At 47.5% G+C, this 70,695-nt stretch overlaps 3 protein-coding genes across 3 annotated transcripts in view; 2 read left to right on the top strand and 1 right to left on the bottom strand.

Moving 5' to 3' along the window:
* LOC135893672 (probable methyltransferase-like protein 24) overlaps positions 1-4,810 on the top strand; it is a 14,209-nt gene extending 9,399 nt beyond the window's left edge. Inside the window, exons 2-5 of the mRNA XM_065421559.1 lie at positions 1-7; positions 776-918; positions 2,696-2,927; positions 4,493-4,810. The exon at positions 1-7 is cut by the window's left edge and continues 92 nt beyond it. Of these exons, the coding sequence (XP_065277631.1) occupies positions 1-7; positions 776-918; positions 2,696-2,927; positions 4,493-4,810 (700 nt within the window). The remainder of the gene's footprint in view (positions 8-775; positions 919-2,695; positions 2,928-4,492) is intronic.
* Positions 4,811-13,297: 8,487 nt separating this feature from the next.
* WASF2 (WASP family member 2) lies at positions 13,298-54,188 on the top strand. The gene is made up of 9 exons (XM_065421736.1): positions 13,298-13,388; positions 39,089-39,242; positions 43,308-43,442; positions 43,992-44,145; positions 46,178-46,295; positions 47,902-48,032; positions 50,344-50,499; positions 52,983-53,494; positions 54,034-54,188. The coding sequence occupies exons 2-9, from the start codon at positions 39,113-39,115 to the stop codon at positions 54,186-54,188; spliced, it is 1,491 nt and encodes a 496-aa protein (XP_065277808.1). The 5' UTR covers positions 13,298-13,388; positions 39,089-39,112.
* A 16,414-nt stretch (positions 54,189-70,602) lies between these two features.
* The window catches only part of GPR3 (G protein-coupled receptor 3), a 987-nt gene continuing 894 nt past the window's right edge, over positions 70,603-70,695 (bottom strand). The window contains exon 1 of the mRNA XM_065421778.1: positions 70,603-70,695. This exon is cut by the window's right edge and continues 894 nt beyond it. Coding sequence (XP_065277850.1) covers positions 70,603-70,695 — 93 coding nt within the window.

The following is a 70,695-nucleotide window of genomic DNA, read 5'->3' as shown; positions in this document are numbered from 1 at the left end:
CCCCCAGGTAGGTCACACAGCACGGCTCCCCCTCCCCACGCCAGCCCCCGGCTACACAACATGGCCCAGAGGTGGGAATAAGAGCTCCGGGGGGCACTCCGCCTGGGAGGGAGCCTGGATTCCAGCTGGATAAGCCTCTTGCCTGGAGAGGCAGTGACCTGCATTTGGGGTTCTGCCTCTCCCCTGATTACTCCCCCACCCACCCTCCGGTGGCTGCTCCGCTCTCCTCTCTTCCGCCCTCATTGCTGGCACTCGCCTCTCACATATCAGAGGAGTGGCCTGGTGGTTTGCAGAAGGGCAGGATCTGAGGGGTGGGGGAGAGAAAATCCCAATCCCCGACCAGTGCTGTAGAAAGCTCCCTGGGGCCTGTGGTGGAGACGACACAGCCCCGCAGAGTCCCATCCCTTGGGGGCCATGATGGCATGGGGAGGTCTCTAGATAGGAAGGAGGCCTAGGGCAGGGGGAAAGGGGACATTCCTATGGGGCCGTTAGAGATCGGGAAGGCAAGGGGCATTGGTGGACCTGGGCTGGAGGATCCTGAGCTGAAGTGAGCTCTCCTGGAGAGGGATGGGGCTGGCTTGTTGACATAGGGGAGGAAACCTGCTTCTGTACACTGGCTGATGAGAACTGGCCGCCACTGGGCTCAGGCAGGAGATGGCTGCTGAGCCGTGATGAAAACAGAGCTTCCAAGGGCCAAGCACCTCCCAAGCCCCTGGTTATGAACCCAATCCAGTCCCCAGCTAAAGGGCTGATTTTGTTCTCCCTTCTCCTTCAGCTGCCCTGCTCCCGAGCTCTGAGCCAGGCTGGGCTCCAGGATTTCACAGCCAGCACTGCCGGGGCGTGGCGAGTTTGCCTAGATCACATGCCCACTGCTTCGCTGAAGCTGCAGCAGGAGAGGTGCCTGGTTTATACCTTCAGGTGAGCACCGTGCTCCCGTGGACGGGCACCCGAAATTTGGAGGGACAGAGGCAGGGAGGGCCGCTGAGGAAGGATGGATTCGGGGGGTCGGGACTGATACTTACTCGACAGGAGGGCTGGTCACCGTCTTTTGGATTTTGATTTTTTCAATTATATTTTTCATGGAAAATTCAAATTTCATCCAAACAAAACGCTTTGTTTTTTTCCAGCCGACACTTTTCAATGTTTGAAAAATGTCATCCAAGTTCTGAAAAAACCAGTAAAAAATGTTCAGAACGGGTTCTCGGGTTTTGGGGGCTGCTTTTTCCAACCTGTTCTGCTCTGTGACCCCATGTCCTTCCATCAGGTATAATCCTGGGTCCTTCGGGACGGAGGCCTCCTGAGCAAACCTTCCGTCTTAGGGTGTATTTTCTAGACTGAAGTGCTGGTTAAAAGCAATAGTTTTATGAGCCCCAGCCAGCACAGGTCTTGGCATCACAGAACAGGGACAGCTCTCCCGTACATGTTACCCACCAATGTGCTCACCCCAGCTCTGGATGGACTCTTCTCTAGGGATGGGAGAGTCATTTGGTCTCGTTGGCCTGCTCAACTCCAGCCTGCAGACAACCAGCAGAAGGGCTGATGGTGGTGGGGACTTTGTGTGTGCTGGAAACTTGCCCATTAGGGTTTGCCAGGCCAGATGGGACCGATGGTCACCTAATCCAGCATCCCATCTCCAGTAGTGGCCAGAACCAGAGACATCAGAGGAATGTGCACCTCCCACAATACACACCAAAAAGGATCAGCATCCCATTTCACACAGGCCACCGCCCGGCCTGCAGACAGTGACTTTTCAGTTGCTAGTGACATGGGACTGGCCACCAAGAGGTTAATATCGCCAAGTCCCATCACCAGTCCTGGGAGCCGTCCACTTCCCTGTCTGCAAGTCTGTTACACACACGTGAGTCAGCTGCTGCGGTGAACACCATCCGCTCTTGGGTACATTCTGGCAGCCTGAGTCATGACTAGCCACAGTGACTGGAGCCAAAACCGTGCCCCAAAGGCCTGCGTGAAACTCCGGGCCTCTAACCAGGCTCCATTCTTGTACTTGCTCAGCTCGCACTGGTTGCAGGTGCAGATGGGAAAGAAGCTGCTCTTAATCCATGTGACAGCTGCTGACTTGGAGATTCCAGGCCTGCTGGGAGCCCTTTTGAGCTGGTCTCTGAGCCTGTGGGCTCCAGAACAGAGGTTCTGCACCAGCAGCACACAGAACAGTGCCAATGTGCCACACTGTCATGATAGTCGGTGCTCTGGGCTTCCCTTTCCTCCCTTAACTGGGCCCGGGTGCTCTGATAGAACCGGTTTTTCCTTTCTGTTGCTCTCCAATCTGCCCCGATGCTCGGGCTGTAAACTTGGGGCTCAGAGCAGCCAAAACTCCAAGGCAGGTTAGAGGTGCATCACTGCAGAGCAGGGCTGAAGCTGCAGAAAGTCTATAAGATCTGATGTCTCCAGCGAATCCCTTTGCTTCTTCAGAGATGTCCCCCGTGCAGTCCCTTTAGCTGCCCTATTATCAGTGGGCTTCGCAGTGACAGGCTGCATCTGAAAAGCCACCTGAAAGGTAAAGAAAACCCGCCTGCTTGGAACCTCAGCAGCAGGGCTGGAACAAAGTCAGCCAGGGTGCCTTTGCCTCAGTTTGCATAATGTTACCCATCATGCTTTGCCTTGCACCTGCATATTCTGCAGGTCGGCCTAGCTTTGCAGAGCCTGAAAGTGCCTCTCTCCCTTTCTTCGTTTGTAGCATGGTCAAAAGGGGCTTGGAGTTCAGCCAGCGGATGAGCGAAATGCAGTGCCAGGTACACAGCTTTGGCCTGCCCCCCTACAAGCAGACAGGCCTCTGGCAGAAAGGACAGGTGCAGCACCATGCGCTGTGGCTAGACTGGCACGAGCGACGCCCGGTCACCTCCTCGCAGAGACGGAGGAGCCCTTCCAAGAGGCTACATCAGATCCTGCAGGACTTCGGCCACAAGAAGGTAATGGCATCTGATAACATCGTCCCCCCCGCCCCATCATCATCATAAGAACATAAGAAAGGCCATACTGGGTCAGACCAAAGGTCCATCTAGCCCAGTATCTGTCTACCGACAGTGGCCAATGCCAGGTGCCCCAGAGGGAGTGAACCTAACAGGCAATGATCAAGTGATCTCTCTCCTGCCATCCATCTCCATCCTCTGACGAACAGAGGCTAGGGACACCATTCTTACCCATCCTGGCTAATAGCCATTTATGGACTTAGCCACCATGAATTTATCCAGTCCCTTTTTAAACATTGTTATAGTCCTAGCCTTCACAACCTCCTCAGGTAAGGAGTTCCACATCCACCCGTTAGATGTCATACACAGAGAAGCCTAAAATCCCGTTCCCTCTCTGCATCTCAGGCGGCTAGTTCACGTCTTCCTTGGGGTAAATTCAACCACAAGCCAATCTGAGGAAGACACCAAAACTGGAAGGGCAGCGAATATGCGAGAGGACAGAACTGATGTGCAAGGTGACCTGGAGAGGTTAGAGCTAGAATTTTCAAAGGTGCCTAAGAATCCGGCGCCCAACTCCCATTGGATTTTAATGGGGTTTGGGAACCCAGCTCCTTTGAAAATTCCATCCTAGAGCAATAGGGCTGCTTCCGTGGATTTCAGTGGAAGTGAGGAGCCTAAATACCTTTGTGGATCTGGGCCTTTGTTCCCAATAAATGCCCCGGACTGATCCCAGAGAGCGGAAAGCCACAGCACAGAGACGAAATAGGGGGATGTAACCAAAAAGCGCACCCCTGCCACATTTAGCTGAGTTTACTTCCATCTCCTCCTCTTGCAACCCATGGGCGTTCCTGGGCTTTCTGGCTGCCATCGGGAAAGCGAAGGGTCCAGTTGGGAGGCTGTGATGGGAGGTGCCCACAAGTAGAACTTGCTTTTAAGGGCCATGTGAAGCAGACTGAGCCCCTCTGGTCTAATCCATCCCTCGGCCAGTCCCCAGCTGGAGGGCATCTCCGCTATTGCTAACAGAACAACTGCACGCTGGGGCTGAGCCGAAGCCAATGGGAGCTTTTCCATTGACTTCAACAGACTTTGGATCAGGCCGCAAACGTCAATGGACAGCTCCCCTTTGTCGGGCCTGCTAACTCCTCGGCTCTCAGAAACAGCCTTAAACAAGGATAACAGGAGTACTTGTGGCACCTTAGAGACTAACAAATTTATTAGAGCATAAGCTTTCGTGGGCTACAACCCCGTGGGTTGTAGCCCACGAAAGCTTATGCTCTAATAAATTTGTTAGTCTCTAAGGTGCCACAAGTACTCCTGTTATTTTTGCGGATACAGACTAACACGGCTGCTACTCTGAAACCTGTCATTAAACAAGGATGTTGGCGGAGCTTGGCTAAGAGCAGTAGGGCTAATTTTTTCACCACTCCCTCCCAGGTGTGTCCAGATGTCTCATTTTCAGACTTCTCTTGGCCTGCCCCAGCCTAGTCCCCTCCCGTGACAGCACCAGTCCCTGGGCAGTGCTGACTAGAGGAGCTGAGTTTGCTTGTTCTTTCTCCCTGGGATAGATCGACGTGTTGGAGGCAGACTTAGCCAGCGCCGAGTGGAAGATTTTGGAGAGTATCCTTGTGGATGGCACCGTGGCCGCAGTGCACCAGCTGATCCTCGCCATCCACCTCCACTGGCCCGGCTTTGAGGTCAGTGGGAGCGAGGCAGCCGTGGTGCGGTACTGGTACAGCCTGCTGAAGGCACTAGAGGCCAGAGGGTTTCGGCTGTTCCATAGCTTCAAGGACCTGCAGAAGCCACAGCTCTTCCTGCACAAAGAACTCTTCAATGCCAGCAGCTCCTACACCCTGAGCTGGGTCAACACGTACTGGATGTACTGAAAGGGGGCACACCGTGGGCATTTGTGAGGGTGGAGCTGGGTATTTTCAAACCTGGCTCCTGGCCAAGCTCGGAATGGGTGTGCTTGTTAGGTCCCGGCTGGCCACAACGCACCCCGGGCGGAATTTGTATTTCTGCTGCATTCCAGGGACGGATGATGCAGCCAAAGGGGTTCTGAAGATGAATCCAGGAAGCGCTAACAGAGGTCCAAGGCCTGTGACTCTGACAGCAAAAGCCACTCTGATGGACGCTTCAACCGGGACTAAAAACCAGCTTAAGAGACTCAAAGGTGCCGAGGTTCCAAATACCTCCTCCCACAAGACCATCTAACCACTGCTCTGGCCTTGAGCACGTGCAAGAGCCTGAGTGTCCAGCTCACGTCCTTCCTAATGAAGCAAGGAGCGTGCCAGGGCACTGAGACCTGGCAGCACAGACAATAAGAAGCCGAGCTGATGCCTTGTGGGAGAAGGTACAGCAGTGCTTCTGCCTGCCGTTTGTGTTGGCCCCCTGCTTCCAAAAGCCACTGAAATGGGCACAGCAGACCTGGGAAGGAAGGGAGATGAATTGCCAGTGCTCCGTTGTTGGGGGAGCCATTCTAACCTGGATGCATCAACAAGTGCATTTGCCAAATGGAAGCGAGAGGCAGGGAATCAGCAACTGTTGTGGAGACCGGCAGCCTGTTGGCCTGTTGCTGTTAAGGTCAGCTGGGATTTTCAGAGGAGGCTAAAGGAGGTCGGTGCCCAATTCACACTCGGATTCAGTTAGACCTGGGCACCTAACTCCTGTTGGCACCTTTCAGACTTCCAGCCAACGACACAGACTGTTCCACTAACGACACTGCTGCACTCACATGCCGTCTAAAACGTGGGCTGGAGATCCCATGAGAGCTGGCTCTCTCTTGAGACACCAGCTCCTACCACTTGGGTTAGGCTGTCCTGACGCCTTGCCCGTCTCATTGTATTTCAGCTCATCTATTTCTGTCCAGAACCAGGAAGTGCAAATTTGTAAATGACTTTTAAAAACAAGGGGGGGGGGAAGCTATTCACATTTTTGGAGTCACCAAAGTAAAGTTCAGGTTTGAATTTTGGGCGAAGGTTTTGAGTCCGTTTGCGTCCAATTATTTTGCTTCATCCCTCCCGAGGCGCCGACCACCAGCACCGAATGGTGCTATAAAATGTCATAAGAGCTGGTTCTGCCCGCATCCTTTTGTGGTGGACAACACTATTTTCTTTAGTCTTTTATTTACACTTTATTGCTCTTGGTTTTTTTTGCAACGGCAAACTCTGCTGGAGTACACAAAACCCTTTAGATCTCGGCTGGCAGTAGAGATACGCCTAATCATAGTCATTATCTGGTAGCAGGTAATGGGCATCTTTCCCATGTTAATTTCAGAACAGAAGAGATGAGAGCAGGGCACTTCTGGGAAGGGAGCATGCTCCTGGCCCCCCCTGTGGTTGGAATTCACTGCATTTGTCCCAGGAAGTTGTGTACGGCTTTGTGCTCTGAGTTTCCTGCTGCCCTAGCAGGCCCCGTAGTCATGTCAGTATTAAATACATGAGGATTTTTTTTGAGTATGTGTGACTCTAACTTCAGGAAACCCAGGCGTCTGGGTCACCATAACCTCTCGGGCTGCTCAGCTGATTTCGTCGGCACCGACCCCGAAATCTGCTGTTAAATAATAATAATCAAGCCTGGGTGACCCTCGGGGCTGGATGATTGTGTGTGTCAGCTGCAGTAAGGAGGAGGGAACGACATCCACCAGAGAGCCATGAACGGCACGAATTTTGCCCTGCCTAGCAATGTAGAACCCTGCCAAGGACACCATTGTACGCTATGGACAGAGACCCTTACCACTGCTGTCATACAAAAAAAAAAACCCCTTGAATATGTTTTCTTGGTGAGTCTTTGGACAATAAGACGATCTCTCCATCCATAAAACTGTGGTGAGGCTCCATCATAGCTTGCAGCACTATTCCCCGGATCCCCCCCCCCCCCATATCACACAAGCAGGGCCAAGTTCTGCTTGCCTCTTTATTAGCCATGCAAACAGGGACACCTTCCTCCCCTGCTTCGGAAGCAAATTGTCCTGCAGGTTTTCCTGCGGTGGGCAAGTTCCCATTTCCTCCGGGTTTGCGGGAGAGGGCGTTGGGAGGAAGGGTGGCGTCTGTTCCCAGATACCATTAACTAGTGAGCAAAGGTTGCAGTGTCTCCATGGAGACAAGACAGCCAGCGAGACAGTGTGTGTGTGGATCTCAGGTTAGAGCTGATTAGTAAATGTCAGCTGCACCACTGCGTTCCTGTAACTGCCCTCCACCAGCACCGGCTCGGTCCCCGTTGGGAGAAAAAACACAGCCAGCCATGGGGGGAGGGGAGAGGAAGAAAAGAATACAAAGAAAGGGCTGCTCCAAAGCGAAGCGCTTAAGAATTAAAGAGAAAACTTGCTGACACCTTAACTGTGAGGTCGTTATTGCACCTCCGTACTCTTAGGTGTCCAGGTCAGGACTTAAGACCCAGGGATCTTCATGGATTTCATCTGTACCTCAGGGTGGGCTCTTTTGATTGAATGGAAGCACTAGCCGGTTTGCACCCGTATTCTTACAGGAATGGGGTGGAATGACTTGTTGACATTCAGAGGGCCTGCTCCTTTGCTTTGGGCACTGGGATGTTGCCAGAACCTCCCTCCGCTCCTGCTTGTTCTATACCGTAATAACAACACTCTACCCTTCTAAGATATTTAGGCTCTTAACTTCCATTCAGTGGAAGTCAGGAGCCTAAATACCTGTGAGGATCTGGGACTCAGTGCTGGAATAAACTCCAGGTCCTCTTGGTTGCCAGGCCCATGCCTTAATCATGAGCAGATCCTTTCTCCTGGCAAGTATCACTGAGTATCCTGCAAGAATCAGCCCCTGGGCTTAGCCCATTGTAAAGACTGAACAATGTTAATTGTCTGAGAGTGCTCCCAGCGACACCAGCAAGCTCCTTATAAACATGCCCTGCAGCTTAGAACCAGAACCAGAATCCTTCCAGACCCACTGCACAAGTGAACCCCCAAATCCAAGCACTCTAAGCCTTGTTCTTTGTAATGTTTCCTACCCCCCCCCTCCCACAGAGTGCTGAACCACTGCTCTTTCTTCACGGACAAGGTCACCCTACTTGTTGCCTGGGGTTACTTGACACTGTAGCCCAGGGGTAGGCAACCTATGGCATGCGTGCCGAAGGCGGCACGCGAGCTGATTTTCAGGGGCACTCACACTGCTCGGGTCCTGGCCACCGTTCCAGGGGGCTCTGCATTTTAATTTAATTTTAAATGAAGCTTCTTAAACATTTTAAAAACTTTATTTACTTTACATACAACAATCATTTAGTTATATATTATAGACTTATAGAAAGAGACCTTCTAAAAATGTTAAAATGTATGACTGGCACACGAAACCTTAAATCAGAGTGAATAAATGAAGACTCGGCACCCCACTTCTGAAAGGTTGCCGACCCCTGCGGCCATATCCCTTCCGTTTTGTTCCAGGTCAGCACTGTGACTAGGATCTTTTTCTCCTGCCCTCTATGCCTTGCCGGGAGCATTAATAAATTCCCCGATGCAAGCATCAGCCTGCATGTAAGAGAGGCGTGAACCCATGATATCAGTATTTGCAGAACCAAACCACAGTTGCAAAGTATCTTGGCTCTGAGCTCAGCAGTGTGGGTTCACACCTTGGTTCAGGCTCCTTTGACAGTGTGGGGCAGAGACCGTGTCTTACTCTGTTCTGTACAGTTCAATCACCTAGTCAGTGCTTCACAAATATAGTAGCAAAGGGCAGTTGGATGGTGCAGTGAGTTAGTGCACTAGCATTCTCTTTCCAAGGCCTGAGTTAGGTCACAAGGGATGATGTGTCCTGGTTTCATCCAAGCTCCGTTAGTCCAAGGATCTCAATGGACAGAAGCCACCATTTGGACAAGCGTCCCCTAGTCCCCTTCAATGGTTCACAAAGACATTAGCAGACACAACACACGGGTTTAATGTAGCATGATCGTCTGTGCTCAGGAAGGGTCAAGGCGTGCGATAAAAAGGGCCCTACGCGTCAGTCTGAGGCTCATCCATAGGACAGCCTGTTGTGGAAAAGCCTGTAATACATCTGCCCGTGGCATTGGCTGGCGTTCTCAGCCTCTTGCACGAGCATTAGATTCCCCCATTGTAAAAAAGGGTGGCACAAGCAAAATAGCTGAAAAGATGCCCGGTCACAGCTCCGGCTGGCGTAGGTAGGGCTGTTCTTCTGCTCACTTGGGCCGTCTGTATGGCAGTTGAGCTGGAGAATCATTTACATTCAGAAAATACAGGAAGGCAATTGGCAGGCGACCACATCTCTTCTAGAGAAACAAGTGTCGGGGGGTATCAATCACTTTTGTTTTGGATATTGCAGTTCAGGAGATATTATTCAGGGGTTATAAACAGAGACTCTCTTACGCAGCCGAGCAATGAAGGTTGCAGGGCAGATACCGATTACAGGATTCCCTTGAGGCTGTGATGACACCTATCAATGGAGGCAAATCCTCTTCAAGGGAAAGGCTGACAGGCAGCATAGAAAACCTGGAGGTGATAACCCTCCAATGCCTTCCTATAGGAGATGGGGCCCAGGTCCATGCCTTAGAGCTGTGCAAGCTTGTTACCACAGGAGAGAGGTGGAGGGGTGTTGGCAAGGGGTGGAGTGGGCCTAGTGATTTCAAGGGTGGTTTCTCCAGGAGAGGGGCGTAGCTGTTTGAACAGTCAAAGAGGGAGGAAGGGGTGGAGCCAGGTTGCAAGGGTTGACTATTTAAAGGCATAGGGAAGTGGGTTACGTGCAGGCCCAGGGGTGCTAGCTATGGGTGTCAGGTGACACTGGTGCAGCGTTCTGTATCAGGTGCTGATGGCGACAGGTGAGATCTTGAGTGATGAGAACGCTTGCCTGTTTGCCCCAGTTGCTGCAGCATTCAGCCACTGATCCATCCACTGTTGGCCTTTGCTGCTGCTGGCTTGTCTTTCCAAGGTGCTGCACACTAGGAGGGGAAGAATGGACAGGATGGGCGAGAAATGCATAGAAATATTAATGTATCATACCTGTCCTATGTGCCATGGGTCCATATAGAAACAACGGGGGGGGGGGGGGGGGGACGGGACAACAGGGCACATTCTCTCTCCTGCTACATACCCTTTGTACTGCTCATACAGTGCAAAGGGAATGGAGACTGGCTGCATCCCCCTAGCTTGGTATGGGGGAGTCACAAGTGGGTGCAGAGCTGGTACAATCAGCTCCAATGCTATCCTCCCTGCAGGGGCAAGGAAGAGCATGTAGGAACAGGGAGGGAGGAGTGGCTGGACCGTGATCACTCCAGCTATTCTGAACTAGTGGATGGTTTCTTGCCAAGCTAGCACTAGTTAGAGCACTCCCCAGGTTGCTCTAACCTGCACCAGGGCCAACAGAGAATCAGGAAATGCACCCAGTTTGCAAAGCATAATCTCTGCGAACCAGAAACTCTGGCCCAAGGATGGCGCTTGCACTCAGTAAGGACTGCATTGATGTCAGCATGTTGTACTGGGTTATCAATAACATTTTGCAAATGATACAAATCAGCACCAAAGCAACACTAAACTGAAAAAAAAACAACCAATCAGGAAGCTAGAGGATAGCATTTAGTGATTTGGTAACTGTAGTTTATTTTAAAATCTGATCACTTTATTAACTTTGAATGGATGGATATGCGTGTCTTATTCAGTGTTAATTGGGTGCATCTGTCCATTACTCCTTCCAGCTAGTTATGTATTTTAAGTGTAAACGTTGAGTCTATAAGCAGTCAGTGAAGAAAATAAAATTGTACGCCAGGAAAAAATTGCAATGAGTGAATGGGCAGAAGAGTTAAGTACTGTACTATGGTGCATCTATTGTGTATATTTTAAATTCTGATCCAACCATTCACACCTGCAGTTTGTGACATGGATGGAAGCTGTTGGTTCCCATTTCTCCTCTGCCCTTTGGGGATGCCATTTCTGAACCGAGAAGGGGATATCAGTGTTTCAAGTAGCGATGCACATCTTCACGCACTATTACTGCCTCCTTCATATAGTGCATCATCACTAGATCTCAAAGTGCTGTGCCAACGCCATCAGTATCATTGTCCCCATTTGACAGATTTGGGGAGGGGCGGAGGCACAGGGAGAAGCAGTGACTTGCTCAAGGCCTCCCAGCAGGCCAGTGGCAGCATGGGAATAGAATCCTAGGCCTCCTGCGTCCCAGTCCGGTGGTTCCTCCACTCAGACCCCGATTCTTTAATGACTTATGCCCATTGGCTCTACTGGGACTGCTCCTGTGTGAAAAGATGACCATGCATAAGTCTTTGCACGGTTGGGGCCCGTGAACACATCTGCTTCTGTAAGGCTTACAGCTTACTTATGTTGTCTACTTCCTTTCAGTTCTTATATTGGTAACTCTTTACTGTATAAATTGGTTTTTTCCCAACTCACAGATTATATTATAATCAGGTGATTCATTTAGTTCTTTCCAGAGGATGCCAAACTTGACTTTGCTGCCTCTGCCACTAGCGGAGTATTACAAATGAATTCCTGGGCCTTACTGGAGAGAGAAAATCTCCCGACACCAATGAAATAGAAACTGCTAGAAACTGAGACTAAGCCCCCAATCCTGCTATCAGATGCACACAGACAGACCTCTGTGCCTGCAAGCAAATTGGCTTGAAGTCAGCGTGGCTTCATCCACATGGATCAGCCTGCAGGACCAGGGCCAAAAGCTGGACTAGATCACATGTATTGAGTTTCTTTGCACAATCTGTCGAGCTAGGGTCTCCAAACTGGTTTAACAAAAAGTTTTGCCTTGCACACCCCCAAAAAATGCCAATAATGCAGCATAGAGAGAGCTCCCCAAACACCTGGTCGCTGTGGATACGGGATGCACCATGCCACCTGGATACAGGATGTCATTTTAAAAATGGCTTCCTTCCCTCTACAAAATATTTCTATTTCCTGACATTTCTTCTGTTTAGTAGCAACACAACCTAAACTCTCTCTAACTCTATATCCCTGCTCTTCCACAGCACAGCCTGGTGGGAGGGAGCTGGAGCAAGCTCCCCCGGGGGAGGGGGGAGGGCGATGGAGGAGGCAGATGGCCACCAAACTAAAGCTGTCACCTCCTTCCCAGCCTTCCCCGTGACTATCTCAGCTCTCCCAAAATCCTGCAGGCTCCTCTCTATCTTTGCCATGGCCTGTCCCATCATCACCAGGCCTCCTCCTTTATGGCATTCCCTGCATTCCCCCTTCCACCAGGGTCCCCTCTAATTCTTGTAACTCCTTCCCTGCCTCCCCCACACTCCCTGGAGGGCCATCTCCATTTGTGCCAGAGGCGAGCTCCTTTCCCTCTCTTGTATGGCCATCCCTATTACCACCACGTCTGTCTTCTCCTAAACCCTCTCTAGCTCCCGCAGGTCCTCCTCCATTTTTTGGTGGGCCCGCCCCCCAACGCTTCCTGCTTCCTCGCCATCGATTGTAGGGCCTTCCCCATCTCTGCCAGGGCCACCTCCTTATCCATCATCTCTGCCAGCCCCTTCCCCATTGCTACTTCTGCCCACGATCTCCTCATTGCGACAGTCTCCCTTGTCCTCCCCATCTCCGACTGGTCCCTATCTCAGCCCGGGCCTTCGCTCTCTCCATCTGCAGGGCCCTCGCCAGGCCGTGGGCAGAAGGGAGGCTCCCACGCAGGACAGCAGCCATTCCCAGCCTTTGCCATCCTCCGTCTGTCCCTGTCCTCCCCATCGGTGGTGTAGTGTGAAAAAATGAAGTGGGTAAACTAACCTAACCTAAGCTCCATATTCCCCCAATGAAACGTGGCCTCAGTTTACCCACTGCTACACTACTGCCCTCCCCCCTCCTCTGCCCTCTCTAAGGTCCTGCCCCCTGCTGGAATCTCCTACTCCCCCCCCCCCCCTTTCTATTTCTCAAGTGGGCCAGTCATGCTGATGTGACAACTCCACCCCCACCCGCTCCCCCAGGTGGAACCTTCCTTGGAGGGCCTCACACCATAGAGAAGAAGGGCAAAGACCAAGTGCAGTCATAGGAGGAGGAGTCCAGGAAGGGGAGGGCCAAGCGTTTCGCAAAATAATCAGGAAGCACAATCTTTTCCGATCGCTCTTAATCACCGTGAAATATCTTTAAAGTATCGTATTAATTCAAAACATTTGATTGACCTTCAGGAAATCTTGTTCAGTGTAATCCAATGGTGCCCCCCCCCCCCAGCGCTCATATGGCACGTTCCACCTTATTGACTCTCTTTGCGGGGCTTGCTTGGGCGGGGTCCTGGTGCTGCGCTGGGAGCGTACACAAGTTGCGTAGCAAGTTTGACGGGCGCGGCGGGAGAACCAATCAGCTACCGGGGGGCCGAGGTGGGGAGCCAATTGGGCCGCGGACCGGCGGTTGGGGAGGCGGGGCGACTTTCAGTCAGGGCAGGGGGGGAGTTGTGGAATGGCGGACGGACGGTAGGGGCGGCCCGCCCCGGTGGTGGTGAGTGGAGGGAGCCGGCGAAGAAAGCGAGGCCGCCTAGCGGGGTGAGTGAGCGGGCGCGTAGGCAGCGACGACCATCTCCCCAGCTGGCCCTTTGGCCTGGGGGCAGCAGTCAGGCCCCGGCCAAATAGGGAGCCGAGCGGGTGGGGCGGGCCCTGCTTCCTGCCACATAGTGAGCCCTGGGTGCCGCTGCTCAGCCGGAGCCTCCCCAGGGCCCGTTCTCCCCCCCCCCCCCCGGCCTGGCCTGGCCTGGGGGTGCGGGCGCGGCCTGCCCGCTCGGAGGGGGGAGCCTGGCTGCCTTCCCCCCCGCCTTGGGGTGACTCTTTCACAGGGTCTCCCTAATAGTGGCTGCCAAATTCATGGGCGCCTATGGGGGGGGGGGCAGCCCTGTGCTGGGGGGCGCCCAGCTGCCAAGCTTTTAAAGGGCGTTGCTGTCTCCCCTATAACCAGGGAAGGGCAAAGAGCACAAAACCCCATGAAGCCCATTAGGGTCCCTGCTATGTAGATCTGATTTGCATGGGAAGTGCTTAGATAATGGGGTGATAGAAGGTCTGGGGACGGACTTGGGTTTTTGCTTTTATGGCTTGGGTGGAAGTTTTGTTTTGTTTTTTTTCTTTGCAGGGTTGTGCTATGCTTTGCTGCTGGGTTTTCAAAGAGCCCCCCCCCCCCAAAAGTGCTCGCAAAACTTGTGAATGTGCCTGCCTGCTTGTGTGAAAAGTTTTGCCTGTTTGTGTAGCTGGCTGTTTTGGTTGGTGTGATTTTTTTGTGAGTGGAATTGTGGAGTATTGGTATGAAACTGTTATCTGCCTGATTTGCTGCCTTCTCACCCCAGAGGTGGCTGCATTTTGGTGGTGGAAGAATTGATTCTTCTCCCCTCTTTCCCTATCTCACACACACACATGTGTGGGTGTGAGAATGTGTACAAATATACTCCCAATTAGTGGTGTACTGTGTGATATACACCTACTGCTTGAAACAGATTGGGGCGTGACCCTGGGTTTGCTGCAATGCATGGTGGAAAATATCTTCAATATGATTCCTCAGGGCCTCTATGAGAGGAGACTTAGGAGGATGTAGCTGAATATGGTGGGGTAGCTGACTAGCTGTAACCTCCACACAGTTTAGTTCCCCTTTCAAGGGGAACAGAGTGCCTGGGGATATTCTTCAAGTTGTTCCGAATTAGCATGTAGGCCTGCACTAAAGCTGCTGCTTCAGGATATGAACAGTATTTTACCTTTTGGACCATGGCAGTTACAACAGTTCCCCATACTAGTCACAATTTGGCCTAAAGGCCCTGTCTAAAATAGGGACATTTTCTAAAAGTTTGCATGGGTGCCAACACTGATTCAATTCCCCTCTGTGTTAGCAGCACTGGAAGTCCTAGCACAGATGGGGCAATCGGCATTCTTAATATCGTGTAATTCTAAGAGCAGGTCTGATCAATGTGGTGTTAAAAATGTTGCCAGCCTGTCTACTTTAAAAAAACAACAACAACAAAAAACGAGGAGTCCTTGTGGCACCTTAGAGACGAACACATTTATTTGGGCATAAGCTTTCGTGGGCTAGAGCCCACTTCATCAGATGTACATAAGCTGACGAAAGCTTATGCCCAAATAAATTTGTTAGTCTCTAAGGTGCCACAAGGACTCCTCGTTTTTTTTTTTGCTGATACAGACTAACACGGCTACCACTGAAACCTGTCTACTTTAAGGCATCCAACACGGCAAACATGAGTGGAGCAGAACTGATACTGTCAATGGTGGGGAACTCTTAGAAAACATTCTTGGTGTAGAGGGCGCTATAGTTTTTAACCCCCCTGTGATCCTTTCATTTGTAAAGCACCCAGAAGAGTGGGCAGTCCTGTGAGAAGGAAAAGTTGAAAGTGAAAAATATGGGAGACCAGCAGAAAATGAGGGTGGCGTGTTGCAGTAGAACTGAGACAAGCTGTGTTGCTTTATGGGGAACAGAGTGCACCCACACACAAACCAATTGTCAAATGAGGAAGGAAAATAGCCATGAATTTCTTGCACCAGCTTTACATGGCTTCAGAGCCGGTTGCTATTAAAAGCCACTGGAACAAAAATGTCCATTGTTGTGACTTACTGTTCAGTAGAATTTCTGTATCAATTTCTTTTATTTTGACGCTTTTGTGAGGTTTTGTCTTATATTTTGGTTAAACTTTATATCAGGCCTCTTGTAAAAATGTATTGCTAAAATCTTTTACAGACTTGCATAATATTTACAAATTTAAAAAATAGACAATAATAGCATGACTTTGAAAATCCATTCACTGACTCATGAGTAAGTGCAAAGCTGTATCTGGCTGGTGAAGGTAGGCCAGGCACAACTGCAGAATTGATGCTTTTATATTTTTAACTTAAAAAAAAATGTTAAACCCTGGTTTGGGGAAGCTCCTTCCAAGCTTCACAACAAGTCCACCCCGTTCAAATCCTCATGCAAACCATCACTTGTAATGCCACTCCCCTGGGTGGGTTGTCAGCAGCAGTGATTGACCTCTGGATCTTAAAACACGAGCCTCTACTACTTAGGCTAAAAGACCCTCTAAGTCAAAGCTGTAGCAGGATCATCAGCCTCAATATGTAGCCCAGCCAGCGCTCGATGGGAACAGAATGCCACACTGAATGGATGTGGGTTCCAAGAAGATAACCTTCCAAGGAAGAACTGAATGTCAACGTTTTTATTGTCCACTTCCTGAGTTTGCAAACAGATGGTTCTAGTACTTCTGCTGCTGGCCAGACTCTTTCCAGGCAGCTGGAGGGTAAAATTAACAAGACCGTGGTTGGTTTCACTATTTTTCTTTAGAACCCTCTGAGCAGCAGTGAAACCGACAACTCAGCTGTTGTTTGGGAAAGCTGTGTTGTCCCTTTACCAGGCTGGTGGACCTCCACCAGCCTTTCATTTTGGTTTTGCCTAGTAGCTTTCTGGTGAACTTTTCAAGCCCTGATTTCCATAAGTGTGTATAATACAACCCATAATAATGGAAAGAGATGAGAGAATAAGAATTGAAGACAGCTGGAATAAGGCAGGCTATAGGCCAGGGGTGGGCAAACTTTTTGGCCCAAGGGCCACATCTGGATATGGAAATTGAATGGCGGGTCATGAATGCTCACAAAATTGGGGGTTGGGGTGTGGGAGGGGGTGAGGGCTCTGGCTGGCGGTGCGGGAGGGGGCTTTAGGGTGGGGCAGGGAGTTGGGGCATGGGAGGAGGGCAGGGGTGCAGGCTCCAGATGGCATTTACCTCAAGAAGCTCCCAGAAGCAGCAGCAGTCTCTCCTCCGGCTCCTACGTGGAGGCACAGCCAGGTGGCTCTGCATGCTGCCCTGTCTGCAGGCGCCACCCCTGCAGCTCCCATTGGCCGTGGTTCGTGGCCAGTGGGAGCTGCGGAGGCGGCGCTGGGGCAGGGGCAGTGTGTGGAGTCCCCTGGCTGCCCCTACATGTAGGAGCCGGAGGGGGGACTTGCCGCTGCTTCCGGAAGCTGTGCGGAGTCACAGCATGCACCGAGTGGGGCGAGCCCGCTCCCCGCTGGGAGCTGGAGGGCCATATTAAAAAGTCTGAAGGGCTGGATGTGGCCCCTGGGCTGTAGTTTGCCCACCTCTGCTATAGGTAGTAGAACTAATACAAAATGTGCTACTTTATCTGGAATGCTACATTTAAAAATAAAACAAACTAGTGACTGTCGAGTTGTATTATGGGATAGCTACCCACAGTGCACTGCTCTCTACAGTGATGCAGTCGCTGCTAGTGAGGACGCACTCCACTGTCACAAGGAGTGTGGTGTGGACATGCATAACTGACTTAATTACTATGGGGGCTGTATGTTGACTTTACGCTACAAACTTAAGTCAATTTAAGTTTGTAGTGTAGACATGCCCTTAGTAAGGAAAGAGACATGGAACTGTCGAGAGATGCAGAGCTGTCAGTATTGGAGACTGTAGGAATGAGTTACTGATCACATTCTGTTAAGCAGAATGTTATACCAACTTCACTAGGAATTGTATTGCATACCAAATAGATAAACAGTGTAGTTGTTTTAAGCTTACAGTTCAGAACATTTCTTGTGATCAATGATTCATTTGTTGACAAATATCATTAAAAAAAAATCTTATGTATAAATACCAAACCAGGTTTCTGGCATATTTTAAATGTGACTGATTCTTCAGGGCTTGGTTTAGATGGAATTAATTCATTAATTCAAAGCTTAGGTAGATGTGTGGTGTGGGTGAGTGAGCAGGTTAAGTCTTCTGAAGTTTGCACTGTTTAAATCCAGTTATGTCGGTAAGTCCAGCTCTGTTGACCCCTCACCCAAATCCCAGGGAGAAAAACGGGAAATCCATTGGGGTTAGTCCTGCCACAAAAGTTAGGAAAGGTTTTGATTGACAGCTTCTTGTACAGTAGGCAGATTTACAACATAAAAGGCTTGACTTTAATCATTCTAGTATCCTTTTCAAATAGGCCTTTTGGACTTAATTTAGTATCTTCTTCTTTCAAACTAAGGTTTCCGTTATGTTTTTAATTAGACATAACACAGGTACTGAGGACTGGGCAAAATACAGTGGAACACTAGGTAAGGAACAGTCCTGCACAGACCAGAAAGTGAATGGACTAGAAAGATCTTATAAGTGTTTTCCTGTCTCTTGTTTGCATGGTTCAGGTTAAAGTTTTTACCCTTTCTGGTGTCTCTATATGTAAGAGTGCTAAAAGCGAAGGTATTTTCTTGAGGGCTAAAACTGGCCAAAGAGATGCTCTGGCCAAAGGCTCAGCATTTATTTTTTGTCTTGTGTAGTGCCTGTAAGAATGCTCTAGGTGTGCAAAACACACAGTAGAAAAACTAGAAGTAAAATCTGTAGCTTGTCCCTCAAGTAGCAAGTCTAAGAACTACACCTAACTTTTTTTTTTGGGGGGGGGGGATAGCATGACACACCAAAGGCCTAATATTGTTGCCCTTTGCACATAACATCTATAAAAGTCTTTGTCCCCTTCATTGCCTTAAATCTTTAGTTATATGGACAAAATGCAACTGTTCTCCAGGAAAGTAGGTGCTTAGGGCATGGTGCTTTCTACTTTGAGCAATACCCTTGTTTTTAATAGTGCTTGGTACTATGAGCAATACCATGCCTAATAATAAATATTTGCAGGATCAGTGTCTTAGACACCACAGCATGCACATTATAAGTGCCTAGATAGATATTTAGGTGAAAACTGAATAGTAAAAGTTCTATGTAGGAACTGTTGATGGTTCATAAGCAAATGAGTGCTCAGAACAGAACTACCCTGGTGAAGTTCACTTCCTCTCACTGCAACTCTGCGTGATAAAGAAAAAAAATTGCATACTGTATTTTCTCTTTTTTGGGAGTGGCTATATCGAGTCTCCTACATATGATAGCATATAGGGGAGGCTCATAAGGGCTTTGTCTAGATGTTTACAGGATGGTGGCCTCACCCAGATTTAGACAAGATTTGTATTTCGTTGGGAACTTCCTAGTTTTTTCATTGGCGGGGCGGAGTGGAGAGTGAAAGAGTACTCTCTTCCCTTTTTCCTCCTCCCAGCAAAGCTGAAATATGAGCTTGGGCTCTGTTTTGTTCAGATGCACAGTCCATAGGCTGCACATAGTGTTAATCACATGCAAATGCAAAACTCACATTTGTAGTAATAAAGCTAAAAAATAGTTCCAAGGTCCCACCTCTAATTCTTGAAATTGTAGTGAAGCCCATTGATTGAGGCATTGGAGCACAGACTTTCCCCGTGCATGTCCTAACTGAGGAATTTGCTGAGGGGTTTTTCTGTAAGAGACTCTGGAGTCTTTGCTAATATTAGGGTAGATAGCAGAAACTGGTATTTGCAGATATGCAAGATGAACCTAATAACACGTAGTTCTTTCTATATAGTGCTTTTCATCAGTAGATCTCGAAGTGCTTTACAAAGGAGATCATTATCATAATTGTCTTTTTTACAAATGGAGAAACTGAGGCACGGGGCAGCAGAGTGACTTTCCCAGGTTCACCCAGCATGTCAGTGCAAAATCCAGGAATAGACCCCATGTCTCCTGAGCCCAATCCAGTATTCTCTACACTAGGCCATACTTCCCACACCTAGACTCCCCCTGGTCTGGAAGGTACTTCTAACTTGGCTTTGACATCTCCAAGTGACCTGGAACTTCCCTCCCTGATTGATAGCATCTTGCCCATTTTCAGAGGAGGCCTGGTGCATGCCCTTACAGGAAGAGGATGCTTTAGGGTTGGGTGCAGTGAGTCCTGGAGGACAGAGAGAGCAGACAACAGACACTGACTCACAGAATCTTTTGCTCTTCTTGACATTTTTTTCTTGTGCTTGTTAGTCTGTTATCCCTGCTTTCTGATTGGCTGTGCATATTCAATGACATCACATCTCTTACATAGGGGATTTAGATCCAAGTGATTTAATTCTCCACTCGGATGGCCTGGGTGGTTCTGTGCTACACCCTCCATCTCCACTTGCATTGCTGCTTCTGCAAATAAGATGGGGTGTAACCTATGCCATTCCTTTCAGGAATTCTGTGCAGCCCTTCCTGCTATTCTGTGCAGTCTTATTTTTAACCCAAAATCCTTGAACCTGTGTTCAAGATTAGTAGTGAATTACATAGCATTGTAAAGCTCTTGGCAATAAACAGATAAAAGGTGCTTATAAATGATTGCTTCATTATTGAAGGCCTACATTGTTCTGCCCCGTCTGTATGTGAGATCTGCCCTGAGGCCACCTACTAGACTGTTGTTCTGAGATCATGTGTGACCTGTTCTTTTGAAGGTTATCCACTATCGCTCTTCGAGATAGCACACAATAGAGAATGGGATGGAACATGTATAAAGGAGTTTCTTGCTAAAGTGAATCAATTCTTAAAGTTGCTGTAAGAATATAAATGCACTCTGGTTTATTTGGTTTTCATTGGAAAACATTTAGCGATAGTTGCTCTTTTCCTTCTATTTTATGCTGTTTGATATAGATAGATACTTTTCTTCTTGAAAAGGCCTGCTTTAGTGTGGGAAAACATGTTATTTCCCTGCTGGATTGCAGTGTATCCGTTTGAACAATTCCTTCATGAAATGAAGACCTTCCTTTTTTCTTTTCTTTTCTTTTTTTTTTCCCAGTACAAATTGACTTGTGGTGGAAATGTCCTTATTTCAGGACAGATGGCTAGGGCAAAGGCCTGGAACCAAGGTTCTGTGTGCAGCTCAGCCACTAACACTCCATATGATTCAGACAAGTCACTTAACTGTTCTGCGCCCCAGTTTCCCCTTCTGTAGAGCTGGATTAAGCGTTCTTACCTTCCTTTTTGTAAAGCAAGATGAGAAAGATTGTTATGGGAAGGATGAGCTGTGCCTCTTTGTGATGCCTAGCAAAAGCTCCATTGGTGAAGGTGACTTAGGTGAGCATGCTCCGAGTACCTAGATAGAAGACGTGCTGGAGGGAGAACAGTATTCCCTGCCCCATCCTATCCTACTAAGATACTGTGTAGTGGGAAAACACAATAGTATTTTGGTCCTGACTCCTCCGTGACTGGACTGTTTAGAATTTCTAATAGGAATATTGGTTCGGTTTGTGACAGCCAGTGGGTTGATGTCACTTTTTTTCACAGCAGGTTTGCATTAATTGTTCATACGCAGTATAGTTTTGCTAAGCATTTGTTGGCCTACTATATTACCAGAACAGGACAGAGTATGTTTCATTTCTTGTGTTTCCTCTTTCAGAGCCTTCCTTTTTTCTTCTTTTTTTAGAGTCTTGCTTCAAGTCTCTGTGTAGCTAAGTTCTTTTCTTTTGCTTGGAGGAATGAGTGAGGCTTTGCTTTCAACCAGCTCTTCACCGGGAGGCTTAAGTGGCATTCAGAGGAGGCTATCCGCCACAATGTCTGATGGATTGGTATAGCTGCAATTCATGCATGGAGTGCAGAAAATAGGACTTAATTGGTAGGGAGGGGAAATGGCAACCCGGGTTGAATGAATGGGTAAAAGTTCCACATCTACCCCTAGACGAGCAAATAGTGTTGAGTTGCTGGCGCTGCCAGAGCAGAAGTGAGAGTCCCCTTTGCATGCACCCTGCTTTTGTGCATAGTAAGGGAAAACCCACATTCTTATGCCTTTGGTTTTACAGCTGCAAATAGAAGAGAGAACGACACCCCCGCCCCCCAATCCTGTCCTTTCAATACCAGCAGCATCTGATCAGCCTCTGCTGGAGGAAAACACTGTAACTATAAATACAGCTTTATCTTCTGTCTCGGACATCATAAAAGAACTGACCACTTCCCCTTTAGAAGCTAAATTATAAAACATGTAATCAACCGATTTGTACAAAGTAGTATTTTGGTCTCTATTGAGAATTCAGTCTTGTGTCAAGGACGTTGCTTCTAGGGTCTGGCTTTACACGAGAGGTTTTCATAAAGCAGCTTTAAATGCTGGAACATGTGGTGAGCCGTGAGCATCTTGTATCTAAAGACTTGGATCAGTAACAACCCTAATACAATCTATTCTCTCTTCCTCATGAAAATATCAGTTCTGTGAAATCATGGTTTCAAACGCTTTACCCCTTAAGAGTCCGAACTATTTTTTTAATGGTGCAGAACTCAGGGCGGAGGGTTGCGCTTTATTTAAATATCTTAAGTGTCCGAATTGACAGCTTCAGCACATGCAAAAATTAAATTACAGTTAAAACAAAAAAATATTGCCCCGTTGCTTGCAGACGATTCCACAGTCATCTACCACTGAAGCCCATCTTCCCAAATCAAGAAAGCCTGGTTAAAACAACTGGGGTCTTGCTAGCATGCTCTAAAGTCCATTAAATCAGGTCTTTGGAAGGCCAAGGGAGAAAATGAATTCCAGAATCAAGGTCTCTTCATTGAGAATACCCTGCCAGCAGTTTAACCAGGGGACTGCTCTCTCTCCTACCTCAGGCCTTGCCTTCCCTACAGAAAAAGGTGTGCTCTTAACTCAAGGGAAGACAAGGCAGTTCGTAGTTGGTGAGGTTGAGTTAGAGACTACTCAACTTGACTTGCAAAATCATGTGAAAACTACAAACTGCTTTGCCTTGGATTTTGACTTGAGTGAAATTTTTTTATGTAGTGAGGACAAGGCCTCAGTCTGGCTGCTGCTGAATCATACAAGGTCTGTAGGCACTGTTTTTGTCCAGTGGAGAAGGGGTTAAATCCTGGTTCCTTCTAGCATTCTCTTCTGGCTGCTAAAGAGATTAGCTCTTTACAAAAAGAGTAAAGAAACCTTTACCCTGGTATCCTGCCCAGCATCCCATCACTGCCTTTCACAATAAACAGTTCTGATGTCCAGGCTTGAGAGAGATTACTAAGCACGTAATGGTTGCTGCACTGTCACTAGGCTTGGGAAGATTAGATTTTTATTGGTGAATGTCAATAAATATCAGTTTCACCATACACAAACCCCTGAAGAAATATTTCCATGGATGATCATCGAAATTTACAGATAGGCAAAGTAAGAAAAATGCTGCTTGATAACTTATTAGAGGCTGATTTAAGGATATTTACTTGACATATGATGTTGACAATTTGTTACAGTTATAAAGCTTTTAAATTCCAATGTCCACTGTCACTAAATAACTGTCTGACCCCCACTTTCCTGCAACTGTAAACATTTAAATGGATACATTTAAAAATGCTTAAAAATAAACATAGGTATCTGTCATAATTACAAAAATAAAAATAAAAATTGAAATCTGCCAAACCTATTACTAATGTATTGCTTTCTAAATCTCTTTGCGTTGTCTGAATATGAAAGTCTCCTTATAATTGTGATCTAATCTAAATGTGCCCAGTGTATTTGAGAGACAAGGTGGGTGAGGTAATAACTTTTATTAGACCAACTTCTGTTGGTGAGAGAGACGAGCTTTTGATCTTAAGGAGCTCCTGTACAGTGCATTTCATTATTTTAAACTAGCTGTCACCGTGGGGTGAGTGTGGGGTGGCTAACTCCACTTCTCCCCCATTCTGAAGATACTGTTGTAATATATAAATCAGTGAGGTTGAGAACGACTTAGCCCTCCTATAGATGAGGAAAGAACAAAACAAAGCTTGACCAGGTATTCAGGACTGAGCATCTGAAAAGTGTGAACACCAAGGTGAGGGAAGAATGGTCTGGCATGGTGCAATGGGTGGAGTAGGAATGAGAATAAACCAAGGACAGGTTGGCCTGGGTGCTGGTACAAAACGTAAGCTAGAACTCCCTGCTGCGGGAATTTTTCACTTCAAGAATAGTCTCCCAAGGGAGGTGATGGAACCCGTGTTATTACTGGCCTGGTTCAAGTTGTAAACTCACCCAATTAGAGCCCCCTACCCCGTGTGTACTGTTAGTCTGGAGAAAGATTCAGTGGGACTCCTTGCAGTAGTAAACATAAGCATGTGCATGTTTTCAGGATCGGGGCCCTACTGCAGAGTAGCAAAATGCTGGGTTTTTGAATGGCTCCCTTTACAGTTCTTTTCCATCTCTGACTTTTGACACCATATCCTGTTCCTTTTGTAATTGCAAGGGATCTGCATCTTATTTTGACTCTATGTAGAAATCATTAGCTCTTTCCTCTAAAATTGCTTATGACTGAAATCCCCACAGATATTCATAAACTAACATTTAAGACATCAACTCCCTCAAATTTTCTAATGTCAAAGGTTAACTTAAAATATTAATGCTGGAAAGATTAATTTAAGATATTAAATCATTTCAGGCAAGAATACATGTACATATTGTAATTACTTCCTTTTCTTACAATTAAAGTAATTGGATTATATTTAATGAGCTATTTACATTTAATAATTAAGAAAAGACTTATCTTTCTAGTATTCCCCAAGTGTGGCAGAAGGGTGGAGGCACTCTCTGCTGTGATATAGTTATCTAGGCATGAGTTGAAACTGAAAGAGCAGCTGAGCTGTTCAGAAAAGGGTTAGAGCTGCTTCTTTGTTTCACTAATAAAATATAGTTTAGGAACTCTGCTAGAAAGAGTAATGTATATTTAAGGATGGGTGGGAAGGTTTATTGGTCTCAGTTGCAAATGAGGTATAACAGTTAACAGAAAAAGAGGCTCAAAACGTGCTCCGACTTCAGGAATAAGTCATTTCAAAAACTGCTTACTCCAGTTACAATGTTCTGCTATATGATGAAAATATACCAATGTGAGATTTGAGGCTTCATAAGGGCCCCGTGAATGTTTTATTATGGTAGCAAACACACGCCCCCTCTGGTGGCTAGCGGAGGGTAGCATGAGGGAGGGGAAGAAAACATGCTATTCCTATTAGCACTGCCTCAATTTTGGAATGAGGTAGTGAGTGGTGCCTGCCTTAGCAGACGTGCACCATTTGCAGAAATTGGCTTGTAGCTTTGGGGAGGCATTTGTGTAGCAATGCCATGAGACTTGGATGCATATTTTTGGTAATATATGACACAGCTAGGAATGCAGCAGTTATTCAGAAAGCCAATTGAAAATGTGTTGACTGGAAAACATGTATTTTAAGTCAATTTAGTGATGTTAGAAAGTGCTAGATTAAGAGCCCTGGAGACATCTTACATTTTATCCGTAACTCTGGTTCTTCATGGAAAATGACAGAGCAAGCTTCCTCCATGCTGCCCTCATGCCCAGGTAATGCATCTAAATCCCGATCGGGAGAGGCCTGCTCTTGGGCTCAAAGAGGAATTGTCTCCCTGGCCCATTCAGTCACTGGTCTGTCTCCTGAGATTGCCAAAAATGCTGAATTAGGTGGTAATTGTGCTGTGGACTCTCATCTGCTGGGAAAGGGTTGAGACCTACTCATTTAACAACTTTCAGATGCTAATGATCTAAGATCCAGATCTGGGCCAAATGGGAATCAAAGACCTAAAGATGAAAGATTGTATCTTGTTACCAGTCCCCTGATCCATCCTTTCCCCATGTGTAATTGTAATATCTGAGAATCCAAGATGATACTTCTGGATTATCTGAATAATCTAAACTTTACCTGCATGTCTGAAGCTAGCAGCTCTATGCAGCAGTCACTAGTAACCTTGGGTCCTTGCCAAAATTAGTGAACCTTAAAAGCAAAAGTCAAGAGCTCAAGTGAATGTTTCACTGCTTCTAATCCACCTATTTCCCCTGCAGCTGCAACAAAGAGCTTCCATTATTTAAGTAGCGGATCTCGGTTTTGGTGTACCTCTACATACCAAGAACCTGAAACTTACTGTTGAGCTTTATTTTCTGCAGATAGTGTCAGTAGTCCTATATTCTGAGACTTAAACTTCTGTGACAATGGTTTTAATTGTACTATATTGACTTTCTTTTGTCACTACTATTCTAAAATTTTATTTAAATATGAGTTCTGTGTGTATGCTTAGTCAAGGACCAATAAAGTCTCATACAGATGACCATTTTTGTTTAAAACTTGTTTTTCAGTTAAAACGAATGAAAACATTAGAGTTCTTCTCTAAAAAGTGGCTGTGTGGAAAGGCCAGCTTTTCACTCAACAGATTTTCCTGTTTGTATTGGGTCATATCGGCTTGCTTTAGTTCACTTCTGCACAGTTCGATTCCTATTAACCATGTAGTGCCGACCCAGCTATGGGAGAGTGAGCTGGATTCTTTTCTGGCTTGCTCATCGTCATCAGAACTGATAACTAAGTCCCAAATGAAGATCCAAATTCTGACTCACACCTGTGCAATCCCCTTGAAAGCAATGAGTGGTGGTGTGGTGATGCATGAGCCAGAAAAAAGAACAGCTTGGCTTTCAGATTCCACGGTGGGTTTGCAGGGCTGGCAGCTTTTAAAAAAGAAAAACTCGCTTGTAAACTGAGCAAACTAGATAGGGAGTCCTTGAGAGACAATCAGCACAATGCTACTTCTGGACCCACTTTTCTATTAGAACTGCATTTAAGTTTCTAGGAGCAGATCAACAATTTTAGGGTCTCCAAGGCATATCCTTACCCCATGTTTTCCTAGACCTACTCCTTCAGCTCTGCCTCTCTCTCATAATGCTACAGGATTCCCCTTATTAACATCCAGATTTGGTGATTGAGGTGGGCCCCAGTGTTTACTGACGTTCATACATCTTCAGGGCAGTTACCTGATTGGGCAAACCTTCAAATGAGTGTGGATCCAGCTTCAGGGAAGTTTTTTGTGTGATGGCAGGCAAAGGGGAGGACTGGACTGACCTTTCAGTACCTAATGAGCTGTTAGGGAATGTTTTTTCCTATGCATGTGGGTTTTAACCACACATCCTCTGACTTGTGGGGAGAATAGACCCCTGTGAAAGAAAGTAGTCCGGAACTGCCTTCCACTGCTGACTCTTGTTCAACTGCTGGCAGGCTTGGAAGCTAATGACAGATGAGCATCTGACATGTTTTTGGGACTGAATACTTGTTACAGCTGGCGGAGTGGAATAGTTTGTGGCATCACATGGCAGTTTGCTCTATAATTTCACTCCCCATTGCTCAGATGCAGTACTGATTGCTAGGTAGGCCTCCTCTCTTAGGGTAGCATGTAACAGCAGCATCTCTGATTACTGCATGCCACTTCTCTGTGGCCACATTGTGCACTCGGATATTGGCATGAGTTCTCAGCAGAACCTTCTGCTGACTTTCCTGTTTTTCCCCCCTGTTCTCCCTGTGTGTCTGGCTGCTTTGTCCTCTTTCCCTCCCACCACCCTTTTGAGATTATGCAAAAACCAGTTTCTCTGGCCATTACAGCTTGATGGGGGAGCAGTTACTGCTGAGAGAAGCTTGAAATTTAAAGCAGAGTTGTCATAGACACTAGAATAAATGGTCAGTCTGCATTGGCAGGCCACTAAGTCCCATTTCATACTGATGGGAAATTCATTTCTGATTATCTCTTTCCTCTCTCATTCGCAAACCTGCTAGTGTGTCTAATACTCCCAAAGGCTGCTCTCTGAGGAGCTTAGCTGGAGGCCAGTTCCTCTTTGCTTTACTCTTTGTGTTTGGGAGGATTATTTGTAGCAATCAACGCTGCAGAAACTTTAATTTGATTGCTGGGGAAGGGTTATCAGTGACCTGAACACATTTGAAAATGCAAATACCAAAAAATGTGCTATGTCCACCTCAGGTGCTGTTTCACCAGACATTGTGGCAGATATTACTTCTGATGCTAAAATTTACTCACAGACTGTTTCTAACATAAGAAGTCACTTCTTGCAGTAACTGTAGGGAATTATATTGATAATTCCCTTTAATGCACTGCTAGTCATTCAAATATCCGTGAGAAAATAGCTCTCAAAATCTTGTAAGCAAAGTTGGTGACGTATGTGACCTTTGTTTTTAGAGTCTCTTCTTTCTCCTCACCATCATGAGGACTATGGTATCTGAGCATTTTACAAGAAAAGAAAACAAATAATTGGTTGCCAGTTGGTGGTGGTTTTCTTCCCCACCCCAGCTCCACAATAGGGAAGCTTTTGGTCTTGATTTCAGTGATTCCTTCTCATTGACAGAATTAATGTAGGAAAGCAGATAGTCTTTGTCAAGTATTAAGAAGCAACACAGTCACATCCCAGGATTAACTATCTCCCTTATTATTCATAGCAGTTGTTCCGTCTTGTGGGGTTTGCTGTTCCAGCCATGTATTTCAGAATGGTGAATATGGGTGCAGCTCTGTCCAAAGGGCTCGTAGACTGGCAAGAGCTGTTTCAAATAAACCAATTCTACTTGAATTCAATCCAGAACTCTGTGATTCCTGTAGGATCCACTGTAGCAGAGCCCAATTTGCAGGATTTGAGTACCCATATAATCAACTAATCCAATATACTTGTAATATCCAACTGACCAGAAGCCTTCGTAGTGGGATGTTCACCACAAGTTAAACTTTGTTCCATGAGGTGGATAAGCAGAGTCCAGCATTAGGAGTTGCATTTCTCCATTTACAGTCTTCTGTCCTATTAATTAGTTAATTTACTGTATCTTTTTGTAGTATCCTCGATGCAAGTTTTGGGTTGAATAATTTTGTGCTAAAGAGATAAACAGATTCAAGAAGTCCTGATTGCTTAGGGTTTAGAGTTCTAGATAGTCCTGTCTCCATGAGCAACAGGAAGGCACCTCTCCAGCTGTGGAGAAACAGGAGGCTGTTAAAACCAGAGGGTGTGGTGCAAGAAAGCAAGGGGAGGTAGCATGAGGGATAATATGGAGCAAGTGCGTAGTGAGTTTTAAAAATGGGAGGGTGCTGCTGGGTGGAAGACTGCTAGGAATCTAGGAACGGTGGTATGAGCTTCCCGGAATGAAAGAATCTGTTTCAGCATTCAGCAGATTTTTAGGAAGAACTTGGGTGATGGAATTGTAGAAGAAGAGATGAGCACTCAGAAAAGCATAAATAGAGATGTCAGCAAGGAGTAAGAAAACGACAACTTCTGGCAATGTTTGATTGGGAGTGATAGAACTTACAGCTATGGGAGAGGCAGGAGGAGAGAAGACTGGCCATTGGGCAGTTCAGCCTGCAGTCTCCTCAGAGTTTGGGTTGAGGAGGAGAGACTTCTATTGTTAACTTGGAAACATGATTTCAGAATTATCCCAGTCATGTGTCCTCTTCCAGGGCTTGGAAAAAATACAGTTGTCAAGTGGGAAGTTCTTGTGAAAGGGACTAAGTCATCAATTTCTAAAGAATCTCAGGTTTCATTTGAAAAAGTTGTTAATTGTGGTTGTGAAGATAACCCTTCAGCTGAGGCCTGGTCTACACTAGGCGTTTATGTCGAATTTAGCACCGTTACATCGAATTAACCCTGCACCCGTCCACACCACGAAGCTATTTAGTTCGACACAGAGGTCTCTTAAATTCGACTTCTGTACTCCTCCCCAACGAGGGGAGTAGCGCTAAATTCGACATGGCCATGTCGAATTAGGCTAGGTGTGGATGGAAATCGACGCTAATAGCTCCGGGAGCTATCCCACAGTGCACCACTCTGTTGACGCTCTGGACAGCAGTCCGAGCTCGGATGCTCTGACCAGCCACACAGGAAAAGCCCCGGGAAAATTTGAATTCCTTTTCCTGTCTGGGCAGTTTGAATCTCATTTCCTGTTTGGACATCGTGGCGAGCTCAGCAGCACTGGCAACGATGCAGAGCTCTCCAGCAGAGATGGCCGTGCAATCTCAGAATAGAAAGAGGGCCCCAGCATGGACTGATCGGGAAGTCTTGGATCTGATCGCTGTGTGGGGCGATGAGTCCGTGCTTTCCGAGCTGCGCTCCAAAAGACGGAATGCAAAGATCTACGAGAAGATCTCTAAAGCCATGGCAGAGAGAGGATACAGCCGGGATGCAACGCAGTGCCGCGTGAAAATCAAGGAGCTGAGACAAGGCTACCAGAAGACCAAAGAGGCAAACGGACGCTCCGGATCCCAGCCCCAGACATCCCGTTTCTACGAGGCACTGCATTCCATCCTAGGTGCGGCCGCCACCACTACCCCACCACTGACCGTGGACTCTGAGGATGGGATATTGTCAATGGCCGGTTCCTCGGACATGTTAGCGGACGGGGAAGATGAGGAAGGAGATGAGGAGGACGAGGCAGTCGACAGCGCTTACAACGCTGATTTCCCCGACAGCCAGGATCTCTTCATCACCCTTACAGAGATCCCCTACCAACCGTCCCCAGCCGTTAACCCGGACACAGAATCAGGGGAAGGATCAGCCAGTAAGTGTTTTAAACATCTAAACATTTATTTTTAACAGAACAGGAATATTAACAATAACAACAATGGGTTTCTCATGATTAGTTTGCCCTAGGCGCTTAATGTTTCAGTCCTGGGCAGTGCAAGTATTGAAAAAAAATCTAACAATGTCCGGTTTAGCATGATTGTTCTGCCCAAGCCGCTCTACTGTTTAGTCCCTGCCAGTGCAGCTACAGTAAAATGCGGTCTATATATCCGGGGATAGAGCTGAAATCCTCAATGGACATCTCCACGAAGCTCTCCTGGAGGTAATTGGAAAGCCTTTGCATCAGGTTCCTGGGGAGAGCGGCCTTATTGGGTCCTCCGTAATAGCAGACATTTCCGCGCCAGGAGACAAGCAAGTACTCCGGGATCATTGCCCTGCAGAGCATGGCGGCATACGGCCCTGGTCTCTGCAGGCTTTCCCGAAGCATTCTTTCTTTTTCCGTGTCTGAGATCCTCATCAGGGTGATGTCGCTCATGGTGACCTGCTTTGAATTAGGTAGGGGAATGTTAGTATTGGGACTGCTTGCACGTTCCTTTACAGAACTGTAACCGGCGGTTTACAGCCACGCGGTGGAGGCGGGAGAGGGGCAGCATACAGGGATCTTTCCCTGGGACAGCTGCGAGGGGGTGGGACAGGGGCAGAGTTCATGCTTGCCGGATTGCTGGCAGCAGGGACTGGCATTGCTTTCAGTGTGAAAGGAGGCCAGTGCAACTATTAAAGTTTTAAGCAGCCACAAGTCTACGGCTTACCATGTCGGCCTGCTACACAAATTCCGGTGTCCTGCCCCGCTTCTCTGATCTGCACCGCAAGACCCCAGGCACTGAATGCGAAGGCCGAAAATTCGACCTTGTCCTGAGTGCGCATGTGATAGGTGCTGTGCATGGTCTTGTTCACAGAGAAAGACTATGTTCTTTGTTCACAACTAAATTTATCTTTCTGAGGAATTCACTCCCTTTTTCCCATTCCCACAGCTGCGACTGTCTCCCAACGTAGCCTGGCATCACACTCCCAGAGGCTAGCGCAGATTAGGCGTAGGAAGAAGAGGACACGGGAGGACATGTTCTCTGAACTTATGGGCTGCTCCCGAGCCCAGGCAGCACAGCAGACCCAGTGGAGGGAGAACTTGTCCCAAATGCACATTTCACACATGGAACGGGAGGAGAGGTGGCGGCAGGAAGACCAGCAGGCGACTCAAACGCTGCTTGGACTAATGAGGGAGCAAACGGACACGCTCCGGCGCCTTGTGGATGTTCTGCAGGACCGGAGGCAGGAGGACAGAGCCCCGCTACAGTCTATCTGTAACCACCCTCCCCCGTCACCAAGTCCCATACCCCCCTCACCCAAAGTCCAAAGAAGGAGGGGCGGCAGAGTCCGTGAAAACTCTCACTCCACCCCTGCAGACTGCTCTACTACTAGAAGGCTCTCATTCCCCAAAATTTGACAAGTCCTTTCCTTCCCGCCTCACCCAAGCCCCCGTCCAAGTTTCACCCCCCAGTTTCATGTGTAGTTGCTAATAAAAAATGTTTAATTACTGTTTCCATCATGTTCTTTAGAGGAGAGTCTGTCTGAAGGGGGGGAAGGGGGTTGGTAATTGGACAGGACAGTCACCTTTACCAGGGTACAGAGGCGGGGGCAGGTTCAGCAGCAGGGCACACACACATTGCAGTCACTAGTTACCCTGGTCAGTCTGGGAGGTGGTTTTAGTGTTCGGTGGGGGGTGCTCTGTGACTTTGTGGCGGGGGAGGGCAGTTACAGATCTTATGCAGCGGTCCTTATCCTGGATCACAGAGCCACGCAGCAGGGGATCTGTAACCGTCCTCCCCCTGCCACAAAGTCACATAGCCCCCCCCCCACACCGAGTCCCGAACAGGAGGGGTGGCAGGGTCCGTTGAAACCACCAGTCCACCACTGCGGAGCCTGTCATTCCTGGAGTTTGGAAGCGTCATTTGCATCACTACACTACACCCGCTCCCCACCACAGTCTGCGTCCCAGGTTCAACACTTTCCCACGAAAACAGTAATAAAGAAAACGGTGTTCATTAACAACATTCAAGTGATTTTATTTTTAAACCTCTGTTGGAAGGGGGGGAACGGGGTATGTAACTGGAGAGGATACTGAACATTTAGTGGGTAAAGAAACGGGGGCAGGTTCAGCTTCTCTGTACACAAACTGAAAAGTCACTGGTTACCCTGCTCACTCAGGAACCTAGCTTTCAAAGCCTCCCGGATGCACAGCGCGTCCCGCTGGGCTCTTCTAATCGCCCGGCTATCTGGCTGGGCGTAATCAGAAGCCAGGCTACTTGCCTCAACCTCCCACCCCGCCATAAAGGTCTCCCCCTTGCTCTCACAGAGATTGTGGAGCACACAGCAAGCTGCAATAACAATGGGGATATTGGTTTCGCTGAGATCACAGCGAGTCAGTAAGCTTCTCCATCTCCCCTTGAGACGGCCAAAAGCACACTCCACCACCATTCTGCACTTGCTCAGCCGGTAGTTGAAGAGTTCTTTTTCAGTGTCCAGGGCGCCAGTATAGGGCTTCATGAGCCAGGGCATTAGCGGGTAGGCTGGGTCCCCGAGGATGACTATAGGCATCTCCACATCCCCAAGAGTTATTTTGTGGTCCGGGAAGTAAATACCTTCCTGCAGCCGTCTAAACAGACCTGAGTTCCTGAAAACACAAGCGTCATGAACCTTGCCCTGCCATCCAATGTTGATGTTTGTAAAACGTCCCCTATGGTCCACCAGTGCTTGCAGCACCATTGAAAAGTAGCCCTTTCGGTTGATGTACTGGCTGGCCTGGTGGTCCGGTCCCAGGATAGGGATGTGAGTTCCATCTATAGCCCCACCGCAGTTTGGGAATCCCATCGCGACGAAGCCATCTATGATGGCCTGCGCGTTTCCCAGGGTCACTACCTTTGAGAGCAGTACCTCAACGATTGCGTTGGCTACTTGCATCACAACAACCCCCACGGTAGATTTGCCCACGCCAAAGTGGTTCGCGACTGACCGGTAGCTGTCTCGCGTTGCAAGCTTCCAGAGGGCTATGGCCACTCGCTTCTGGACAGTCAGGGCTGCTCGCATCCGGGTGTCATTGCGCTTCAGGGCAGGAGACAGCAACTCACAAAGTTCAAGGAAAGTCCCCTTCCGCATGCGAAAGTTTCGCAGCCACTGGGATTCATCCCAGACCTGCAGCACTATGCGGTCCCACCAGTCCGTGCTTGTTTCCCGGGCCCAGAATCGCCGTTCCACAACATCCACATGACCCATTGCCACCGTGATGTCCTCGGCGCTGGGTCCCGTGCTTTTTGACAGGTCTGTGCTACTCTCAGACTTCAGGCCCTCACCGCGGTGCCGTAGCCTCCTCGCCTGATTTATCTGCATCTGCCTCTGGGAAAGGTGGATGATAAGCTGCGAGGCGTTGACAACGGCCACAACTGCAGCGATGGTCGCAGCGGGCTCCATGCTCGCAGTGCTGTGGCGTCTGCGCTGTCACTGACCAGAAAAGTGCGCGAACTGATTTCCCGCCGGCGCTTTCAGGGAGGGAGGGCGGGAGTGACGGTTGGATGACGACAGTTACCCAAAACCACCCTCGACACATTTTTTTCCCCAGAAGGCATTGGGGGCTCGACCCAGAATTCCAATGGGCAGCGGGGACTGCGGGAACTGTGGGATAGCTGCCCACAGTGCACCGCTTCCAATGTCGACGCTTGCCCCGTTAGTGTGGACTCACAAAGTCGAATTACTGTCCTTAGTGTGGACACACACGTTCGACTTTGCAATATCGATTCCACATATTCGATTTAAGTAAAATCGAACTACTCTCGTAGTGTAGACATACCCTGATAGTGTTGTCTGCCTGAGTCTGCAGAGAAATCGCTCCAGTGCTTCTGCTTACAGCTTTCCCAACCAAGCAGCAGTGTGAAACTGCCAAGTCATGCTGTTGCTTGGGTCAGCAATGAGTAGCCGCTCAGGCACTGGCCTTTTGGTCCTTGACCTGGGTGGTGCTGTCCTTCTGTGTGGTTGTCTTTCCCTATCCAGTATTCTGTATTAGTCTCTGACTTGAAAGTGTTTCCTCTCTGTGGAGGTGACAGGCCACCCTTTGGGTACTTAGCCACACCCCATGTCACAACAGGAAGTGTGTGGGTGCTTTAGATCCATAAAGTATTCTTGTGGTGTTGTACAGTACTGAATATACTGAAAACTGCAGCATTTAAACATAGCCAAGCCTAAACTTTCAATAACAAATCCATATGACTGCTCTCCAAGGATGCTATCACATCTCCGCTTCACAACTCATTTCATTTGATTTGAGAGGAAATATCTAAATCCATATATATCACACAGCTTGAAACATGTACCTGACACCTACTAGCCTGATGACTAGTGGTACTAGCCAGGTTGGAAAATAGTTCTGTCATGTTCCTACAACTTAAAAGAATAAAGTAGTTGTATACTGTCCTTTGTGTCCTGTATTTATTTGTAGCATATTGTGAATCAGCTCTCTTTAATGAATTTTTAAGAATAAAACTTACTAGCAGGCTCCTACTTTTACTAGACCTTTTCCTTCGTGGCTTCACTGACTACTTTTCTTTTTTCTCCTAGATCATGGAGCATTTGTCCTTGTGTTGTCTATGTATGGCTACACTGCTCTGCACTTTGACCTACGGGCGCATGAAGAGCAGTGCGCACCAAAGTGCTGCGCTATAACTCTCCTGTGTGGAGCTGTGGGGAGTTAAAGAGGACTACGTTAAGCAAACTAGGCACCTTTTAGTTCGCATCCACACGGGGATGTTACAGAGCGTCACTTTGGTGCGCGCTGCTGTTCACACTTGCCTAGTCTGAACTGCCCTAATGTCTAGTTTCCTTTCTTCCTTTCTCAGCATTGTTTTCTATCTCCTTCCCCTCATCTTTTCTCTCTCTGCTTATACGTCCCCCAAAATCTCTTTCAAATTCAAGACACTGTTCTTTGTGTCTAATCAGCTGCATGATTCTCTTCTTCCCATCCACTTATTCAAAGGGCTTGGAAATTTTACAAGATATGTAATAAGTGGAGGGATAAACCTCCTACCCAGAGACTGATCTTACAAGATGAGGGGGGCCTCGATGTCCAAATGCAGTGTCCTGTGGAGAAGCTACCCCACCCCAACAGCTGCTGGGAAAAGGGAGAGGGCTCAGCCATTACTAAAAGCTACTGTCACTGGTAGGGTTACCATATTTAAAAAATTTTAAAAAGAGGACACTCCACGGGCCCTGGCCCCGCCCCTTTCCCACCCCGGGCCCCGCCCCAACTCCGCCCCTTCCCTGCCCCAGCTCCGCCCCTTCCCCAAAGTCCCTGCCCTAACTCCTCCTCCTCCCTCCCAGCCACGCGAAAAGGGCTGCCCGAGCGCTACCGGCTTCACGGTTTGCCGGGCAGCCTCCAGACCCTGCACCCCTGGCCGGCGCTTACACAGCGCAGCTGGAGCCCGGGAGGGGAAGTGCCCAGCCGGGGGCGCAGGGTCTGGAGGCTGCCCGGCAAACCGTGAAGCCGGTAGCGCTCGGGCTTCGGGCAGCCCCCATGCCTCCGGACCCTGCGCCCCCGGCCGGGCACTTCCCCTCCCGGGCTCCGGCTGCTGTGCTCCTCCCCTGACTCTTCGGCTCTGTTTAAGAGCCGAGCTGCCCGAGCGCTACCGGCTTCGGGCAGCCCCCTTGCCTCTGGAACCTGCGCCCCTGGAGCCTGGGAGGGGAAGTGCCTGGCCGGCGGCTCAAGGTCCAGAGGCAAGGGGGCTGCCCGAAGCCGGTAGCGCTCGGGCAGCTCGGCTCTTAAACAGAGCCGAAGAGTCAGGGGAGGAACACAGCAGCCGCGGGAGGGGAAGTGCCCGGCCGGTATTTTTCCCGGACATGTTCGGCTTTTTGGCAATTCCCCCCGGACGGGGGTTTGATTACCAAAAAGCCGGACATGTCCGGGAAAAACCGGACGTATGGTAACCCTAGTCACTGGATCCTGCTCAGAAGCCCCAGGTATCATGTCTGCCTTGTGTCTGGCTAGTAATTGTCTGATACAGCTGAAGCCCTGAATCCTCTGTCCCTGCTGAAAGGGAGAAGGCGAATTCTTCTTTAACTGCCCCCCTCCCCAGAACCTTCCAGCTACTGCAAGGGCAGTTGGGTGGCTCTCCGCCGCATCCCCTGTGCCCTGACCCTTGAGCGCCCCAACATGACACCCGGGGCCTCTGAGGAGGGTCCAGTGACAGCAGCCTTGTAGTAATGCTGCACCCTTTCCCTTTTCCCAACCCCCCAGCATAGATGGACTGCACGAGTGTAAACAGTGACTTTTGCCAGACGTTTGCTGTTTGCCTTAGTTTCAAACAAAGCGGTGTAAACAACACCATGTAGACAAGTCCTTATTTCCTGGGGGGCGTAGCCAATATAGTTCTAAGCCAGTGGTTCCTAAGAGGAGTGTGCGCCCCCCCCCCCACATTAGATTGGCAGTAGTGTGCCCCCTCCCACCCCCATGTCCCTCCTGCGTCATAACTAGGGTCCTACCAAATCCAAGATCCATTTTGGTCAATTTCACGGTCATAGGATTTTTAAAATAATACATTTCATGATTTCAGCTATTTTTTTGTGGGGGAGGGAGGGTTCATTTTCTTTCCTGTCCTCTTTGGTCTCTTTCTCAGTATCTTTCCTGTGTTTTTAATTTTTTCTTGCTCTCTCTCCTCCAATGGCTTCCCCACTCCCCAGAAGGTTACTCCCTGCTCTAGGTCGGTGGGATGCCCGCAAATAGCTCTGTGGGGCCAAGCAACATGTGCTCGTATGAGTCAGTGCCAGAGAAACAGGAGAAGCCTGAGCAAGTTAGCTACTACCTACGCTTACATATGCGAGCTGCGGGTGTGGCTGTTATGGGGTGCTACCAGGGGAAGCAGGGAAACGCTGACTTAGCTAAAGCACGAAAACCTAACATGACAAAAGAATTTAGAAGGGTTTGACTTTAGTCCAGTAAATGCAGGGAATTTAGAATTAATGGTGGAAGTCCTTCCTTAGCTCACTCTGTCCTTAGCTATCTTATGGCCTTTATGCCAGTGGTTCTCAAAGCCGGTCCGCCGCTTGTTCAGGGAAAGCCCCTGGCGGGCCGGGCCGGTTTGTTTAACTGCCGCGTCCACAGGTTCGGCCAATCGCGGCTCCCACTGGCCGTGGTTCGCCGCTCCAGGCCAAAGAGGGCTGCGGAAAGGGCGGCCAGCACATCTCTCGGCCTGCGCCGCTTCCCACAGCCACCATTGGCCTGGAGTGGCGAACCACGGCCAGTGGGAGCCGCGATTGGCCGAACCTGCGGACGCGGCAGGTAAACAAACCGACCCGGCCCGCCAGGGGCTTTCCCATAACAAGCGGCGGACCGGCTTTGAGAACCACTGCTTTACGCTACCCAGCCATACTGAGGTCCAAGAAGGAGGGATTTCAGCCCTGTTAGATTTTCCTGCTTTTCTTGGGTTTTAGGTTTGGCTCATCAACATTGCTTTAATTAGGTTTTTTGGTCTTTTGGAACCTTCTGTTTCACAGTGACAAGTGAACTAAATGACAGGTTTACAATGGAGTTTTGTGGTACTGTAACATAGCATCCTTATACCTGGCATACCCTGCAGTGCTCCAGACCTTGAACTCCTCTGCATTAACCGGTCAAATTTGGAAATTCAGAATCTGGTTTGTGAGGTAATTGGTGAGATAATACCCACTCCTTCTTTTTAACATCCTGGTAGAAAAGCATCCAGGAAGGACTCCTGGACCTCAAAGATAAGCTACCAGCTGCCACAGACTATCAAAAGGTGGCTCAGAGTCAAGTGCAAACAGCTGATTTTTTTTTTTTTTTTTTTTATGGTTCTTGGTTTGTTGCTGTGGGTGACAGGAAGCCATGTTCCCCAAGCTGTTAGCTTCCTGTTTTATTTTTACACCCATCCTGAGCAGATCAGCATGTCCATCACAAGGGGAGGCATCTGTTTCTATAGTATTGTTTCTCATCCGACCTACAAGAGAGACTGTTTTCCTTCTGAAATTAATCAAGAAGTTGGGATATATTTGCTGTTGTGTTAGAAATTTTGGAGATGTATCTAACTGCTTGTGCTGTGCTCCATTATTCAGGAGTTGAAGTTTTGTTTCTCTTTTGCAGGTAGGAGGTATAAGAGAATTAATCGGTTGCTTCAACAGTTAGGCATGTTAGCAGTGGAGATTTTGCTGTTATAAAGTACTGGGCAGGCAACAGACACACATGCCACCATTTTCTGAAGGATAACTTTCAGAAGCTTTTGTGTTCTGTAAATTTTAGAAGAACTGGAAGTTGGGGTTGGAAGTTCCATCTCGCAGTGTGTAGTAAAATCAATTTTGATGTCTTTCAGCATTGGGCTCTACTCCTCCCCCCCGCCCCCCCATATCCTTATAAAGCTACCAATGTGATAAACTACTAACTCTAAAACAATGGGTCTGTAGAAACTAGACCACGTGAGAATTTCCCACAAGGGAAGGGCACAGCCTGCAGGATGAAAAACTGTCACCAGAAAGTTTCCTGGTCAGCTGCAAGCACTTCCTGTTGTCTCTTGTGAGCCTTCTCTGTCTGTGCTGTTGGTGAGGAGGGCTGGAGTGTACATGTCTGCGTATCTAGCATAACAGAAGTGCTAACTTCTGTTAACATTCTTGGTTAGAAAATGGACATGTTAAAATGCTCCTATGGAAAAGTTCACAGTAGCTGTCGTTAGATGTTCTGCAATATTTGGTGAAGGAATGAGACTGTTCAGTGCAGATGCATCAATGGGAAGGGTGGTGCAGGAACAAACAGTCCCTTGCTTGCTCAGCTAAGATGGGTAGTTTTCCTTTGCTGCCTGTACACCTGAGCCATCAGGTCGTCTTCTCCACTGCAAGCTGTAGAACAGTAGGAGCTTTATTTTCAAAGAACCAGTTTTATAAGGATGAGGAGGGAAAAAGATGCCTTATACATAAAGCTGTTTCAGAGCAGGAAAATGAACATCGTGGCTCTGGTGTGCCTGGAATTTGTGGGTGAGTAATCCTTTCCTGTTTCTTTTTTGGGTTGTTTTTCATCTTTCAGAACACTGCCTGAAGCGGGTCCACCATGCCGTTAGTAACAAGGAACATTGAGCCAAGGCACCTGTGCCGTCAGACATTGCCTAGCATTAGAAGTGAGCTGGAATGCATGACCAACATCACCCTGGCAAATGTCATTCGACAGCTGGGCAGCCTGAGTGAGTACCACTGCGAGCCTGCATGCTGCCCTCAGGAGTCGTTAGTCCTCTTTATTTAGCTCCCTTTCTGTTCTTGTATTCCTATTTCTCCCCCATCTGCCTTCCCTGGGTAATGCTAAAATATTTCCCAAAGAAATCTCTAATGCTCATTTCCTGTCCTTCTCCCACCTCCTCCTCAACAAAAAGAAAATTGGAGAGGAGGAGAATGGAAGAGCTGCAGCAAAATTGGAGATGGAAGGATGAAGCATAATTCAGGGCTGTAAAATGGGAAGCTCTCAGAGTGGCCAGTACCTTGTCGGAGAAAGCACCTGTAATTGCATGCGCTATTAATTGTAGCTCAACTGTGTTTAAATCTACAATTGATAATTTTTAATGAAAGGTAATCAAAATGCACACACAGATTCTGGCCTGTTTGCCTGCGCTACATTTATTGCATTGCAAGCCTGAAAGTCCCCAATTCAGGCTAAGAATTGCCTCTGGGATATTGGAGTTTGCAAGCTGCATGTTGGTACAGCGGCACAAATGGTTACCACTGGTGGTTCGGCTCTCCAGTGAGTTGGCAGACAGCCTTATGAGGGGCAAAGTGAAAACATGGGCCCAAGCTTTATAACAGAAATAAATGGTAAGAATTGCTGTGCCTGTACCAGCTTCTTTTTTCTCCATTAAAACCTTCTGGATTCAAATTAATCCCCCTTTGCTCAATATTTGCTTCATTGGCCTTGAAATGAGACCTGCAAATGCTTTGAGAAACGGATTCATACTTATAGGTCCTAAAGTGAAATTAAACAATGCATCTTTGTTTCCTTCACAAGATAGACCCTTTCTCTTGTGCAATGTGAACACTGGTGAGAGGATTCCAGGCACAGTAGTGAAAGCACATTGCTGTCACGAAAACCCCTGTGCTGCCTCCTGGTTCTCATCTGATACCAAAAGGCCTTGCATTAAGTCTGTTGCTAAAAATATCAGTGTGCAGTCATGGATAAGACCAGTCTACCCATCCGTTGTCAATTGCCCCTCACTGTTCCATAGTTAGATGTGATTCCTGAGATGGTCACATAGCATAAGGGTTCTCTTAAAATCCATCCTGTGTGCATGAAATGAGGACGGTAAAGCTCTTTAAATCCCGAATATAGCGAGTAAGCTGATCCAGATCCAAAAGGCATGCTGTGGGTTAGTGTGACAGAGCACCAGCGATATCCCTCAGGCTTAGACCTTCTTTGTGCATTTCACTATATTCAAAGCACCTCTGCTTATCCCTCAGAACAGAGAGTGGAGTGCTGGAAGCCAAATCCCAGCCTGGTTCCTTTATCAGGCGGGTACCAAGGGAGCCTCGCTCTGGGGTGTGGGGAGGACCAATCACAGACACAACCAGGAGTGCTGTTGGGGAAGCTCATGTGAGACAGACTGTTCGTATTGACACTCATGCGCATCACTGTGCATTTGAGGGTAATGGGGAGGGAGGGAAATAAAATTGAGCATCTTCTCCTGTATGCATCCCCAGGGTTGAAGACAGAATTGTAAGTGCTATGGTCTTTGGGCTAATTACTGCAGAATGTTGAGACCCAAATGACCAAGCTCCTCTCCTAGTTGTCTGTGCGTTATTTTGAAAATGGGAATATGCCATTTCTTCATGTGCTGAATACTGTAGTAATCCGAAGAGAGTTCAGTAAGTGACAGCAGACCTGTCAAGTGAATAATCAGCCATGCCTAGTACACCACAACCTCTTTACAAAGACACAAACATAAAACTTGTGCAGCATTCATATTCCAGTGAGTTTGCCCTTTGTTACTATGACAGCCGGTAGCACTTTGGAGAGGCAGTCTGTGCATTTCTGTTAATTCTGTGGAATCAGAGAAGCTAGAAATGGGAAAGGCCTATTAAATCATTCAGTCTGTCTTCCTGCCAGTGCATGATAAAGATAATTTTGATTGTAATTTTTGCTCTTGAAGTAAAATCAATCAAGCAGCTAAATCCCTGAAAACTAATCTCTGCCCCCATCCAAAAATGTGCATGAAATACAAAGCATATGCTGGATCCTATACAGTAACCGTGTGTTGACACAGTTATGCAATTAGAGGAATAAATATACACCCAAGCCCAGAGACCAGTGCACATAACCGTGTTTGTATATTTAAAGTGTACTGCTCAACAACTGTTCAGTTTTTCCCAACATCTGTAGTCTTTTCCTTGTGAAATGCAGAAATGGGTTCCAGATCTCATTAAAAGGGAAACACATAACAACCTTGTTGTATGAGGTTATTGCTGTGAGGTCTGTCAAATTACATTACAGAGGAACCTTCCCCCTCCTTTCATTGTGGCATCCTTTGTAAAATGTGTGAGTTGCTCTTATGGTGAGGTAGAACAGAGAGGATGCTTCATGAAAGCTGGTTACAATGAGATCTGTCTGACTCCTGTGTCTGAGGGAATGAATATCTTCTTATGAGTTAACACAGGGAAGCTGACAAGACGTGTCAACAGGGCAAAGGTAGTGTCCCTGTATTAAAACCCCATATACCAAGGGAGGCAGAGGGAGGACTGTGCGCAACCTGCATAGAAAACATAGCCAGGAGCTAGGTTCTAGGACTCAGACACAGAGGTTTAGCACCCTGGTATAAAATGACTGCAGGGATAAGGGCTTGAGCTTGGAATTGCTTCAAAGTGCAGACTCTTTACTCATGTTCATAGATGTCATGGAGACAGCTGCCCTTGAATGATAGCCTAACTTAGATGTATTTTTTCCCCCTCCTTCCTTCTGGAATCAGCTGTTGGAAATGCAGTTTCCATTTTACCCATATGACTTGTGCTAAAAGCCAAGATTTTCAAAAAAAGGACTCTAAAGTTACATCTTTATTTAGGCTCCTGACTGACTGACTGGGATTTTTCAAAAGTGCCCAGCACTTGACAGCCCCCACTGACTTCAAGGGGAGCTATTGGCTACTTGGTGCTCTTGAAAATCAGGCCATTTATTAGAAGCTTAACTTCGGGTTTCTGTTTTTGACAGTCTTGGCCATAAATGTTTAGATACGCAGGATTCTGCACAAGACAGGGTGAGGGCAGATTCTGGTGGAGGAATAGTTAGGCGACTGGTATGGTGAGACTGCTGCCTCTTATGGCCAATATTGTCTCATTGTTTCCTTTTGCTCCCCACCTGTCTGAATCCACTGAGATTGCAAGTTCTTTGGGGCAGGGCAATCGTTTTGTTTTTACTATGCCCAGCACAATGATCCATGGGTGGAGGCTTATCGGTGCTACCGCAGGGCAAAGAATTAATAGTAACATCATTTGTCTTGGTTGTTCACTGGGCAGTCTGAGGTTTTACAGAGGGATCATCACATTTAAGAAACTCCAGAGAAAGTAGCAATCACTATTTATTTATATTTTTGATCTAGATAATCTTGAAAGCATCAGTCTTTCAGGTGCTGCTCTATCTGAAAGAACTCGCGAGTCAGTACCCTTGTCTATGAATGTCTATGACCCCTATGGCTTTAGGGTCAAGACTTGAATATACCATATCGTTCTAGAATACAATGAACTCTAAAATAGGTGCCAGTTACCCTTGAGGAGGCCTTACTGCAAGGCAGTGATTTATAATTTGGGAGCCTTTTGAGGTGCCATACAGCAATACAATCTAGTTATGTTTGGTTGTTAATAAACAGAACATCATGTAACCCTAAAGGGACTGCAAGCCAATCAGATGCAGACTAATCCAGCATGCTGTCAAGTTGGCTGGTGTCGACCCGTGTTTATTACTTTATTCAAGACTTAAGTATGCTTCAATTGTGTTTCATTGTTGTTTAAAGATCCCTTAGAAGGGTGTCATTTAGCTGGAGTGGTGCATCAACTCGCCCTCTATGCTAATATCTTGGGTGGTATCAACACTGCCAAACTTGAAAATAACAAATCTCGCTTTTGTAAAGGCTAGTAAATAGCTTGCTGATGCCAATGTGGAAGAAGCAGCAGGGGGTGTGTGTGGGGAGGGAGATCAGGAGAACTCAAGTATTAAGGGCTGGGGGTGGAAAGAATAATAGAGCTCAAAGAGTAATACAGCCCCTTGAATATTCCAGGTAAATTTGCAGAGGACATTTTTGGAGAGCTGTTTACTCAGGCCAACACCTTTGCCTTTCGGGTGAGCTCTCTAGTCGAGAGGGTCGACCGCTTGCAAGTCAAGGTCACTCAGCTGGATCCCAAAGAGGAAGAAGGTAATGGAGCGGAGCACAGCAGTTGCAGACCAAGCAGGCTAAAGATCCCCATCAAACCAGCAGAGCTCATGGCCTTGAAATGAGTTTGAAGCTGTGTGTGCTAGAGACTCGTGTTTCCCCTTCCACTAACAGGGACTCTTTCCCCTACTGCCTTGAAAAACACTTTGCTAGCGACATGTGGAGTGGTTCCAAACCAGTCTGTTTCTGCTGGAGTTGGTCACTAGCAAGTCTCCATGTCCAGTGGCTGGCTATTCAGTGAATAGATTGGCAGCATGATTTTCACGCTGTGTTTACACTGAAATTTGAAACCACCTTAGCACCTTTCTTGAAAGCCATATTGAAACGGTTTCAGATCTCAGTGTAGACAGGGTTGGAGTTTCTTTACACTTCTCAAGAGTATTGTGGGGGAAAAAGGAACCTAACCATAGAAAGTGCTGAGCACGCTGAGAACTGTAACTGAAATCAAATGGGGCCACTTGGCCTTGTGTCTCAATCACCTGGGTCGAACCGTCCTTCACTTTCTCTTTCCATCGCTTTCCTCCTCCTTAGTGTCCCTACAAGGCATTAATACAAGGAAGGCCTTCAAAAGCTCCACCACTCAGGACCAGAAGCTCTTTGACAGAGACTCTCTCCCGGTGCCTGTCCTTGAAACATACGGCATCTGCAATACTCCACCACCTCTCAACATTCTCTCCCCTTACAGGTAATGCTGCAGCATCTCTTTAGCTCCTTTTTTCCCTTGTTGGGAACGTCTCCTCCACAGTTAGCTAAGAAAGGTCCTCACCCAAGGCCAGGGTCACAAACCACTTAATCAAGAAGCACTAGTCCCTAAGGGAAATGGAGTAACCTAACTAGAGTCCCTCGGGCATTCTCTGTTCTTTAGATGGATTATTTGTAGTTTTGCTTCTGGGGTTGCACAAATGAAGGTAGCTGAAAAATTACATAGTTATGTTATTGCTTTTGTGATGGTGCCTTAGGGAGACAAGTCTTGAATGGCACCGCATAACATTGCTAGGTGTTTTGTATATGATGTATTTTCTCATGCTTCTCTGTGTGATCTCATGGCCACTTTCCAAGAGCCTTCTTGGAAACTGCAGGACATAAATTTGCATGTGGCATTGACCACATGCAAATTTAGATTTTGAGCATTATCTGGCCTATTCCTGGTGTCAGGTGACTAACTCGGCTTAGATCCTGGCTGTTTAACCAGCATAAAGCCCTTCTCCTTAACGGTCTAGCCATGTTATGTCATCTTGTAGATCAGTGATATTTGGACTGAGGCTCGAGAGCCGCAACTGGTTCTTCAATTTGTTTCCTACGGCTTTTTCCAGCACATGATATTGAAACACTGTGAGATTTAATTATTAACCAATCAGGATGTTTTTACTATGTTGTTAACCAACTGTAGTTGATAAAATAATAATACTTGGTCAGTCATTTTGCTGTGAGAATATTATATATAAAAACAACTAACTATTTCCTCATCATACTGTTTAAATATGAACATATAGCACTGTAGTAAATGAAACTATGAATTCACACAACTGTGGCTCTTTTGGGTAGCTCCTGAACCACTGAGGTCTGAGTGTCACTGCTGAAGATAGTTGTAGCGCAGGGGGTCGGAGTACGAATATTTTTTAGCCCACATCCGTAAATGTCTTTTGAACAGGTGAAAAGTAATTACAGATAGCTGGAGGCAGCTGTCTTCTGTGAGATGCGGCTGTACTGCAAAGTAGGAGGGTGTGCATGTGAATGCACGCTCTTGAGTTTCAAGGATGCTGCTGGTCTGACTTGGGGTTCCTGAAGTGGAGAATATTTTTCTGAAAAGACGGGTGGGTGGGGAGGGAAGGAACTTGCCGAAAAGTCCCAGTACATAATTGTGTAATATGTCCTGGAGGAAGTAGCAGGAGCCCAATCTGGTGGGTGGGGGTGGGCAGGATGGAGATTATCGCTGAAAAGAACTCTGTTCAGCATTTGGAGGTGCGTGCACTCAGGCCTGTATCCTTTGACGTTACTGTGGAGCAGGCTATCTGGAAAAGACAGATGGGGAGAGGAAGGATGGGAAGGGGCATGTGTGGAGAGAGAGAGAGAGGGTGTGTTTCACAAGAGGGTGCGGGGACAGACCTCTGCAGCTGTCTCTGTAATTGTTAGAGTGGCTGCTCAGTGGAGTTCTTGCACCATACTTAAGGTACAGAAATCAAAACTATAGATCACCAAACCAGAGGAGAATCGTGGTGCAAGGCCTTGCAGGAGGAGTGGTCAGAGTTCCCCGGAGCCATGGCTCAGCAGGCTGATGCGGTTAGGGCACATCAGTGTCATAGCCAGTGGCACACAAGGGAGTGATGTGGCCAGCATCACATCTGACTGCCCTAACCCAATGCATCAGGTACCCTTTTGCAGCTGGGTGAACTGGAGGTGGCCTTTGAGCGTGAGATCAAGTGAAAGACAAACCCGCAACCTTCAGAATTGTAATCAAGCGCTTTAACTATGCAGCCACGGCTAAGAAGTGGTGGTGACTTCAAATTAGGTGAGGTGTGGTGGTGGTTTTGAATGAGCGGGTGGAGTGGGTGGCTCCTCAAGGGCAGAGAGGCCTCTATTTGAAGGGGACGGAGAAAGAGTACAAAATGTTTGGCCTCTTGTTTCAGATCTATAGAAATTGACACCTGGTGGGTGTCTGAAATCTTTGGGCATCAGACAAGCACCTGACTGGCTCCTTGTGTGTGTTTCTATTCCAGGGATGATGGCAAAGAGGCACTCAAATTCTACACAGACCCTTCATACTTCTTTGACCTTTGGAAAGAGAAAATGCTCCAGGACACCAAGGATATCATGAAAGAGAAGCGGAAGCACAGGGTGAGGGGATGGGGCATCGCTGCTGCATGCTAGCAAAGAAATAGTAGATAAGACAAGGTAGGAGGAAAAGACAGAGACTCATAGGAGACAGTTTCTCTTCAAAATCCAAGTTGTCACTTTCACTTGGGTTCTTTAGAGGGGATATGGTCCAGTTTAAAATTATACTTTTTAAAAAAATTCCTTGTTGCCTGTTACTATTATCCTTGCTTATTAAGATGGAGAGATTTTAAAAATCTGTTCTTCTGAATTTCACACAGTTTGAATGGTGACACTAGTTCATTTTGTAGCTTTGTACCATCTGTTTCCTGGCGTTCGATGCATTAGCACAGTAAGTGCTGTCTTTTGGGTGTCAAGGGCAACCTTAGACCCTCTTCAGTACTCTTGCAGTATCTCGCAGGCATCTCTGCTCAGTAGTCAAGCACCCTGTTTATTACCTTTGGTACGCTTTGATGTAACCGGAATATCATCACCAGTCCCTTTGAAGGAAACAAGGGATTAGGTTTAAAAATCCAGTTACACTTTAACGTATGGCAGTGTTTAAGCCATGTAAAACTACAAAAACAAAAAAAACCCACCACCACACTGGCCCAATTGCTGCACTTGAGTGTCCTTTTAATATTAGTGAATTAAAAGGCAAATTGCATTATAAAAGGATTCATTTACTATACCTGCAAGGTTTAGTTTGGGGAAATCTGACTTACATTTTAAGTGATTGTAACATCAGATCTCAAAGTAGATCATGACCTTCCAATCGGAGTATAAGAGAGAGTTTTGGCCTATTGGAATCCTTGGAATGGGGTTGGTTTTAGCCCAGTTTGTTGTGGGCAGGTTTCCGCCTAACAAAAACCCTATTTACCAGTTGCTATTAACTGGCTTCCTTTTGGAAGCCTCAACATAAAGACCAAAGACGCAATAGAGGCTTGTCGACATTGTAAGTTGTTGCGCAGTAATGTCCCATGTTGATATTGTGGCACTCCGGGACTTTCATTGCACTGTAGCAGTTTCCACATGGGGCATTACTAGGTGGCAAGCTGGTGCGCTATAGATGCACACCTTGGCTTGGTGCACAGTAATGTGCTGTTTAGGCAAGCCCTAGGCTTGGGAAACTGATCTGCCCTTCCACTCCAGAAAAGATCTTTCCTGGCCATAATTGCGGCACACTGGTTGGAGCACAGGGGGGAGGGAGTTCATACCTGTGCTACTACCTGTGCAGTAGCTGCTCTGTAGATAGAGGCCGTTAGTATCTCAGTCTGAGGGCTTGTCTAGATAAACAGTGCGCAGCAAGATGGGGTGTAAATCTACCTCACACGAACCTGCCCTGCACTAATCGTTCACATGGACATATAGTGCCCAGCTGGCTAGTTCAAGGTAGATTGATGCCCCATCTTGCCACACATTAACTGTTCATATAGACAAATCTGGATCCTTCCACCAGTACTAAATTCACTCTACTGCAGTCTCAAAGAATCCCAAGATTTTTGTAATCTCTTTAAATGTTAGTTGGCCCTATCTCTACTCCTCCCCTCCCAGTGAGCTGAAATAAGGACAGACTAAACCCAAACAAGTTTGAAGTTCTAATGGGTCTTTCTTTCCTTTTCTTCTCTAGAAAGAGAAGAAGGATAATCCCAACCGAGGGAACGTGAATCCGCGGAAAATCAAAACCCGAAAAGAGGAGTGGGAGAAATTGAAAATGGGACAGGAGTTTGTTGAGTCAAAAGACAGACAAGGACCTGCTGGGTAAGTGAATCTGGCTATTTATTCAGCTCTCCGTGAAGGGGAAGCAGTCTGGCATTGTTGGTGGTAATGCAATTCACCCTGCTCTGCAGTTTCTCCAGATCTGCTGTGCAGTGTGGATCGATATCACCGCTAATCAGATTCTCTAAGGTAAATCTGTCTGTTGATTTAAAACTTGCAAAATAAATCAAGTATCAGAGGGGTAGCCGTGTTAGTCTGAATCTGTAAAAAGCAACAGAGGGTCCTGTGGCACCTTTAAGACTAACAGAAGTATTGGGAGCATAAGCTTTCGTGGGTAAGAACCTCACTTCTTCTGAAGAAGTGAGGTTCTTACCCACGAAAGCTTATGCTCCCAATACTTCTGTTAGTCTTAAAGGTGCCACAGGACCCTCTGTTGCAAAATAAATCAAGAATCTAAACAGTTTAAACAAGGTGACGCAAGTGGTCTTCAGAAACAAATCTTCTGCTCTCAGCTCCCCTATCCCACAGATGCAGAAATGTCATGGACTTAGTCCCTTTACCCCATCATCACTCATCCCTTTACAGCTGGGTCACCAGTTTGTCTGGCCCAGAACAGTATTAGCAAGGGCCAGAAACAGTGCATTTGAGCATGGGGCTGTGGTATAGAAGGAGGGCAGACTCTGTGGCATGCTTCCAAACCCACAGAAGCTCTTCTGAGAGTGCTTCATAGGCATCAGGGTTTCCTGGGGTTCAGGGAGGGTTGTTCCCCACCACAAGAAATCAGCAGGTAAGGTGATGCTGACCTTTCTCTCCCAAGTTCTCACAGCAGCACTCAATGCGTTAGTGACATAATTTTAGTAGCCTTTGTCTCCTTGTAGTTATGGGCTGAATTAATATAGTAGCCTCTCCTGGTGAGGAAAGCCGGTGAGTAGGGCAGGCAGATGTTCCCAAAGCTGCTTTATGTGTCAGTTTCTTTTCACACAAAGAAAGGGCTCTCTTAACCTTTGGTGGTGGGGCACCGTTTCTATTACAGATTTTTCATAAGCCACGCTTCGTGGTTCAAAATTTAGGATTTTTCTCCTCCCATCCAAGTTTTTTCAGCTACCGATCTCTCTTCAGTGCCTCCTATTCAGGATTTAATTTAACTTTTGACACCAGTCTGGCGGGAAGCAAACTGAATTCCCAAAATGCGCTTCCCAATATGCTCTTTTCTTGCCATTTGTGGCTCTTTTCACTTAAGAAAATCTTTATTTTTAATCACACATTTTAGATTTAAAAATAAAACCTGCTTTTCTTTTAATAGCCGAGTCAGTTGACTTGAGGCCAGGCAGGAGGAATCTGACTGCACGACAGCAGCTTTTCCTTGCTTTCACTATTTCCACTACAAATTCTCACATGCATTTTAGTCACTGTAGATTCTGATATGAGGCTTGAACAGTGTTTATTTTTGTTTCACTGCTTCGGGTGATCTTACTCTACTGTCAAACTCGGGGATGGCCCAAACAAAACACTGCATGTTTCAACTTTGGATACTTTGAACTTTGCTTATGACTGCATCCACAGCGTGCTAGGTGCTTTCCGTACATGCAGGAGGTGATAGCCTTTGCCCCAATGAGCACATGGTTACATTAGGACTTTTATGCTGCCATGGAGAGTATGCGATGTCAATGAGACCTGACAAGGCCGGTTTTTGCCCATAATCCAGCTTTAAGAGCAAGCTTTTACCAACCCTAAAACTAACAGAAATATTTGTTTTGTTTTAAAAAACACAAATATTCTCTTGCAGTGTTGGCAACCCACGCACTGAATTACTGTGCTGATGCGTAAAAACCTGAAAATAAACTTGTCTAGATACTAACAATAAACCAAAGTGAGAATAACTAGTCAACTTCCATTGTCCAGACTGAGAGAGACAGAGAATAAACAGCCATAATGAGTGAAAGTGAATTTTAAATGTCTAAAAATCTAAACAATTTCTAGTCATCTAAAATGCTTCAAGAAACGTAGATCAGGAAACATTTTATGTACAAATACATGATTTGGAGCCACATGGTGTTCCTTTTAAATTAATGATTTCTATTACAGTAGCGTATAGAGTTCGCAAATTGTGACTAGGGGTCCATTATGCTGGGCTTTTAACAGAATATGAGACATTCCTGCTAGAAGAGCTTACAGTCTGAGTTTTGGAGTGAGGCACTTCGGCACGATTCTAATAACTAGGCTATTTGTGATCGAGCAGCCTGTATGGCTGTATTCCTGTTTTTGTTTCCCTGACGCTCCGTGCTGGAGGTGCTCTTTTTGGAGGTGAGGAGGAAATTGGGTATCGCTGTTCCATTGTTGTTTTTCATTTTAGATATCCCTCTAACGTGGTGTATCAGAATGGCAGCATTGGCTCAGATGAGAGCATGGAAATGAACTACTATCCACCACCACCGCAGTCTGATTCTATCTCACCACCATCTCCATCCTACCCAGAAGACAACCTGCCTCCACCACCCTTGGATTTTAGGTAATCCTCCGGGACCCATTCGGCCACAGAGAAATAGTAGGTGGTGCAAAGTGATGGAGTTAGCTGGTCTAGTGAAACCACTAACATAAGTACAGTATTGAGACCTGAGTGAACCTGTCTGTCAGTAAAGTGTACAAAGCTTATGACCCTTCCTTAAAGTTTAGATTCGGTTAACATAAGAAAGAGTCATAGTGAGAGAACACCCATCAGTATAGAGTTTAAGGCTGGAAGGGACCACCAGATCATCTAGTCTTACCTTGTGTACAACTCAGGCCACCAACACCCTCCAGCACCCACACACACAACCTAATAACCAAAATTAAATCCCACAGGAGACTACACTCTTACATGCCACAGGCAGAGAATAGGAAGGACCAAGATGCACCAGTGCCCAAGGACCCCCCCCAAAGGCAGGGAATTGATTAAGTGAGATATACCAAATGATCCTGGCAGCGTGTGTGTGGGGGTCGCTGCAGAGGAAGGCAAAACCCCCCAAGGTCACTGCCAATCTGACCTGAGGGAAAATTCCTTCCCAGTCCCACATATGGTGATCAGTTAGACCCTAAGCATGTGAGTAAGAACCAGCCAACCAAGGACCTTGGAGCGAAAACGCTCACGACCACCTCAGAACCCTGGCCCTTCCTGTCCAACATCTCCTCTCTAGCCATGGCCGTACCTGATGCTTCAGAGGAAGGAGATTAAAAAACGCCCCAGAACATGTTTCGGAAGGGGAGGGGAATCCCTTCCTGAACACTGCAGGTGACTGGCTGAAACCCTGAACCATGAGCTTTTAGGAACATAAGACATAAACTGGAAGCGAGCTCCAGGGCTGTTAACCCTGCCCCCTACTATCACAAGCAACCCCATCAGACAATCACACTCTTAAATTTGTCCAGCTCTCTCTTAAAATTAATGCCCCAAACTTCCCATAATACCCTGCATAACAGGAGAGCATTATCCCACTTTTCTTACTCTGTGAATTCTCCACATGTATACTTACTATGCTGAAGCGCCCATCCTCGTAGAATCAGGGTTCCATTAGACAATCTTGGCCCAGTTTTGGGTGTCCAATTGATCTGTCTCCCTCTTCAAATACAAATGCTTGCGAGCACGTGGTCCTGCATCCCCAACAGCACTCTGCACAGAAACAGTCCCTGTTACTGGGTTCCTACGCTGTCACCACTTTCCCCTCTGATCTTTGCAAGTGCAAGGTGTAGGTGCTCTGAGACCTCATAGTTCAAGTTCTTGGGATCCTAGCGTCTCCTACAAGGTCTAGAGCATCCTCATATCCCAGAGACATCAATGTTCTGCAGGATCAGGTCCATTACACACCAATTCCAGAATGGCCTGATATTGGCTCAAGTCACAGAGGTCTAAACTAGAGTTTCTTTTAAATAGTAGGAACCAGAAAAGTGTGGCAAAAGTAAATATATAGAGGGAATAGGTGACTGACAAATGCTATACTACTAGCTTGACTAAAACGTATCAAAAGGCAACATAGCTTGTGAGTTTGAGTTTCAAATGCAATCTGTCAGCCTGAGACAGGCACTCCATCCTGCAGCAGCTCTCTAGGTGACAGTGGAGATGGGTGATTCAGATAAAACTTGTCCTGGTTTATGCAGTTACTTAAAGGCATGGCTGCCCCCTGAATCTCTTATTTGAGAAAAAAGGTGGAGGTAAATCAACCCTTCATTATAAAACGACCCATAGTCTCCATGGTGAATCAGATGAACACCATAGGGAGTTTGTTAGATTTGCTAGGTTTTGAGGCGAAAGCATTCTGTTTGCTAGCATTCAATGCAAGCTTCCTTTTACCAATATGTAAGCTAGTAACATAGCACTTTCTGGGCACTAGTGTTTCCTGCGAATGGAAAGTTTATTCAGCCATTTATGAATCCATATTTCCCTTCAGTGTGTATTGGATCCCGTTACCTTTTTTTCCCTAGACCCTTGACAAGAGGTGACAAATCATCGCCAGTGCTTCAGTAAAGAATCAGTGAATGGGTCTATACCAATATGTGTTAATAGCATACGAACTTGCATAGCACAGAAAACAAGAACTAACGGTTACCTCGATAGACATCCCTGCTTAGCAGCTGAATGGCTACAGAATGACTGGCGTTGCGCTAGAAGGTTCTGAGCTGAGAGGGCAGTCTGGCCTCTGGCAGAGAGAGATTTGGTGTTTGGCTCGTACAGTGTACTGTTCTTGTGCTGGCTGCTGGGACGTCTGATAGCGTTTCTCTCAGCTGCAGTGTCAGCTGTCCGTTGTTCTGTTCTCCTAGCCAAGAGTAATGCAGCAGGATAGTCAGCACTAGGACCCTGGGGAATTTCAGTACAAACTGGGAGTTGGAGGTGATAGCTGGACAAAATCCTCTCTCATTGCCCCAAAACTGAGTTTATATAATCCAGTCTGAGCTCAAAGCTAATGGTATTCTTTCTCTTTCTGCCCCCACCCCCAATATTACTCTTTTCTCCTGCAACAGCTACCCAGTAGACAACCAAAGAGGTTCTGGTTCTGGAGGACAAAAAAGATCCAGCCTGGTCAGTCCAAGCCATCCTCCACCAGCTCCTCCGGTTGGATCCCCATCCAGTGCCAGGCCTGGCTTTGCTCCACCTCCTGCTCCTCCCCCACCACCACCAATGTCAGGAATTCCCCCGCCACCTCCTCCTGTAGGATTTCCCAATTCAGGGATGCCGTCGCCACCATCTCCATCCTCCTTCCCTCCTCACCCCGAGTTTTCTGCCCCTCCTCCGCCATCACCTCCAGCAGTAGAATACTTCGCTGTGCCTCCACCACCGTCACCTCAGTCAACAGATGGTGCGCCTCCCCCTCCTCCCCCTCCTCCCCCTCCTGGTCCCCCACCTGTGCCTTCCAGTGGCATGGATGGTGCACCAGCTCCACTTCTGCCTCCAGACTCCTCGGCCTCCAAGCCAAAATCTTCCTTGCCTCCTGTTACTGATGCCAGAAGTGACTTGCTTTCAGCTATCCGTCAAGGTAAGCCCCGGCTGTGATTGTTATGTATCCTCTTTCCCATAAGCCTAGTTATTGTCTCTTCTAAGGGAAGTTCCAGGGCCCGGGATCCATCCCATGGGCAGCACTGCTGCTGGCTTGCTCCTTGTGACACACACCTACTGTGGATGATCTAACCCAAAGAGAATCTCAGCACCCCGTTTCACCCCAGTGAGGGTGCCCTCTAGTTTTAAACCTTTGCAGGTTGCCCCACAAGAATCAATGCAGCTCCCAAACTGCCTTTAGAGCAGCAACACATAGCGCTTGGGCGGAGTGTGGGAAGCCAGCTCCTCTGGCTTCCTCCAGTCGCCCTTGCTCCAAACCTATCCAGGCTGCTCAGTGGTTTGACCTGTGTGCCCCCTTCTGTGCAGTCGTTGTGCCAGGCTGGCCCAGCGCAATCCAGGCATTGATCAGGCCCTGCCCAGGGCTATTCAGAGCACAGCATTGGAGCAACAGTTCTCTGTAGACCCCGTGAAATCTCCAGCTGTTGAGTGACCACCTCTCTGCCTTCTTCCCCTTGCCAGGCTTCCAGCTCCGCAAGGTGGAGGAACAGCGGGAACAGGAGAAGCGGGACGTTGGGGGCAATGACGTGGCAACGATCCTCTCTCGCCGCATCGCTGTGGAATACAGCGACTCCGAGGATGATTCTTCGGAGTTTGGCGACGACTGGTCTGATTAACCATGGTCCTGTTCCCCAGGCTCCTCCTCGCTAGCCTGACCCCTTTCTTAAAGAGCCAAGTACTTCCTAGGTTACCAAAGCCTTTTAGCTTTTCCTGTCTCCTCCAGTAACCGAAGATGTACCAAGGGGTTTCAGCAAATCACCATTGGCTTTGGCAAGACTTGCACTCGCCTTTCCAAAAGGTCTCCTGCGAGATGCTGTGGGTTGCAATGTTGTTTTCCAGCAGGAGGGGGAGTGGTGCTTGCTCATTAAAGGAAACGTAAACCACCAGATTTGCAATGCCACAGAACAAAGCAGGGTTAAAGATCCTTTGGGATGTTTGGTTTTTTTTTTTAAAGTTAAAAATCAGTGACCCTACTGCAGCCAAAAGGCTCTTCAGAAGGGCATTTTAAGCTGGTTTTCTCATTGCAGCAGCATATAGGATATAGTCGATATAACTCGCTCTTCCTCTCCAGTTAATATTGGGAGTAGTGCTAGAAAATGGGCTTAAAATGGCTCTTCTAGTGCATCCCATTATTAAATAACCCTTGGAACAATCCATTTTTTTTTTGGTGATGGAAGCATCATTTTTCCAGCATTTCAAAACTAACCTGCCTAAAAAGCTCTCTCAAGCTGTGGGGTTGCAGGGTGCACTACATGGAAACCTGGGGGTTAGGTTTTCTTTAAAAGCTGCCTCTACATCCTCCAATAGCCTGGGTTGTGCCTCCACCACTGCTGAAGGAGGCTGAACTAAGAGACACAGCCTTAGCAAAACGCTAACCTGGCTGGCTGCGCACTCCGGGGGTGCAAGGGCATTACCAAGTCAGGAAGTTTCCCTGCTGCTACGGGTGTGCTGTGGGAAGTAAGCAGTGACAGCTGGGGCTTGCTAGGTTCTGCTGTGCTGGGAAGGTTTTCATCTGTTACCTAGTGAGCTCTGCAGTGTGTCTAGAGCAGGAGATGTAACCAGCGGTATTGGGTGGGAAGAGGCGAGCTCTGAGCACCAAATAGGCCTCAGGCCCATTTGGCATTCAGTGTGTCTACAATTCACTTACCAGCCAGGGCAAGGAGGCAAAGCATCAGGGTCTCATTTGGCCTATTCAGGGCAGCACTTTGGTCAGTTTGAATACAGGTGCTTTTCATTGAGGTTGATGGTGCACTTTATGCAGGGAATTGAGCAGCAGAAAATGCCAGTATTTAACCTATACTGCTGTCTCCTATCCTGGGGGAGAGGGTTACATCTTGCAGGGTCTCTCTGTGGACTGAGTCAGCCATCGGAAACATTACATCTAGCCCATATTAGTGGTTTTCCACTACTTCACATCCATAGTCCAGTAGTTAATTCTCAGAAAAGGTTGTATTATCTCCTTTACCAGATAAACTTACAAATTCCTGATATGCTCCCAGAGATGCGTTACAGGTAGGGGTGGAAATGGGGATTTTAGATTAGCTAACTTAGGTTTTATTGTTTTTATTACCTTTTAAAGTTGAGTGCAAGCACCTCCAACAGGATCGATACAAAGACCTCTGTGTAGCAGGTGCTTGTTTAATATCTTATCTGGGCTTGACTGTCCAAGTCTCCGTCAGTGTGACATAAAAGAACAATTCCTAAGTTTTTCACAGAGATCACAGCCCATGTGATTCATGGATCCAACTAGGGGGGGAGGGACAATGCAGCTCTGCCCTTACTTCTCTAAAGTATTTTGCCAACATGTGCCTCTCCTTCCCTTCCCTCTATGACTTGCCTTATTACTGCTTTTGTGTATCAAAACAAAGATTTCACTAATACATGGGACACCAGATACAGCCAGAGGTTGCCATATTGCCAGAAAAAAACCCCTCTTGGGTTTGTTTTTTTAGTGTTTAAATTCTCACTTTTCTGGCTTCTTGCTATTTTCTTGAATATCTTTCCCTTTTTTAACGTTTGAAAGAGAGAATAAATGAAGTGGCCTAGATCTTAGGTTTCTCTAGAGGCTGGGGACCACGTTTTTGGGTGCAGGTGTTGTCATGTTCCAGTTTGACCGTAAAGCACCAGTGAGGTTAATTTATTAAACCTCTGCACTGCTATATTTGGCAGCAAGCCAAGTGGGTAAGGTAGACTCCTAAGAGGGCATAGGGCTGGTCTTCATTATGGGGAGATTGATGCTGCTGCAGTCGATGCAGCAGGGGTTGATTTAGCGGGTCTAGTGAAGACCATAAAGACGCTAAATCGACGGCACAGCACTCTCCAGTCGACCCTGGTACTCCAGGTATCCGAGAAGAGTAAGGGAAGTTGACCGGAGAGTGTCTCCTGTCGCTGCAGCACAGTGAAGACACCAGGGTAAGTTGACCTAAGCTATGTCGACCTAAGCTTCATTATTCACATAGCTGGAGTAGCGTAACGTAGGTCGACTTACCCCCCTGTAGTGAAGACAAGCCCATAGGCAGTGAAACTGACACTACTTTCTGATGGGACAAGAACATGTCAGCAGTGTTAGTTCCAATCCTCCAGCGCCAATAAGCCATAATGCACTCCAGGGCACTGGAAATTAGGAACACAAAAATGCCAAACTTGGGTTCTTTTTAAATTGCTTTGGCTCCACCTGGCCCCATTTCATGAAGGGGAAGCTAATACTCCTTTCATTCAAAGCTTTGAAAGGCGTGCTATCCCTTGTAACCTTAAATGGACAGTCCATCTGTGTGCAAGCCACCAGTTGGATTGTGGAGAAAGGGTTGGTGCCAGATGGTTCTGTGAGCAGTCTCCTGGCTCTGCCCAGTGTTCTTAACATCTATGCAATAAAGCCTGTCCCTTTGTCCTGGGTGGCCATAAAGAAGCAATGCCCACTTATGCTGATCAGCGATCCCATCAATAGAAGGAACCATTTTTTCTTTATTCAAGTCTAGTTTAAAAACAATTCTGCTTTTAAAGTCATTGGGGTCCTCAGGAGTGGATCTAAAACATCGGTCCTCAACCTGGGGGGGGATAGTGGGAGGGGAAGAAAATAGGTGCCAAGAACAACCTCTCTGCAAGATGGTTGTACCCAAATGGCTCTACCTGTAGGGCTGCGACCCATTCATGCAAGGGGCACGTGCTTGGCTGAACAGCCTCCTGGCCACTTTGTTGGTTTAGCGTGGTCTTAGCTTATTTAGTATGACCATAGGTACATTCCAAACAGCACAGTGGAGGGAGCTGCCAGTGTTTAACAAATCTGGGGATGAGAATAGGAGTCTGCTTTTTTTTTTTTTTTTTAATAGGTGTTCAGGCACGCCTTTGTATGTCTGTCCAGTCTAATCCAGGTTACGGGTTATGCAGATCCAGTGCAGCCATCTAGCCAGTGCTTATATTGGGAGTCATTTGCCATTGGATCTGCTTACTCACGGTGTCACTTCACAGAGCATGTTTGAACAGGTCGGGTTGTCTTTCCTTTCTGATCCTGGTTAAGTATTCTCTCTCTCTTCTCAGCTGCAGTGCCTGGCTGCTTCTCTCAGCATTCTCCCCTTCCCCCCCCCCCCCCCCCCCACACACACACACACTTGCACATAGGGTATGCCTACTACAGCTGTCCAGGGCTCAGCCTGGGGGCTCATCTGCAGTCAGTGACCTTCATTGGTTCTCCTCTCCTTATCAGTCACAGTGCAGCAGATCAGATCCAGGGAAGAGGCTCTAGAAAGCCCCAAATGGCCAAGAAACTGTAAAGTATAACTTCATGAGAAAGAGAATTGCAGTCCACGGACTTCTTAAATATGCCTGCTTTAAAGGTACCTGTCCTGGATGGGTCAAGCCCATCTCATACCTGCCCTGGGTCAGGTTTTCTCTCTCTCTCTTGTTCTTTTACAAAGCCTTGAAGTGGGATGTGGATCAGATTTTATTACTGTATTAACGTTATTCCTTTTGATTCATTTTAGAAACTAACCAATTTTTTTTCCTGTCTAGAATGATGTAGAACTAGAAAAGCCATAATGCTTCTGAAGTGCCTTATTTCCTATATGATATAAATATATTTATAAGAGTAATTATTCCATTTGTAACCTGGGGGTCGACTCTGTGCAAAGGTTGTGTTGGTGGGGAAGAGATGCACCATGTCTTATAAGAAGCCAAATGAGTCTTGCGGTGTCAAAGGAAAAGGGGTGCGGGAAAGGATTCTCTGGGTTGTGAGCAGTGGGGTTACGCCCTTTCAGACCAAAGGAACGCAGAGAAGTATCAAAAACTAAACCCTGTTAAAGTCTCACCAGCAAAACACTGTATGTCTTTGGCACCGAGGTTAACAACTTGTTTTACCCCACAGAGTGAACATTGACAGCCAGCTTCTGTTGTGTTACGCCAGTGTAAACCAGGAGTAACACCACTGGCTTCAGTGGAGTCGTTCTGCCTTTACACCTATGTATCTGAATTCAGAATCTGGCCTTCTCTGTTTTTCCTAGTAGTGCCTGTTTTCTATTTTCCTGTCAGGTGCTGTTTAGCCAAGCTTTCATACTGCTTTTTTATAGTCTCTTCCCCCCCCCCCCCCCCCCCATGAAGATCCTTATTTGCAATTTTTGTAATGTACATGTAAAAATCTTCCTTTTTTTAAAATGTAAACTTTAAGAAAAATCTTGATAAAACCTTTCTATCCAATCAACACCTGTGTTCATGTCACTTTGGAGTCCGGGGCTAACAGGTTGGGAATGATGCCTCTGGGTGATAGAGGGTAAAGATCCGACCCTTCCGTTATGGCCTTGAGGATGGCGGTCCCATGAGAGATTGGTTTTGAGAAGCTCGTATTGTGACTGTTTGAGAGGACTTGGGAGTTACCAACAAACTGGCAAAACCAAACTGTGTGACTACGATTGCCACCAATACCCAGCTGCCACGACTCGTTTATCTTTACCTAGAAGTTCCCCAGCCCAGGAATAGAACAGGAGTATCAGAACAGGATTATGGGTGATGCCATGTTAACGCCTCATGTCTGTATAGCCAAAGTGTCCTGCGATGTGTCCCTTTAAGGCCATTGTATTGTAACCTGAGGAGCCCAGCAGTGCTGGAGCTTTGAGTCTGGAGCCAACTGTGTGAGCTGTGTTAATAAGAGCATTAAACCTGTCTCTGGGTTTACCATCACAAGAGTGTACAGATTCCAGAGCGCTTTGCAAACACTATACGTGCAGAAATCTCTTCCTCCTCCACTGAAATGCAGCCACCTCTGGGGTGGAAAAGTACCATCTCTGCAGCCAACTAGTGCTGCCATGCTGCATAAGTGTCAGGAAGGGAAATGGCATCCAGGGAGTCAGGCAAACCTCTGCACAGACCTAGAGGGATCTGGCATTTCTCCCAAGAGCGGAGTTACACAGGGTTTGCTTTATTTTAAAAGCTGCTGAAAAGGCCCACTTACAATAAACAGCGTGATGCACAATTTAGCTAGCATGGATGGAGCACTTGCAGCCTAGCCTCGTTGTGTTTGGGATGCTCTCTCATGGACTGTCTTGCAAACGACTTGCTGAGTAAGCCTATTGCATGAATATGCTTATTGCAGATTGCGTGGGAGCAAAGAAAGCCTGTCTCTCAAACACTGTCCCACTTCTACCACAAACTTCAGGCCTGAATTGCTAGTATGTAGATTTTCCCATCGACTTCTGTGTTCACACGCACGTGCTGCAGCATTGTGCCTTTTTCACGCTTTGCGGCTGATACAGTCCCCGCTGCAAACCCTTGTAAGACTAATTTGTGGGTTATTCCTGCCAGCTCCAAAATGAGCTTCCGGCACAGCTACTGCCGAGCTGCTTGTGAGATACTCGAAGGGTTGGGAGAAAGAGGGAAGGGTTGTTTACGATTGGCCCCTACATCCCAAGCCTGCTAGGCACTGGTTATCGGAAAAGCCCATCTTGGACATAAAAGGTGCAGTCTTAGCTATGGAATCTCAATGTGCCTCTGGTTTGTCATTAGCCGCCAAGCCAGAGTTAATGTGGTGCTCCTGTTTTCAAGGAGAGCCTGACATACAAACATTTCATATTCTTGCAGTTACTAATCCCTTCCGAGTTAGCTTTTCATTTTCTAAAGACTGCTGACCTGCAAACTCGCTGATAGCTACAGTCTCCCCAATCAGTACCAAAAAATGTGCACAACCCTGATCAGTGGAAAGCTCCTTATACCAGATTCTCCTCCCTATGGATCCCATCATCTACCGTCCTTGTAGTTGTGTACATGTTACCTGGAAGGCTGTGTCATTCCTGAACTGGGACAGCCTGGCTGCAAGGAGAGGAGTCTTGCAAGCTGGATTAGACCCTGTGTATGTGGGAGGAGACGTGATGATTTGTCATGTGTGGAGTGGGCAGTTCTGGGCAGCTGGCTCGTCAGTCTAGGGCTAGTCCTGGTTGCGTCATGCAAGGCTGCAGCAGAGGCTACACAGGCGCGATTGAAATCGGAAGGACGTGCCCCTGCCTTCCAGGAAAACGGCCACCATTTTTTTTATTTTTGCCAAGCGGTGCAATCAAAATGATCTCTCACCAGTTGCCCCCCATGCTTCAGGTTCAGTTCAGCCTCCCTGCAACCAGTACCTGAGCAGTAAAGGACATAGCGACATGGTTAATTGTGCACTGGTGCTTTGCATTTCAAAGTTCTCCTTTCCATTAGCAGTGACTTCCTGAGGAGGAATTGCTCGCTGAGGCAGCTGTGAGGGTCTCTTGGGTCTGCCTGTGCCTTGCAACTCTGGCCTTGTCCAAAGCATTTGATGTGTGTACGTCTCTCTTTCCATGGAGTTCAGTGCTAAAGCGCAGCTGGCTGGGATGTTGCTTCACAGGAGCCCTGGTCTCCAAAGACCCATTTAATTTTCTCCTTCAAGGTGGTGTTAGCAGCACCAAGAAGATGCTTCCGGCTGCCTTGGACAAGTGGGATGTCGGTCCTCTCCCGCTGACGTCATGTTCTTTCCCTTAATTCCCCCTCTGGGACCAAGGCGAGAGCAGGCACTGCCAGCTCCGATCAGTGTTAACAGCCTGCTCTCCCAATGTGTGGCAGAGCAGAGTGCTGCCAATGTCACCCCCTTTCCAAGGCCAGATTCATTATTTAAGCATCCAGGGGCGGTGGGAGAGAAGTGGAGGGGAGGATTATCTTCTTCTGCATGCGTAGTCCGTCCAAAGCACCCATTTCCTTCTCCCTGCGATCTGGGTGTGCCAGGAATGCGGGATCAGCCCTTAGCAATGGCTGGCTTCTTTTTGCTGTTGCCTATGCAGGCGGGTGGGGGAAAGGAAATAAGCTCCCGAGCTGTGTATGGCTTTATCTGTAACTCTTCCATCTGCTCGCAGCAGTGCACAAATAACCACAGGGTGCCTGAGGAATTAGGTATTTGGAGCTAGCGCTTCTGCAGTCTGGCAGCACAGGAGCTCTGCGCAGGGCTCAGACGCTTTAACAAAGGCCAACTCCTGCACGGGGAGGGCTCAAGGCAGCAGTTGTCAAGCTCATTTTGTGGAGAGGGCCAAGTCACACTTTTAATTGCGGACTGTGGGCCAGGGCCATGCAAATTCAGCAAGCCCACAATTCTATAACGGCGGCAGCTCTCCCACTGCAACCGGCAGGAGGTTGGTATTTGAGCTGGAGTGTAGAACAAGACCCACGGGTGGTACTAGAGAGCTGTTCTTTCAGCAGTGCTGATGTTGGCTTCAGTGGGGAGCTGTGGGTTCTCTGCACCTCTGAAACCAGGCCCCAGATTTGTAGTTAGCATCTCATTCAGTGTCACCGCAAAAATAAAAAATGGCAATCTCTGTTAAAGGACCACACCACTGTCTCTGCCCTTTGTTTATCTAGCTGTGTGGGTGCAGTCACCTGATTTGTGGGCACAATTGTGGTAAGTGTTCAAGTGGAGTGCATAATTGTAACCTATGTTTGAAAATCCAGTGTGCTTAAAGCACTATCATTAGGCTTGAGAGTCAACATCCCATTGAGATGAATAGAAGTATTTCACATTTCTGAGCTACTGGTTCTGGCTGAAAGCTTCTAACGATGAGTGTGAATTTGCTTTGTGTCAGTTTAAGCTTTGTTCTCATGTGGAAGGCTTTCTTCACAACATTTATAACCCGCAGCAGCAGCAGTATCTCTCAAACCATCCTGCTGACCCCACCCCCTTCAGGTGTCGGTAATATGCTGGCAGCTGGGGGACGCCTTTTGCTCATCTCCTGCACACCCAGCTCTGCCTTCTTAGGAAGCTAGACACAGCAAACCATGCCTAGTCTTTCAGCTCTAGGTTGCTAATTCAGATCTCACTCAGACTAGTAATGAGAGCCATTCAAGTGTCCTATATGATATGAGCTTGTAGTGGGTGAGTTCATGTCTCAAACGAGCAGTGCCGTCGGCAGCCATGGAAGAGCCGAGGATTGAACGAGGACATGGAGAATGCCCATTGCGCTTGACCACGAAAGCTGCCTCTCCAGGAGAGGGTAGAGGTACATTGATTTGGGTGGCCAGTATGGCTGGTACTCAGGCACTCTTCACCAGAGTTTAGGGCACTTGGGGGTGGAGGTAATTAAATACAGGGAAGGGGGGAGGGTTTGTGTGCATGTGTGGACACAAAACTCACTTCCTCATGGTCCAGATTGGAGTGCTCCTTCTCCAGGCCTGTTTCACGTCAGGAGCAACTCAGCTCCTGGACACAGCAAAACCCAGCTTCAGGAGCGTCGGGGCACAATGAATCTGCAGCAGACAGGATGAAGAGGTGTAAGCATGGCTGACAACCTCCTCCATAAAGGAGGAGAAGCATGGAAAACCCTTTGCCCATTTACCTGCGCTGGGCTTTAAGATGGTGAGGCTAGTCATTGGGTTGCTAGGGGAAGGCTCTCACCAAGAAAAGAACCATTTCTCCATGGTTACTTTCAAATTATGTAATCTGCAGCCCTGCCCCTGGTGTTTGCTCCCTAAAAACACAGTGAGTGGAGAGCAGTAAATTCTAGCCCGGTGCGTCTACACTGCAGAGAAAGGGGTTTCCTTAGCTCTGGTTAGCCGTTTGAGTTCAAGCCTATAGGGGTGTGTCTACGTTGCACCTGGGAGCAAGTCTCCCAGCCTAAGTAGACAGACTCGCATTAGCAGGGCTTAAGGTAGCATGCCAAAATGACCAATGTGAACGTTCTGCCTTGGGCGGGAGCTAGGCCAACCCCTTAGGCTCGAAAGCCCAAGTTCCAGCCCATACCCTAGGAGAATCGGGGGTTGAATTCCAGCTGCTAACCCAAGTTAAAAGCCGAGTTGACGTATCTTCACTGATGTTTTAACCCGAGTTAGCTAACGTAAGAACATAAGAATGGCTGTACTGGGTCAGACCAAAGGTCCATCCAGCCCAGTATCCTGTCACCCACCAGTGACCAATGCCAGGTGTCCCAGAGGGAGTGAACCTAACAGGTAATGATCAAGTGATCTCTCTCCTGCCATCCATCTCCACCCTCTGACAAACAGAGGCTAGGGACATCATTCCTTACCCATCCTGGCTAATAGCCATTAATGGAGTTAACCTCCATGAATTTATCTAGTTCTCTTTTAAACCCTGTTAGTCCTAGCCTTCACAACCTCCTCAGGCAAGGAGTTCCACAGGTTGACAGTGCGCTGTGCGAAGAGGAACTTCCTTTTATTTGTTTTAAACCTGCTGACAATTAATTTCATTTGGTGGCCCCTAGTTCTTATATTATGGGAACAAGTAAATAACTTTTCCTTATTCACTTTCTCCACACCACACATGATTTTATAGACCTCTATCATATCCCCGCTTAGTCTCCTCTTTTCCAAGCTGAAAAGTCCTAGTGCCTCTTTAATCTCTCCTCATATGGGACCCATTCCAAACCCCTGATCGTTTTAGTTGCCCTTCTCTGAACCTTGTCTAATGCCAGTATATCTTTTTTGAGATGAGACCACATCTGTACACAGTATTCAAGATGTGGGCGTACCATGGATTTATATAAGGGCAATAAGATTTTCTCCGTCTTATTCTCTATCCCTTTTTAATGATTCCTAACATCCTGTTTGCTTTTTTGACTGCCGCTGCGTGGACGTCTTCAGAGAGCTATCCACGGTGACTCTAAGATCTCTTTCCTGATTAGTTGTAGCTAAATTAGCGTGTGGGTTACCCACCCATTCAAGGTGTCGTATTGGACTCAGGAAGTCCGGGGTCGGGGCAAACATGAAGTTGGGCAGCGACGCTCCACTGATGCAGCAAAGATAATAGCTCGGCTGCTAAAAGAACCAGGATCGCCCTCTCCCTCCCCCCACCCCCTTCAGGAATGGCTTTTGCAGAGCCCTGAGGGTCAGGGGAGAACTGGGAATACACCTTGGAAGTTTCCCTCACTTTAGATCCAGTTCTGCTCCCATCCCACGTGAAGCTGGTGAAGGAAAAAGCCGCGTACCGCTAACAAAGAAGCAGAGGAAAGACCATGGTCTGCCAGTTCCTGAATTTTCACAAGGGCTCAGCCCACCTGCTCTGAGCAGATAATCCTGCTCCCGAGGAAAGCGAGTGAACCTTGCCAACCTGGCCTCTCCCCTGGGTAACCAGTTCAGAACCCGGCAGCTGCTGTTTTGTTCATACAAAAGCCAGGAACTCTGCAGTGTTTTCCGCTGCCTACGACGATTCTCTTGTTTGCCTGAGGTACGTTTGGCTGTGAACCTTGGCCCTAGCAGTGGAGAGTGGAGTGCTGGACTAACCTTTTCCATGGCCCTGGGTGGAGCCTATATTGGCCTCTCCTGCTCCAGGTAAGGACAAGATATGGAAAACAAGCTGTCTTTATCCCCCCCAGGCTTCAAGGCTGTCTAGAGAATTGGCACTGATTTGGGCAGGCAGGCAGAACGCCAAGCCTATGGAAGGGTGCACTGGGTGCTGCCCAAGTGATTGGAGAGCAGTCAGGGAGCTGTCGTAAAACGTGTGCCCAAGTCGTAGCAAAATGACTAGGGGATACACACAATGAACCATCAGTTGTGGATCCGTTTTCTTCATTGCTGCTTGTTCCTTGTTTGCCGACCCCAGGGTGCAGCCAGTCTGGCCCACCAGTCCAATCCGCCACTGAGACCCTTCCAGGGAGCTTCCCCTAAGCAACATCTAGAAATCATACAAGCCCCAACACTGGTGGTTTAACCCAAAACAGTTGCACTCGCAATGTTGTTTACTTAGTGTGTTTTTATTTTCACCTACAGATTCTGATCCCTTTCCCTTGAAAGGGAACAAGCTTGTCTCTGACGGGAAGGTGTTTGTCTAATCCAGCCCTGTACTGCATGCTCTGTGAGCTGAAGGACTGGAGCAGTGCCTGGAACTACTGTGGAATTGCTTCTGGTTTGTGTCCTGTGAAAGCAAACATCAAGGTGGGGGGGTGGGTGGGGGGGGCTGGGGGCTGGGCATCTGCTACTTCCCTGCACCAAGCTTGGCCTGATTTTCAGTTTAGGAGGGAAAGGAATGCAGCTTCAGGTAAGAATCACCTGACCCTGTAGGTCTCTCAGCTTCCAAGTGGGAGCAGTTGGGAGCTCACTAGTGCAAAACCAGGGTGACCGGGGGGCATTTCTGACTAGTTTAACAGTGACCTAATGGTATGGAGGACACGGATATTTATTATAGCACCATTAATGCCCATAGGCCTTTGCCAAACAACTAAGATGGCCAAGTGTTGCCTGTTCTACCTGATTTTCACAAGTGCTGAGCATCTGCCATTCCTAACAACTTCAACAACTAGCATTCCCGGAACAAAATAGGTTGCTAAGTATTTGGGAGTTTCGCCGTGCGATTTGGGGTCCTGTATTCTAGCCCCAGTGGAAGCTTGGAGTATACTTTAGTCCACTGTGCTCTCTAGGGATGAAAAACTATTGACGCTGATGTGAGGCAGCAGCCACCTGGCGTGGGACTGACGGGACAGGAAATTAGATGGGAATCAGCCTGGGAGCATATTGGAAATGCACGAAGAGGAGGTGAGGGAGAGTGGACAGGGATTCCTGGGGTCCTCAGTCAGAGGTGAAATTGCTAAGCAAGCTTCAGGCAGCAATCCTGTCTTTGCCAGGGGTTAGGTCATAGGCTCGGTTGGGCACCTGATGGTATGTACACAGAGTTAGGAAGGCTGACAGTCTCCTTTGATCTTGATGGGAATTTGGGATTGTCTCTGCCCTTCTGGAAAATGGGGAAGATTGGGTATAAAATGGGGGGGGGGGGGAGAGAGAGATACCTATCTCATAGAACTGGAAGGGACCCTGAAAGGTCATTGAGTCCAGCCCCCTGCCTTCACTAGCAGGACCAAGTACTGATTTTTGCCCCAGATCCCTAAGTGAACCCCTCAAGGACTGAACTCACAACCCTGGGTTTAGCAGGCCAATGCTCAAACCACTGAGCTATCCCTCCCCGAGGAGTGGGAGCTAAACGTGGCTCTGGTTTGAGGCTCACAAATGTGGGTGCATTGGGTGTGGGATGAGTTTCATTTTCTGGATGTCTGAAAGCAGCAACACACCGAACTGCTAATGAATGCGTGAGAGCTAGCAGCCCCAGCCGGCTTCCTTTATAGGAGGCTGGATGATCAGAGTGGTCGCTTCTGGCCTTATCATGGTCATGGAACTCAGGAGACTCAAGTTTTGTTCCTGGCTCTGCCACTGACCCTGCTGTGTGACCTTGGGCAAGTCCCTTTCCCTATCTGGGGCCCTGTTTCCCCTCCCTCCCTCCCTCCCTCAGTCTGCTTAGGTCTGTTTCGGTTGTCAGCTCTTCGGGGCAAGGACTCTCTCCCTGTGTGTCTGTGCAGCATCCAGCACAATGGGGCCCGGATCTTGCTTGGGACCTCCAGGCATGACTGTAATACAGATGATAACATTCTGTTTCTGCAAGAACACTTTGCATCCAGGCGTCGTAGGGCACAGCCCTCTTTGTGGAGGGGGAGGAGATGCTGAAGGCAGGATTGTGTGTGCCCAGTGGAAATGTGTTCCAGAGTATTTCTCTTTAAATTTCAGTGAAACTTTTTTAAAAGAATTAAACACTTCTCTGGGGTGCTGGAAAGCAAACTCAATAATCTTGCATTAGGTCTGAAGCTCTGGAGTGTGAAACTGATCCAAAGAGAAACTGACCAGCATTTCCACACTGAGGGGGAAAGTAGGGAAGTAGGGAGACCTGCTGTTGCATCTTTTCTTAATCAGTCTAATGGTTTTTATTTGGGGGGGGGCAAACCTGGAACCCTAGATCAGAACCTCTTTGAATTTCAGGAGTGGGATCCAGATCCACATCTTCAAGTCTAATTCCTCCCAATGGATTGGGTTGCACATTGGATCTGAAATCACATGGGGACAAATGGGTCCCCATTCCGGTTCATTCCAAGTTGGCAGAAATGTCACAAGAACAGCTACTTTGATGGAGACGTAAGCCATTTAGGGCTGAAATCTCATGAGAACAACCTGCAAGGTTTGTGTGTTATTGAATCCATCCTGATTCGTCCTCTAACCCAAACGTTAGCCTAAACTGGATCAAAATCCAAACTGCTGCATGCTAGTTTTTATGAAATGTATTGCAACAAATTTTTAGCCATCTAAGAACTTCACGCTAGTCCCTGTGCTGCACACCATAGCCACAAAGGACCCCATGCTGTGAACTTTCAACACCACAATGCCACCCCTCCCGCATATTGAATTTAAAAGAGAATCTCTCCATCCGATGTTAGCAGTGTAGGGCCTATGACATGCCGTGTAGCAGTTCGGATTCCATTCAGAAGAGAGTGGTGTTACGTGATCTGCACTCCTTCCCCCAGCCTCCTGAACAGTTTCTGCAGAGAGATCAGGGACTGCATGGGCCGGGAATAAATACCTTCTCACTCCCAAAACTGGGCCCTCCTACTAAGGGGAATAAATGCGCTAGATCTGTCCTCTAGCTATCAAGAAAGCTTTGGTCTTCAGGGCTGCACCTCTGGCTCCTTTCATCAGCTCTGTATTGACTTAGCGTCTGCTGTTCTCGGGCTTCCAGCATGGGATCATGCTTCTGACTCTCTCTGGAACCTGCGCTCACACCAAGGCCAGCAAGAGGAAGGAAACCATGTTTCCTTTAAAATAAATATATCATCTGGGGCTGACCCTGTATGGGGCTGACATCCACTGGGGTCAGTGTTCTCAGCACTGGTCAAGAGCAGCCTTTTCGTTTGCAGCCCCTTTTCCCTTCCCTCCTTCCTTCCCATTGAACAGCTCCAGCACAGTGCCTTGTGGGAGCTGTAGTACGAAGGCAGCTGCTGATTTCCCTCATTCCAAGGGGGTGTCAGGCCTGTGACTTTCTCCTGGCTCTTCACTCTCTCGTGACAGTTGCTGAGGCTTGCAGCATTCGCGTGCGAGGCATAATGCATGTAAAGACCAATGATTGATTTGCGGCTGCGATGAGACCCAGGTGGGGAGGACAAAGATGAGGTGCCCAGAGAGAACAATGTTCCTTTCCCTCCCTCTGTGCCACCATTCCCACCCGTTGTGCTTTATAGCCTGGAGTCATTTCCAGTGCTAGCCGCATTTAGATTGCAGAGCCATTCCTGTTAAGGAAATAAACCCAAACGACCACAGTTGGGGAACCGCTTTTCTTTCCCAGGCTTCAGCCACCGCAATCGGTTTCCCTGCAGCGATTTGAAACAGAAGAGTCCCTTGTATTAGAATATAGGAGCTGGGCAGCTGGAGCACTGATCTACTGAATTTAGAGCACATCTGAAACTCACGGGCCCGCTGTACTACAGCCAAAAAACCCCTAGGAATGTTATTGCACGTGTAGGTACTAACATGGCGTCGTAGTTGAACACCTTGTGCTCTTCAACGTGTTTATTCTCACAGCCCCTCTCGGAGGCCGGGCAGGGCTATTGTGTCCCCAACTTACAGCGGGGGATTTGAGACGCAGGGAGACTCTGTCTTGCCACGGGCCACACAAACGGCCTGTGGTGAAACGAGGAACTGAACCTGGGTTTCCCAAGTCTTGGGCCAGTGCGTCAGCCATTCTAGGAACAGCCCCCCCTTCCTTTGCTTTGCCACTCTGGCTCCTAGGAGTTTCATCCTGGGTCCCCTGGAGGGCAGCCATCTCCATGGGTCACAGATGGAGAGGTAGCCTGGTCCTAGATGATGAGAGCTTTGAAGATTAGAACAAGGACTCTGAATTGGACCCAGACACCCCTGAATAGCCCCCTCCCTAACTGAATAAAAGCCACCTACGCTAGGAAGAACTTCCAGCTAGCTAGATGTGTTAGGCAACAACGGACGTGTCTCCCAGGAGGACAGAGGGAAGCACTATTACTTGGGATATTTTACAAGATTGGCCAAAACTCTAGAAAATGTGCCATAGCGAAGAATCCTGCATTGGCTCCAGGGAGATGGGCTGGGGGCTCTGACACTTCTTTTCAGTCTCTAGAGTCTATGATGAAGGTGGCATTAATTGGACCCAACACTTTGTAATTTATTGAGGATGAAGCGGTCTCTTTCCAGTTACTCCCTTCACCCACAGTGATCTTCCACTATCTCCCTCCCACACAAATCAAGTAGCAGCCACATGTTGTATCACAAATTATCTTTATTTTTCTCTTACAATTGTAAACAAGAATACAGTACTTTCCAAATCACATGGAACAAGAGTCTGTGCAACAATGCAGTGAGATTTCAAGTGTCCAAAGTGCCTCTTACATTCGCTTCCTTTCCAGATTCATGCAAACCTGAAGAACGTACAGTACACTGAATAGCTGTCCTCTGAATCTGAATTTGGCCAGTTGAACACGTGCAATCTGTCTCTCCTGGGACAGAAACTTTAGTTAATTGAATAGTCTCTAGTGCAATGGTTTAGAAAGCAACTCGGATCATCTGAGCCCTTGGGTTTTTATAGGCACAGTCTAGTATTGCAGCATTCCCTTTTTCGCTCCAGTTGTCTATATTTGATACAGTTAAAACATTCCATTACCTAATACCACCCAGGGTACTCAGCATGCAAAAGGAGCCACCATTAGTTTTTGTATTAAAACATAGTGAACACTAGAGGGCAGCAAACTACAGAGTTCAGAAAAATCTATTGTCTTGAAAAAGCTGGTCATAAATAACAATAAATTAATAAATAATGCATAAATATTTAAAAAAAAAAAAAAGCTGGTTTGGTTCTGGCCATTGTTACAGGGGAAACAATGGATCTTTGATGTAGAAAATAATATCTGAAGAGCTGAGGTAATTAACCAGGCTGTATAAAAGCCAAAAGAACAAAAAGCTATTGTCTGTCTTTAAAAAAAATGCACCATAAATATTGTGTCAAAGAAAATATTTATGGAGGATCTCTCGCACACTCACAAATATACATATTTGTTTATTTATTTATTATGGATAAAAAATAAATATTTTTTTCTTCCATAAATTCTAAAAGTGGAAAAATAAAGGAAGAGAGCAGCTCATGCACACAAGGGAAGGGGAATCATAGGAGACACAGAATCTTTAAGAGCTCTCACAAAATCTCTGTGGTTGTGCAAAAAGGGGAACATCATGTGCAAATGGGTCTTTGGACCGAGGGCTGATGAGTCAGACGTCGCTTGGAGATCTGGACCTGAAAGGCATTGTGGAAGAGAAGCACCCACAGCACACAGTCCACAACACTTTCTGGATCTCTTGGTT

The sequence above is a fragment of the Emys orbicularis genome, chromosome 23 (genome assembly GCF_028017835.1).
Source record: "Emys orbicularis isolate rEmyOrb1 chromosome 23, rEmyOrb1.hap1, whole genome shotgun sequence".
Lineage (NCBI taxonomy): Eukaryota > Metazoa > Chordata > Testudines > Emydidae > Emys > Emys orbicularis.
The sequence above is the reverse complement of the archived record's forward strand: the minus strand, read 5'-3'. Positions and strand labels throughout refer to the sequence as shown.

What these genes read in the sequence shown, in the direction of transcription:
- WASF2 (XM_065421736.1), top strand. Translation starts at nt 39,113, where the DNA reads ATGCCGTTAGTAACAAGGAACATTGAGCCAAGGCACCTGTGCCGTCAG. An exon ending in GGATCCCAAAGAGGAAGAAG is followed by an intron (nt 43,443 to 43,991) that starts GTAATGGAGCGG and finishes CCTCCTCCTTAG; the next exon opens with TGTCCCTACAAGGCATTAAT. An exon ending in GACAGACAAGGACCTGCTGG is followed by an intron (nt 48,033 to 50,343) that starts GTAAGTGAATCT and finishes TTTTCATTTTAG; the next exon opens with ATATCCCTCTAACGTGGTGT.